Source organism: Portunus trituberculatus, chromosome 19 (assembly GCF_017591435.1).
Source record: "Portunus trituberculatus isolate SZX2019 chromosome 19, ASM1759143v1, whole genome shotgun sequence".
Taxonomy (NCBI): domain Eukaryota; kingdom Metazoa; phylum Arthropoda; class Malacostraca; order Decapoda; family Portunidae; genus Portunus; species Portunus trituberculatus.
In genome coordinates this window covers 13,307,781-13,379,869 of record NC_059273.1, presented here as the reverse complement: position 1 = coordinate 13,379,869, position 72,089 = coordinate 13,307,781, and the positions used below count along the sequence as shown (strand labels likewise).

The following is a 72,089-nucleotide window of genomic DNA, read 5'->3' as shown; positions in this document are numbered from 1 at the left end:
ATAAGGAGAAATAGAGTAAGGAAAGCAGGGTATTTAACATTGTGTGAATTAGCACGTGGGGCAGTAGATTTAAATGGGGGCAGGGAAGGACGCGATCTCGGGTGAAGAGAGTGGCACTCTCTACTCGGACATTGGTGGGGTGTGGACGCGTCACGGTAAGCGAGGGTCTCTGATTAGGTGGGTAATGTGATCAGGGCAGCGGAGTTTCGTATTGACATAATCGATGGTGTCATTATGTGGAGTTAAGTGGTGTATTCAAGTGGGGAGAGAGTGTTAAGGGTGCCTGTCGTGTTTCTCTGTTGTTGGTCCTGAGTGCCGCGTCATTTTCATTGTTTTTTGTTCTAATGTACTTTACTATATTTGAAATATATGTAAAATTGACTTGGAAGAGAGTTTTCCTTCAATGAAAATCCCACCCCGTGTGGTACAATGATAACACGTCGACTAATCTTCGACAACTTGACAAACATCTTTAGAGTCAAAATGTTGCAGGTGAGATAAAAAAAAAAAAAGATAAATAAAAAAAACCTCTGAAGTCGACTAACTAAACGGTATTGGAATATTTTCAATGTGTCATGAATGATTTGGAACTGTTTAAATTTTGGAGGAATCACATGCACATCTTAATTACGAGATATTAGCCACAGAACAACACAGCAAGAAGGCATACACAGCAAGACCCCAAGCATTAAGGAGTGAAAAACTATTTGACTTACCCCAACAGCTAGGCAAAGAACCCCATGGGAGCCCAGCACAACACCCACCACCATGCCAGCTTGGGGACTTGACACTTCAATGACCGCCTTCTCCTGACCGTTGCTGCTGCTGGGCGGATGGAACACTGCTGAGGGGATAGTCCACAGGGAGAGGATCTTGGCGACTCGACGTACTCGTCAACGTCTGAGGGTGGAGAATTACACTCTCAGAAACACAGATTTATTACAACTTCAGGATAGATTTACACGCTTCCCAGGAACACATATTCAACAATACGTTGAGGAAAACTACAAAAATTATATCAATACTCATGAGAAATGCATATGGCAAAATTAAATTATACGTAATCATAAAGAACAACCTATCCGTAAATCACTGATCTTAGTAATACTTGTGAGACAAAATGCATGTTCATGTATGCCAACAATAACAAAATACCACACTAACTTCTTTAGGCTGCTGTTAAATGAAGAGGTGAAGGACTGACAAGTTTAAGACAGACCGACCGTAGAGTGACATTGACAGTTCAGGGAGGCCTCACCTTCACACTTGAACACACCTTGCAATAGTGTGAGTGACAACCACTACTACTACTACTACTACTACCCTTAACAACTACATACTACTTGGTACTAATTTACTGTCATGGCTTGGCAGTAAGAGACACCGCGACGCACAGCTGGTGATGTGTGAATAGTTAGCATGCTCGCTACACTCCCTCACTAAAAAGACGGCGTCTCCTAACAAGGAACGTATCTTCATTCACTAAATGTTTCTCCATGCATGGTGAATTTCAGCATGGAGTGAACATTTGCTCCCAAGAGGCTTTTTTCATGTAGGAAGAGTGCCAGCCAAGGGCAAGAAACAAAGAAAAGATTAAAAAAAAAAAAGGCCGACTAGAGTGCTGGCGTTCTAAAAAGTGGAAAAGCGTCAGCCAAAACTAGGGAGCAAAAGCCTCGATATCTCTCTCTTCAAAGAAGACAAGTCGCAGGAATTCGGAAATACAGATGCGCGTAGGGAGTTCCTGATTTTACCAATGAAAAGGATGAATGATTGAGAGTACTGGTTAACTCTTGCGTTGGAAAGTTGGACAGAATAGGGATGAGAAAAAGAAGAAAGCCTTGTACAGCGAGGCCGCAGGACAAGGGGAGGCATAAAGATAGCATGAAAATAGCGATAAAAGAAAGAAGGATATTCAACATTTCGGCGGTGAAAAAGAGGCTGAAGACAGTTAGTCAGAGGAGGGGAGTTGATGAGACGAAAAGCTTTTAATTCCACCCTATTTAGTAAAACTGTGTAACTGAAACCCTCCCAAACATGCAAAGAGTTCTCCATAGACGTGCAGACAAGGCCCTTATACAGAGTAAGCAATTGGAGAGCCAAGAAAAACTGGCGGAGATGCCTCAGAACGCGTAACTTTAAAGAAGCTGTTTTACCAAGAGATGAGATGTGAAGTTTCCAGTTAAGATTATGAGTAAAGGCCAGACCAAGGATATTCATTGTGGAAGAGGGAGACAGTTGAGTGTCACTGAAGAAGAGGGGGATACCTGTACTTGTCTGAAAGGTTGTGCCGAGTTGATAGATGGAGGAATTTTGAGATTTTGAGGCATTGAAAACTACTAGATTTCCTCTGCCCCAATCGGAAATCTTAGAAAGATCGGAAGTCAGGCGTTCTTTGGCGTCCCTGCGTGATCAGTTGACTTCCTGATGGGTTGGTCGTCTCTGAAAGGATGTGGAAAGATGTAGGGTGGTATCATCAGCGTAGGAGTAGATAGGACAACAAGTTTGGTTAATTAATGAATAATATCTTATCTTAATGTTCTCCGGGTTATGTACTGTGAATTAACCCCACCCACACAAACCTACTCACTAAATTATCACTTCCAAATTGTCGATCGTGCTTACAAAATACCAAAACAATTGTTCAGTTTACTGTCCATATCAATTTGGAACACTGCTGAACCTGTTATAATGGTCAACAATTTGAAATCATTGAACCTAGCTTTGTCAAATCCCCTTGGATACTGCCAACATGAAAAACCTCATAGTACCAATAAACGCACTTACAATTCACTACAACCACACAGTATGCACCGATACTGACACCACACCACAAAACACACCATACACAACTGACACACACACAAAGAACTTAAATCACTCAAAACTAAGCCAAAACACCCTGCAACACCTCAAAATATAAAAAGCTCACCCAAAACACATTACAGACACCCAAGTTACCAATATCATCCCTACACACAAACACACACACATGTAGTGAACACCACTACACTACACTAGCTGAGAGAGAGAGAGAGAGAGAGAGAGAGAGAGAGAGAGAGAGAGAGAGAGAGAGAGAGAGAGAGAGAGAGAGAACAAACAAACCTTAACAGAAAAACAAGAACAACAACAACAAAAACCACAACTTCCTTTACTCCTATATCCAGGCCAGAACACGGAGATACAGGCTTGCCCGACTTTAGTGAACAGCGGGGGGCAGTCAGTGTGGTGCAAGGTGTAGGTAATCTGCGCCGTGAATTGACCGCCCACAGCCTCCGCCACGTCCACCTCATTCTGCCTGTCGTCACCTGGGAACGAAGCGGGTAATCAATGATAAAAAGGACACTTGTTATAAGGCCCCACTGACACTGAGCTAGCCTGTTGAGGGCCTCAAAACACTCAAAAATCCTTGTATAGGCCCAATTCACTCTTACACACCCACGACAAACCACACATACCCAAACCCTCTTAAAAAACTCAATAACATTCCAAAACACACTAAGAAAACACAGAACAGGTTAAAATACCTCCAAACTCACTAGAAACACCCAATATTTACTGAAATATGCCCCACACACACCCAAAGGACCACTAAACCCTCCCCTCACCACTTATAACACTCATAATAAACCCAAACCCCACTCAGAACACCAAACAATCCCTCAAAGTTCTCCAAAACTCAAAACATGATAATACTCACACACACCTCAATCCACTCCCAAAATACGTAAAATATACCTAAAAGATATAACATATATTGAAAACAAACGAAATTAACCCCAAAGCATACTTATAACACTTCAAACAGCCTGCAACACAAATGAACAAGCTTAAAATACCCCAAATCTATCCCAAAACCAACAGTATGCATTATAAAGAACGTTAGGATTAAAAAGGACACTTACCTAAATATTACACCTTGGCTGCTTCTATTCCACCTTTATTTCTCATTTTTTCTTCATTCTTCTCCATTGTTACTCCTCCTTCTTCCTCCTCCTTCCATCCACACGTCTGAGCCTAAAAACACATCAAAACACTAGATATTAGATAAAATATTCAGGAAATGGAGGGTGACTTAAATATTGTGGCTATGCTGCTGCTCCTCTTCCTCCTCCCTTTCTCTTTTCTTACTCCTTATCCTCCTTTATTTCTCCTTTTCTTCCTTTTTCTGCTACAATTATCTACACACCTGAACCTCGAAACACGCGAAAAAAAAGTAGAAATCACTAGATATTAGGCAAACTATTGACGAACTGCGGATTTGGAAAAGCGGCGCCAGCCCTAGGGCTATGGTGAGTCACTACCTGGGTGGGCTGTGGTCATCCGAGAGAACGGGAACGGGGGTGACTCGGCGAAATTACGTAAATCATTTGATTTCAAAAATGACTTTTAGAAAAAACGAAGCCACAGCCAAATGCTTGTTATTTTATGACGTGATAAATACTTAAACTAATTTTCAAAATATCAAAATATCTCCAGCTTAACTGGTTTTTAAAAAAGGTCTAAATTAAGTACGTTAAAAGTACAAAAACATTTTAACCCATAAATCTCTTAAAACGTCCTATAAAGTCAAGCCATTTTCACTTGGCGTGTATTTTATCACACTTCTGGGAGTCTGAGCTATCTTTTAGGGCATTCTACAGCGAGTTAGACCGAGAAGCAGAAACGTGAGCAAATAAAATAATGAAAAATAAGAGCTTTTTACAACAGCCCCAAACACCATTTCAAAGTCCACATATTTCACTCATTAGATTGATTTCACACTTAAAAGAGGACAGGCACTCTTTTGCTACCATAAAGGACCACTTATCCCTTGAAATGAAAAAACTCAAAACTCCAAGTGGGAAATTTTGAGCGTTAAAAAGCCTTTAACATACACCATAAAATACCACTAAACGTCACATATTTACCCAGCACAGACGCGGAAGATACTTCAAACACGACGAAACATTTATAGAAACCATAAAAACATACCATGAAAGCGCAATATTACCGTCAGGAAATATTCGAAAAAAAAAGTATTTGACCCAGCAGGCTGGCGATAGGAGGGTGATGGCGTGGGAAGGGTGATGGCTAGGGGACCGCCGGGGGGAGGCGGCCCGGGGAAAACCACGGGAACAGTGGCGGCAGGACATCCATATATAGTCTTTATCATCTCACCAAACTAAAATTAAGCCACAGAGAAATTTTGACTAGACTAAATGAAATATTAGACAGGTGGCTGCATTCTGACACATGTTTGGCCTATGGTAAATGAAGGAAACAAATATGAGATGGTAATACAGACGCCTTGCTCTTTTCATGGTCCTTATACCATTACTTTAAAGTATTTGCGTAGTTTTCACTCTCATATGTAAAGAAAACCTAACCTTAACTGAATAGCCTTATAAATACCTTTACTAGACGTAGATTAGGCAGTGTGAAGTGTTGTGGTGAAGCCTTGCCACTGCGTCTCTTGCTGCAGTGCTTCTTGAAAACTGTCGGTAATATAGCAACTATTGACTTTATGTGTGTGTGTGTGTGTGTGTGTGTGTGTGTGTGTCTGGGTGTGGGTGTGCATGGGTCAGTATTGTCCACCGCCACAATTGTTGTCACCACCACCACCGCTAAAAGACTACTGCCGTAACAAAAGGTTGTCTGTGAAGACAGGACGCATGTATATATGTTTATGATAACTATGTTACTAAATCTCTTATTAATGAGACGCTATGCTTATACAAATACCACATGTCGATTTATTGGTTATTGTGACATCTTCCTCTTCGTTATCGTGTCCAGCTTTTGTTATTTGCCAAAGTAGGAAATATTAAATTGTATCTTGTTGTACAGCGAGTGTTGGCAACTCCCGCGAGGCAATAAACAAGGTGCTTAAAAGGCAGACTGTACTATTTTTCTCATTTTCTATTTCTACCGCCTGATATACGAGTATTTCTGACAATAAACTAGGGTGACAGGATACTAAGTATAGGAATACAGACGACTGCCAGTTCCCGTATCTGCACATTTTCTCCCTCATGAACGGGAGTGTGTCAGTGATAGGCAAGGGACACATCGGCTCCATCAATTGCATCGCCAACCTTCCCCTACTGTTTCGTGTCAACTGGGGAGTTCCTGACGACACATCCCTCCCAACCTACACGCTTTCGGACCCACGTAGCGCGGGCGTGTGCGTGGGTGGAATCGTGGGTGACTATACGTGGTGTCAGGCGCTTATCCGATTCCCTTTGCCTCTGTTGTCTTCATTGGTTCTTTACACCAGGGGTTCTCAACCTTTTTATCGTTAAGAACCCCCTGAGTTATAAGACCATCTACCAGTACCCCCAGTATTGTCACATGGAACATGGAACTCAATATGCAATGACGCTGCAAAGGATTTTATTAGATCAGCCATCTAAGTACCCCTGGAAATCTTCTTATGAACCCCCTGTGGTTTCGCGCTGTCAGGATGGCCACTGTCCATGAGCTAACATCATTAGGTCTCTATGACGCTGAAGACGTCTATGCAGAACGGTTTGGTTGGCAATAGACAATCTCATTATCAGACTTTGATTTCTAAGTTATGAAAATAATCTCATTTACGGGGCTTCATAGGTTCATGGTGTCTTGTAGTCTACTTACTAACCTAGAAGGAAAGAAAATATCAAATTAACTTCGAGCTATCAATTGAGGAAGAAGTAATCTTTGTTCCAGGAATAGAGCAAGATGGTATATAAAAAACACAATGCATAGTTATAACCTAACTCTACTATTATAGCGTTTTTGTCGTAGATACATGTTTAGAAATACTTTACCTATCTTGATATCTCCTTATGTGACAAAAGAATATCCAAAAATATACGATATGCAGTTGACCATCTTTTCTATGAAATATTACGATATCTGTTGAATCTGGCAACTTCAACGGGAGTTTGGGTCCTCTCCTAGTGTTTCCTTATGATTGGAACATTGATATTTACACGTCATTGTGATCAGGAAATAAAGAAAACTAAGTTTGCTTTTTTCTAAGAGCATGAAATAGAAAAATTTATGTTTACAAGTGGCAGTTTATGTATAAGACACGCAAACCTGTGTGCACTCATCCACTCTATCCAGAAGCTTAACTAATTTTCAAAAGTTCCCCAATAGCTACACAACTACCATTGGTCTACTGTTTCTATCCAGTTACCTACAAACACGTACACATTCAAGGCAGCAACATGCAAAGTACACTAAATACTCCGGAGCAAAGCTGCCTCACCTTGTTTCATTAATCAGCTAACTCTTGCACACTTTCACACCAAAGCTATTTTTCATTTACCATCGACGATTTTATATTCGAATCAAAATTAAAACGACGATTGAGAACTTTCGGCCTAAAGATGTTTGAGGGCCGTGACGGCCTTGGGCGCCGCACGGGGGAAGGAGGTGGCCGTCGGGTCCGGCCTGGGGCCCAAGGCAGGAACTGGCTGCAGGTCCTGCTTTTCCTTGGTGGCCTCAAGCTTCACTACTAGTCGTCCACTTGCAGCGCATCACACTAGGCAAGGGTCGCCATAAGCAAGAGATCAATGTCTACCACTCACCGGATGGTACCGTGAGGGGCCCTAAAGGGTGATAAGGGCTCCTTGCATAGAATATGATGGTGAGTGGTGTGCACGGGACCTCTGCTTATAATGACACCGGGCTGAACAACTCGCCATGAACGAGGGCACGCTGTGCGCCATGAGCCAGGCACTGACAGTACCAGTGGTCCTTTACGTTAGGTTAGGTTAGGTTAGGTTAGATTAGGTTAGGTTAGGTTAGGTTAGGTAAAAAGGACTCACTTCATGACAGCGTTTGGGGAGTGTGTGGCGGGTCATTGCTCATGGTGACCTGTGTGAGACATTGCAAGGTTGCATCGTCACTGCTCTCATAACCACGGGACTGTTGACCCTTTCTGGGTAAAAGTTTCGTCCCAGTACCTGTGTAGGTAATAATACTTTGGATCGTTTCGCCATCGCCATCGCCGCACCGTTAGCCTCGATAAACGGATCGTTATCCTCAACAAACACATCTGTACCGTGGACACTGGAATCGCAACCTGTCGTGGAATCCCATTGTTAGCGTGGACTCATTTTCCTTCGCGGCTTCAAGCTCACTGATTGTTGTCAACTTGCAGCGCCTGCATACCTGTGTGAGGCATTGCAAGGTTGCATCGTCACTCGCTCTCATAACCACGGGACTGGGGTTGACCCTTTCTGGGTAAAAGTTTCGTCCCAGTACCTGTGTAGGTAATAATACCATCAGCCATCGCCGCACCGTTAGCCTGATAAACGGATCGTTATCCTCAACAAACACATCTGTACCGTGGACACTGGAATCGCTGTCGTGGAATCCCATTGTTAGCGTGGACTCATTTTCCTTCGCGGCTTCAAGCTCACTGATTGTTGTCAACTTGCAGCGCCTCATACTGGTGCGTCGCCTTAACAGGGTGGTGTCTACCGTCCATGCTTTATAAGGGCTCCTTGCATAGAGTCATGAGTGGTGTGTACAGGACCTCTGCTTATAATGACATCGGGCTGAACAACTCGCCATGAACGAGGGCACGCTGTGCGCCATGAGCCAGCACTGACCGTACCAGTGGTCCTTTACTGAAAAGGACTCACTGACAGTGTTTAGTGGAGTGTGGCGGGTTATGCTCATGGCTACCCGTGTGAGGCGCAGTAAGGTGGCAGCGTCACTCTCCTCGCACTCACGGGTCTGAACTCTTACGGGTGAAAGGGTTCGCCCCAGTACCTGTGTAGGCAAGTGAACTTCAATTGCGTCGCAGTGAGGTGGCAGCGCCACTCTCCTCGCACCTAAGGGTGTATGGACCCTTACGGGGTGAAAGGGTTCATCCCAGCACCTGTGTAGGCAAGTGGACTTCAATTGCAGCGCAGGAAGGTGGCAGCGTCACTTTACTCGCACTCAAGGGTGTTGGGTGGATCCTTACGGGTGAAAGGGTTCGTCCCAGTACCTGTGTAGGCAAGTGGACTTCAATATTGTGTCTTGAAATCGCATCGTGAGGACTGGAACCGCATCGACATCGTGGAAACCCGCATCGTTCCCGTGGAAACTGGAATTGCATCTTGATCGTGGAAACTCGCATTATTATCTTGGAAACTGGAAGGGCATCTTTATCATGGAAAGGCATCGTCATTTTGGAAACTTGCATCGCTATCGAGGAAACTGGAATGCCATTGTTATCTTGGAAACTCGGAGCGCTATCGAGGAATCTGGAATCAAATCTTATCGTACACACTGTTATCGTGGAAGCTCTCGTGATCGTCGTTCGTTTCGTTATCTCTGAATTACTTAATTAGTCTTGGTATTATTATTAGCCTCCATAATAATAGAGATGTTGGTCATTTTATCTTATCTCTTTTACTGTATTTTTTTTCAGGGTACAGTTTAGTGTTCTTCAACCTTTTCTAAATTCGTGCACCTTTTCGAGAAGCAAGGAGGACTATAAAAGAAATGCATCAATATTCGTAATTTTCCCTACTTTAAGACTGAAAATCGATAGATAACATTATTGAATATCTACCTGAAGCTACAGTTTTTTAGTCCTAAACAGTCGCTATATAGAGCGAAATGTACTGTAACAAAATGCCACATCTCAAACACATTAGGCCCGTGTTCCGTCGGAGTGTAATATATTACTATTGTGAATAAATCGCAATACTTTGATTAATATCAATAGGAGAGGACCCAAACTGTCACAATTTCAGTGTTCGCAGGAGAGAGTCAGTATCGTCTCGCGGTACAGAGTAATCGTCTCTAAACACTGTATTACGATGTATCTATTGATTTGCCAGGGTTTTACTCCTACCAGTAATTTTCTGTTCTTATTCTACCATGGTATTTCTTTATAGTTACTTGAGTTTATACGACTGACATCATAATATAGAGCAAAACATAATTGTCTGGTGTACCAAGATCTTTCATTTCTAGAGACTTAATTAAATACAGCACGGAACCTTAACACACATTTCACCTCGCTTCTGCACAGGTTAATTCTTCTTCTCAACTTTTTTAATGTGATGTACCCCTCGAAGTCTTTCAGTATTGATCACGTACCCCTTACCCACAATGCAGCGTCAGGAAGGGTAACAATAAATGCATGGTTTATTGACTTAGTTTATTAAGTTTAAATTGTGTTATATATGTGGAGCAGACACAATTTTTAATTAATATTAGTATGTTTCTATGAGGTAGTGTCGATAGGAACTGGTACCTCACAGGGAGACACTATATGTGACTAACATGCAATGCATTTACCAAAAAGGAACTATATCAGACAATTTTCGATCATTATGGCAGTGAACTAGTGTTGCTTGCAGCTAGTTGCAACTTGTAACTAGTAACAGTGATAAATAAGTCACTGTGTGTGTGTGAATAACATATAAAATAAGAAATCGGAGCAAATATTATAGGTTTGCAAGGTTGTATGGCAACTGTAATCCAAGAGAGCTTCCTCTCAAGTGATATAACTCAAGAGTTTCCTTGTTAACGTTGTTAACGTGTCCTGGTTCTAGTGAAGGACACATTGTATACTACAAACGAATTTGCTGCTATTTAAAACTGAAGCATTTTGAGAAACCCGCCACGTACCCCAAAAATTCCTCTCACGTACCCCTGTACAATTCATTGGTTCTCTACACACTTGTCAGGTCGCTACACGTGCACACTCGCGTACGGCAACATGTGCCTGGCCACACGCACCACATATCTCCTTCGCACCGCGCGATGCTTTTTTTCTGCCAAGGACAGGCGCCGTTTGTCAGAGACCAGTATGTCAGACAGTCAGTTAGTCAATCATTCAGTCAGTTAGCCAGATAGTCAGTCATTTAGTTACTATTTTATTCATTCAATCAGTCAGTCTGTCTGTCAGTCAGTCCAAATAAGAGTCAGTCAGTGAATCTATTAGTTACACAGACAATCTATCCGTCAATCCGTCAATCTTTCAGCCAGTCAATCAATCAATATTCACGATGCAAAACAAGCAAACACACCACCAATAGTTACTACCACAATCACCACCACCACCACCAATACACAGCACACTGTCATTACCACCACCAACACTTTCTAAAGGTGTGTACACACTTACTGAATTTCCACGCATCGTTTCATCGTTGCGTATCACCTTATAATGCGATACGGTGCGGTGTTTCCTAACCGCGTGGTGTATCATCGTTGAGTGATGCAACAGTGTCATTCAGTTTGTTCCTGACCGCAGCCATGAGTGCAAATGTGCAGTTGTCTGTGGCCACGTTTAGTTTTATTCATGCACATCAAATCAATAAAAGGAAAAATGAATGACGGAGTTGGTGGGTGTCTACACTCTATGTATGTGTCATGAAACAATACTGTGTTGACTGACTTGAAATTCCAGCATGTGACGGAACTGTATCAAAACGTGACAAGGACACACACAACTGATTTTGAGTTTGTCTGCAATTGGGGTCAAAATTGCAAAAATTATTCATGCCCGTCCACGACAACACTGAACATGTAACTCGACGATTCCACGCTCCTTGTCCACACACACACACACACACACACACACACACACACACACACGAAGGTTGGTGAGTTGTGTATCATTCCTTTGAGGTGATGCCAGAAGACCGAAAAATGGCGGATTGAACCCGTTGCGTAACTTTGTGTCATATTTTGACACGCAACGGTGAAGCACTATCCTGTCAACACTGCTACGCAACGGTGATCCGATACGTGGAAATGCAACAAGTGTGTACACGCCTTAATTAAAACACAAACAATATTCATACACAGTGTTACACCCGCAACCCCGACCGCTGCCCCTCCACCGCTCGTCTGGTCCCGCGGCACGCAGGGTGGCCAGCCAGACAGCCGAGGTGACTGGGCGGCGGACTAACCTTCCTTCAAGACGTGTTTGTTTCCGTGGTGGAGGGATTCAGGCAGGAGAGTGAGAGAGTGAGTGAGTGAGTGAATAAGTGAGAGAGAGGACAGGAAAGAATAGAAGAAAGAGGAAATATAAGAATATCTTATTCCTCTCCCCCACCCCAGGTCTCGTGTCTGGTGAAGAAATGGACGTCTGGTCAGTGGTGGTGGTGGTCAGTTGCCAAATTAAAATATTCTACGTCACCAGCTCCACCTTGAAAAGTCGCTAAAAGGTTGCTAAATCATTGTTGTATATGCTACAAATGTTCCTAGACGAAGTAAGTGGCTTGACTAACACACATAGGCTAATCAGTAAAAGGCCCCCTTGACTCTAACACCCGCATCACACCAGAGCCCGTCTTTACTACGTCCTGCAAAAATCTCCAGGACGTGCTGAAGACGGGCATGGACGCGGCAAGGACCGGCTTGGACGCAGTGAGGACCGCGAGGAAGGCATTGACGTGGAGGAGTTTTGATACTGCTCAAAACTCGAACTGTTGTCCATTTACGTATGAATGAACCTAACAAATTACCAGCTTATGTATCTATCTATCTACACACAAGCATGTATATATCTCCACCACCACCACCAACACCCACACCTGCCCACCTTCGCCATCATGAACGGCAGTGTGTCAGTTTACACATTACTACTAGTATTTCCATGCCACTAGATTGTAGCATCATATCACCTCAGACGCTGGTCAACAAGACGAGACACAGCAAGGAGACAACACAAGACCAAACGAGACCAGACGACACGAGAGGAGAGGAGAGGAGAGGAGAAATGACGACACACACACACAAAGGTCTGGGCGGCGTCAACAGCTCCACACCCACTGCCGCCCATATTTGTCCCGCCCATGCTCACGCCCAAGCTTCCCCAGTCAGCCCATACGCCTCCGCAGCCGCCCTCACTATATAATGAAGTGACTCAAGACACACAGATCCACGTGTTCCGGAGAAAACTGACGTCTGGCAGGAGAGAGAGAGAGAGAGAGAGAGAGAGAGAGAGAGAGAGAGAGAGAGAGAGATAAGGGTGTTTACTAGTAGAAGTTTCAGTTGGCGGCGTGTAACTGTTACAAAGACAGTCTCCATCTTGTCGTGGTGATTGATGCACTACATAAAGCAGAGTTCAGTGTAATTATCTTGCAGCAGTACACCTCGCCATGCCCTCTTGTGTTTCTTGTTAAAGCAGGCGCCAATTATAATGCTATAAAGTGCTTATACATTATTTCAAAGTGTGGTGCGCATTTTGTTACTGTGCCTCACACAGCCACTCACTCACGACCCCTCTGTGCTTAAAGCCAAACAACCTCCAACCACCATCGACAAGAGTGTGGATACCTTCGCGAGGAGTGTGTGCACACTTCGCACATACACACAGCCTGCCAGGCACAGTCCGACTGACCGACCGACCGACCGCCCGACAGAAAGTGTAGACGTGTCATAACACCTACACTACACAACCACCCTCCCCACGCATTATAACTACCATACGCCTAATTAACTACCTTAAATACCCTCCACCAGCTAACTGTCCACATGTGACTCCTTCAATGCACGACGCACCTTCCTAGTACAGCCTGTCCACCCCGTCACTGTCCCATCACTAATGACACTGTGGCACCATTAATTAACTACCCTTCACTATCCACTCACTCCCACACGTCACGTCACCCCTTCAGTGCATTATTATATAGCTTTCTAGTCAATTATCCGCCCCATTACCGTCCCATCACTGTCTCATCATGTTTGTTACCTTCACTCTATTAATAGACTCACCCTTTCACTGAGCAGGTGGACTAGGTGGGGCAAGTGGGGCAGTCACCGTGTTCCCAGGTCTTGTGTCTGGTGAGGAAATGGACGTCTGGTCACTGGCGGCGGTGGTGGTAGTGGTTGTGGGGAGTTGCCAAATGGAAATATTCTACGTCACCAGATCCACCTTGAAAAGTCGCTAAAAGGTCGCTAAATCATTGTTGTATATGCTACAAATGTTCCTAGACGAAGTAAGTGGCTTGACTTACACACAGGCTAATCAGTATAGGGCCCCGTTGACCGTTTATCCCTCCCAGTGACGCAGAGCAAACCTATCTTGGGAGTCTCGATCGCCACCCCCTAATCACTCGCCTTTTAAATACGATTGATGTTTAATTGATTGATTGATAAGTTTATTGTTGTAGCAGTGTATACACCATCGAACTGTTGTCCATTTACGTATGAATGAACCTATCAAATTACCAGCTTATGTATCTATCTATCTACACATAAGCATGTAAATATCTTCTCCAGCACCGCCAACACCCACACCTGCCCACCTTCGCCATCATGAACGGGAGTGTGTCAGTTTACACATTACTACTAGTATTTTCATGCAACTATATTGTGGCATCATATCACCTCAGACGCTGTGGCGCCATGCAACAAATTGATTAATTTCGCTTCGCTTGCAAACCAGATATTGTTTTCCATCTCTTTCAACTGATAGGAAAACAAGTCGATACATTATGCATTTTATTATATCAAGAGATATTGTGTTGCCATTAGAAATATATAGGAGTATCATTCACAAGATATCGTCATATCAGTGGATATGAAAAATAAATACAAGTAACAAAAACTGCACCACGTTACAAGACACTGGCCAGACACTTAAATTAAGTATTGCATTGAAAGACTCACAAAACATCCTCTTGGGAAACACGTAACAATACCTTTGTGCTTCACAACATGAATGATGAGTGATGAACAGAGGAATCGTGACCCAAGAGGTTACCTTCCTCTCTTGGTCTACACTCTCCTGTTTTAAATACTATATACATATGTACACCGTACACTCCTATTACAATGCTATGCATAACTTCTAAATATTACTGTTTTCTGCTGCATTGCAAAAAACCATACCCGCTACATATCTACAACTGTCTACAAATTCTACAAATTTATCAACCCAATCTACAAATGGTCAATGAAATACACTACACCAGTGATGAAGATCTGTGGCCAACCTTTAGAACTTCATTAGTACGTCTCCAAGAATCACCCTTTTCTTCTCCCTCTTCCTTTTTTCCTCCTCTTGTTCCTTTGGCAACACCGGCAGTAGTAGCAGTCTGGTCCCGCGGGCGCGGCACGCAGGGTGGCCAGCCAGACAGCCGAGGTGACTCTGGGCGGCGGACTAACCTTCCTTCAAGACGTGTTTGTGTCCGTGGTGGAGGAATGAACTGATGGTGGTGGTGGTGGTGGTGGTGGAGGACAGGATTCAGAGTTAGTGAGTGAGTGAGTGAGTGAGTGAGTGAATAAGTGAGTGAGAAAGAGGACAGGAAAGAATAGAAGAAAGAGGAAAAATAAGAATATCTTATCAGAGCACAACATTTTTTCTCCCTCTCCCCCCACCCCAGTGGTGATGAAATGGACGTCTGGTCAGTGGTGGTGGTGGTCAGTTGCCAAATGAAAATATTCTACGTCACCAGCTCCACCTTGAAAAGTCGCTCCAGTTTGGTCATTACCACAGACTGATGGAAAGTTTGAAGTTAATTTGGGCAGCATGACGTTATGAGGATAATGAATATAATAATGTAAGAGCTGGAGAACAACTGATTAGAGAAGAGAGGCGAGAACTGAAGTGACAGGAAGCAGCACTTCCTGCTCACGTGAGCGTATTGCGCGCTGGTTTGGCACGTGGTAAGAACCCAGTGAGCATGGCGGGAACTTAGTGAGCGTGGCGGGAGCCTGATCACATGCGTGTTATGACCGTAGTTAAACCCGATTGGACACAATGATATCGTAGCGATATCAAGGGACGTACGCAGTAAAGGCTTGGTAGATACGTAGCAGTGGAGGGATTTCGCAATTCCATCACGTCTCCACTAAGTCCTCAAAAATTATATGAACGTGTTGAGAACCTGCTGCGCGTAGTAAGGACCGCCTCTAGTGTGATGGGGCCTTGACACGGAGAGTTTATCCCTGTCAGTGACGCACAACAAACTTGTCTCAGGAGCCTCGCTCGTCTCCTCTCAACCTCCCCCTCCCCCGCTGTTCCCCACACTCTCATCACTCGCCTTTTAAATCTCATTGATGTTTACTTGATTGATTGATAAGTTTATTGTTATAGCAGTGTATACATTATCGAACTGTTGTCAATTTACGTATGAATGAACCTAACAAATTACCAGCTTATGTATCTATCTATCTACACACAAGCATGTAGATATCTCCACCAGCACCGCCAACACCCACACCTGCCCACCTTCGCCATCATGAACGGCAGTGTATCAGTTTACACAATACTACTAATATTTCCATGCCACTATATTGTAGCATCATATCACCTCAGACGCTGGTCAACAAGACGAGACACAGCAAGGAGACCAGACCAGACGACACGAGAGAGAGAGAGAGAGAGAGAGAGAGAGAGAGAGAGAGAGAGAGAGAGAGTTTGATAAGAAGTCCTGGGTTGGTGTGAAGTGGTGTTCTTGTGAAATTCTCTGTCTACATCCCTACATAGTAGTACATCTTTGTGTTTTTGTTTTAAACCTGCTTATACAGGCTAGTATTTACCTTGTGACTGGCTTTTCTTTGCATACTTTGACTGCCTTCTGTCTGTAGGCAGTTCACCTGTCACTTCCTATTCTCCATTAACTCATGCACATATTTGGTCTTTAATAGACTTGGATGATGAGCTCACTAAAGAAAATATTTATTACCATGAAATAAACAGTGTAACTTTCCTGACAAACGAAAACAAGCTTCATAAAACAGCTAGGTGGTGAGCTTTCTGGATCCACTGCGTTCTTCCACCTCGCGATTTTAAGGCGATCCTTGACTATTATAAAAAGAATAGTAACTTACGTGGAAACATAACTATCGGTTTTCCGAGATTGAAAATATTACTTGATGTTGATTTTAGTTCATACTATTCGTTGGTCACTCCAGCTTACGAAAATTATAAAATATTTCTTCGAAGGTCATGTGGAAGACACGGGGGCATCCATGCCTTCCCTTCGACCTTCCCTCTGCTCTTCGTTCCAATAATAACAGCGACTCTTGGTACCACATTACCTTCCCTTCTACCCTCGACCTTAAACCTTCGTGACTTGGTACGGGCCATAGTTTTCTCTTTAACATTTTAAGAACAATGATAACAACAATTATGATGAGACACAGCATGATTATTACATTTAAGTATTCATTATTGTTTGAATATCATATTCAGATACTAAACATGAAATAAAAACAAAAATAAACCAGTGTTTTTTTCTGCTACCTTTATTATGTCTTGATTCAACACATAAAAAAAGGTACATACACACATACTGTATATGTACCTTTGGCCATGTGTATATTAGATATTTTTACTTCTTTACTGATGTTATAAGCCTTTGTATGAAGTGAACATTTTCTTTACTTGGAACAATGAACAATTGTTTACACAGTGAAAATAGGATCTCTATATACTATCATATGCAGCTAAGAATTTATTATTCCCTCATAGTCTTGCTGGTTATTTTTTGCCCTACTATTTGTTAAATATCTAATATATACATGCCTACAGTAACCTCTAATAGCAGAAAGCAGAGTTAATAGGAGTTGCGGTACCTAATTAAGCAGAGTTGGAAGTCAATATATGTGGTGAGCATGTCATCAATCAGTAACAATCAGTAGTTCAGATAACCATACGATATGAAATACCACAACCAGGCAGTTGTAGCACTGAGACGAGTTTCAAAGCACGCGGTTTGAGAGTTGTTTGGTTACGATCAAAGGTGGCGTTGGTGTGAAATAAGCTAACTGGCAACCACAAGGCGCACGCCTCAGTTACTCTTGAACACTAGCGAGCTTTCCTCTCATAGTATTTATACTCGTTGTATATACTCGTTGGTTGTATATTCCTTGACTCGCGTAGACGCAGTGTCAGTCTGACTCCGAACCTCCAACGGTACACAACGTAACGCAAGGGACGTTGTGTACCGTATAATGGAATACAATATACGTTGTGTACCGTATATTGGAATACAATATACAGAAAGCACCCAAATGAGATTAATGAAGAATGGAATGAGCAAATTAAAGAAGAATATACTGCTGAGATAAGAAGGAAAGAAAGAACCCCTAGAATAGTGTACGGAAGGAGAAATGAAATAACACTAATAACAGAAAACCTAAAAGAACACTATGATGCACTAAGAGGAAATTTGGAACCTGATGGTACAGGAAAATTAATGATTAACTACACTGCTGATGACCGAATACAATATTTCCCAAAACAAATACTGGAACATATGGATAGTTTAGAAGGTACAGTAATGTAGCAGCAAGCAATGGGGTGGGATGGATGGAGGGAAGATGTGAAAAGTGCACTAAGTAAAATAAAAAGTAGAAAACAACCAGGTCCAGATAAGATAAAAGGAGAAATATTAAAATGGTTTAAAGAAAAACCAACGTGTTTGCAAGCCTTAACAATTTGCCTAAATCATGTCATAAATGAAAATGAAGTACCAGACGAATGGAAGATATAAAAAACAGTAATGATTGCCAAAACAAATAAGCCAAAAGTAAAAGAGCACAGACCAATAGCCCTAACAAATACCAACTATAAGCTTACTATGAATTTAATTAAAGGAAAACTCTTGGAACACATCAAGTCGCTTGGAGAAATAAACGTATTGCAAGCAGGATTTACGGAAGGCAGACGACTAGAGGATAATTTATTCATTTTAAACTATTGCATAGAAAATAGCAAACAAAGGAAACAGGAACTAGTAATTACAGCTATAGATTTTGAAAAAGCCTTCGATTTCGTAAACAGAAAAGAGTTAATAAAGGTGTTAAAATACTATGAATGCAACCCCAAGATAATAGACACTATAGTAACACTATACACAAATGACAAAACACAGATGTTCTTGGGCCAGAGGAAAGTTGGGGATGTCACAGTAAGCAGTGGCATACGACAAGGGTGTACAGGATCCCCACTGCTCTTTGTGTTACTTGTTAATCATATTATTAAAAAGATAAATGAAAGAAAGCCACATGGGATTTAAAAACAGTAAACTATACATTCCAGTATTGTTATATGCAGATGACGGGCTTCTATTATCAAACAGCAGGAAAGAAATGGAGCAGATGATAACTTTAGTGACAGAGACTTCTGCTGAATGTGGGCTGAACATCAATATACAAAAGAGCCAATGTTTGATTATAAATAGAAAAGAACCTAAACCATAAAAGATAAAGGATATTGAGGTAGCAAAAGAAATTAAATATCTAGGAATAAGGATTACAGAAGAAAGAAAGCATATGAAGAAATATAAAGAAATGAAAATTGAATTGGCAAGAAAAATGTCAAACTTAATAGGAAATACATACTGGAAGAGTGTAGTGTTGCCAAGTGTACTCACAGGAGGAGCAGTAGTGGACTGGAATAAAACAGAACTGGAACAACTACAAAGAACAGAAAATAAAGTTTGGAGACATATTTTAGGAGCACCAAATTATGTGGCAGTAGAGGCATTACGAGGAGAAGTAGGAAGTGCCACCATGGAAGAAAGATATATAAAATTAAATTATGCTACGCAAAACATGTATTGAAAGGAAATGATGATTTATTAAGGGAAATAATTCAAGAAATGAAGGAAAATAGTAAAGGAAGTCAGTGGCATAGAATAATAAGAGGGTATATGAAACAAGTCAACATAAGCAATATGGAAGAATTAAATCAAATGACTGACGAGAACATGAAGGAGAGAGTAAGGATATGGGGAGAAAGGAAATGGAGGGCAGGAATGGAAGGATTTGATTTGATTTGATAAGTTTATTGTTGAAAAAAAAAAGTACAACAAAGGAGATGGGAGGAGCCTGCCACCCATCTCCCAAACAAATGTTCATAGAAAACTAATGTATTGCAGTACAAAAATGAATAACCTTAAGTATATTTACATTATTTACAAAGGTGGAGCAAAAAGTGGGAAATCCTTGAGGATGGCAGGGATGATGTCATTGTTGAAGAACCAGCTTATCATTGGTGGCAGGTCCCAGTTCCCCTGTGGGCGGAAATGCACCAGCAAAGGACACTCCATGACATAGTGGGCAAGTGTGTGCCCTGCAGGACTGTGACACAGCTTACAGGGCACAGCAGCAGCCCCACTGACCTCCCAATAGTACCTGTAAACCAGCCTGAGACGCATAGCAACAAGGTCATGGGCGGCACTCTTAATTCCTGCCATAGGTGACACTGTTGGTGTGGGAGATATGTACATGATGGACTGAACTGGGACTGCCTTTCCCATAACAAGTGTCAAGGTTATGAGCAATGGTGCTGCAAACATGACGTTTAAGCTGACCCTTGATGTTATTATAAGTGTGTTCAACAGGACAGTCAGCAATGTCCTCAGTAAGGGAGTGACGGGCAAGAACATATCAGCTTTTTTCATTATGGGAAATGCCAACATGAGAAGGCACCCAGGTGAAACATACTCTGAGATTATCTCTCTCCAAGAGATCAATGACACCAAGACACTTGTTGATGAGATCACAATCAGCAGGGGAAGGAGACAACAATGAATATAAGGCACCCTGACTATCAACAAAAAGATAGGAATGGAAGGAAAATCAACGTTAAATATGTACTTTATGAATATAAAAGAAATCAAGGAAGAAAACATATATGATAATACATTTAAATCTAAATTATTGTTCAGGTGCCGAACTAATTCTTTACAACTAAACTGGAGGAAGAGGTTTAGTGGAGGGGAGGAAAAGTGTGACATCTGCCAGGAAGGAGAAAGTGAAACACTACAACACTTTTTATTACACTGCCAAGGACTAAAAGACATACGCAGCAGATATGCAATTACAGAAGACACCATATTAGAAAAAGTTCTTTTGTTCAACCCAGTAAGTGAAGGTGAAATAGAAAAATATACACTGTATGTGGAAGAACTTTGGAAAAACTAGAAAAAACAAAGAGTGACTAAAGCTGCGTTTTTAATGCCCCTACGGCTAGACCTCGCCTTAAGGCAGGCTTAAGCAGAACCTGGGACAATGGAAAACGGGCCTGCTAGACCTTCGATCACGTGACCAGTCACCAGCTGACAGATGACAACAATAAAGATGGCAGACGAACAGGAAGTGCAAGATATGCTGCAGCTTTGTAACTTATCTTTCCTCCATAACATAACATAACATAACATAAATAATAGGATAGCAAAGGGCCACCAGGGCCCATCTAGGTTATCCTGTATCAGTCGCACAGCGACCTCGTCATCAGTACTTAAAGTTACACTTACAAGTACACAATACATTATATACTAATTCTAAATATTTGGCCCATTAACAGGGTAAGTCCTGCAGCGAAATCCTCTACAATTTGTGGTCCCCATACATGGGGATCATGTCTTGTTTAACTATAGTAAATTTCTTATAAAAACTATCATGCAGCGCTATACATAATTATAAATTTAATAAATTTAAGTGCTTATCTAATCTGTTTTTAAACATTGTCAAACTAGTGCTATTTACAACCGTCTCTGGCAATGCATTCCAGAAGTCTACCACCCTATGACTAAAGAAATATTTTCTTATATCTAACCTGCAGCCTTGCTTTCTAATCTTCCTGCCATGATTTCTAGTCCTACTTCCCTCCTCTAAGGTAAAGAAAGATCTCACATCTATGTAGTTTGTATCTGAGAACATTTTAAATATCCCTCTTATACATCTCCTCTCAAATGAAAACATGTTTAATGCCTTTAATCTATCTCTATATTCCAGGCGCTTCAAAGCTGGTATCATCCTAGTTGCTATCTTTCCTCCCTGCATCAACAGTCCAGTCCATCATGTTTCCAGACTTGCCAGAGATACCAGAAGATACTGAAACAGCATTCAGTTTGGTGCAGAACTATCAACAGCAGCTAATGGAGCATTCATTCGTCATGTCTTATCATTTGTTTATTTACATGTGACGTCACAACTGGCTAGCGGAAAGTCGAGCCTGCTCTGCAGCTGGCTTGAGTTTGGCCGGCCCTGCCTTAAAGCGGGCTACGCTCTGGCTCAAGTTTGGGGACATGAAAGAACACAAAATGACGTCAGCCTTAAGCCAGGCTTAAGGCTGCCTTATGCGTGGACTATCAAAAACGCGCCTAGGGAAAATCTTCCTCCACCCAACTGATTTGACGTCACATATGAAGTCACGCTATTGGTCAGAGAGAGAGAATATGGTAATGAATAAGGCAGTGTTTCTTAAACATTTTATCCTTGCGTAATCCCTACAAGGCACTTACAATACATGACATGTCTCAAGGAACCCCTGCGCAAAAACAAAATTATATACCATACATTTCTCATTTTATGTGACGTCAAATCAGCTGGGTGGAGCTGTGAAGTGGGAGCTGGGAATCGAAGCCAGCGCGCGGGACGGTTTCTCGGGGACAGTGCCCTGTGAAGTGGGAGCTGGGAATCCAGGCCAACGCGCAGGACGGTTTCTCGGTGACAGTGCCAAGCAGGGAACTCGCATATCTCGGGAGAAGGATTGGTGACTGCCGTAAACGTATAGAAATTGCATGGCACGCGTGATAATAGCACTCAGGAATGTGGCAGAAATTCGAGTGTTCTAAGTCAATCGGTGTAATTTTGGAGGCGTTTCGTTTAGGTTAGGTTAGGTCTTTTTGATTAGGTTGATGTTCAACGGGGACCGGGGCGGTAGCGTTCCGTTAGCACCGTAGGGATGGAGGGAAGGAGGGAGGATGGGGAAACCATGATGTAAAATTATTACCGAAATAAACACTCTTAATTGTCAGGCAAATTCCCAAGGTACCAGAAAACTCCGTAGATTTAGGGATTTTTCGTGAAGTATCCCCTTTAGCCCATAAATTCTCGTGAAAAGCCCATATGGTATAAAAAAGAAAAATGCAGAGAATTTCGTGTCCTACGCACATATAACTATTGATATATTCTAACCAAGACTAGCCCTTAACTAAATCTAACCTAAGCTAACATCTAGATTAACTTGATGCAGGGATTTTCATATTCCACAGAAAAAAATAGTAAATACTAGCATTAATACTAAATGGGCAATTTGCAAGAGAAAGTGTATAGAAGAAAAGTGCCTTCGATAGATGTCTGCATTTCAGTATAATTTCAAAGCATAACATGGAGCCATATGGATGTTATGTTTGACATCCTAACTAACATATAAAAGTTGTGATATGCTTGTTATTTAGTATTTATTTGGAAGCTTAACTCAGAGTGCCTGAGAAATTCTAGCAACTACTTTCTAGCATTTTTAAAAATTGCAGATTAAGGCCTTCCTCTGTCGTGCCACCAGCCTGATCCCAACATCAAAGCTAAAGGATCTGTTGTGGAAGTACAGTTTTTGAGTGGGGAAAGCAAAATTAGACAAAATTTTTCTATTAAAAAGTCCAAGAGAGCATGTTAGGCTAAATTGGAAGAAAATTCCAAAAATAATAAGAAGCCTAGCAAACTGACTAGACCTGAATCATAGCCATACTTAACTTTAGCTACTTAACCTACCCCACTCCATTTTAACCAAACCTATGCGAAGTTAAGGCCATTCAAAGCAAGGTCAAGATAAAGAAAAAAGCATGTTGGCCATCACAAAAATGGCAAGATAGGTGCCACTTCTTGATATTTATTAACTTATTAACTTTGCTTTTTTATAGATTTAACAAGTTTTTGTAAGTTAATATATAAGGTAAATAATTAGGAAGATGCCAGTCTTACATAAAGTAGTACTAACTAATAAGGAATGCATCAATGGTTGTATTTGGATGCCTGGAACACGAAATGACCACTGGTGACCATCAGAAATCTTTAAGAAAAATTGCCTAGATTATGCAGAAATTTTTGTTTTATGCACATACAAGCATTGATGCATTCTAACTAAACCTAACCTAAACCAACACTTAATGCAGAAATTTTTAGTGTTTAATACAAAACTTATACATTAGCATTAAAACTAAATGAGTGATATGAGAAGGAAATTATATAGAAGAAAAGTGTCTTAGAAAAATTTCTACTTTCCACCAGTGTACTCCTTTTTTGTGTTAGTGATAGTGATGGCCTTCTTTGGTAATACCATATAATGTGTATACCTTAATTCTATCTGACATTAAGTATTAATCTTGGCTTTCTCTGGTAATACTATATAATATGTATACCTTAATTCTGACATTAAGTATTAATCTTATCTCTGCTTGCACCTTGCCTGGCCAGACTTTTCCAACTCTGTGTCTATTGACATATATCTTTCCTTCTTGCTGATAGTTTGCCTACATTCAACTTGTTCCTAAAAAGGTTGACCGTTCTAATCCCTCAAACTACAATAACCCTATAGGTTTAATCTCTTGCTTGTCTAAACTTTTTTTTAATTTATCCTCAATAGGAAGATTCCCTAAACATCTGTCACTTCACAATCTTCTATCTGATTACCAGTATGGCTTCTGTCAAGACCACTCTACTGGTGATCTTCTGGCCATCCTTACTGAGTCTTGGTCATCCTCTTTTGGAGATTTCTGTTAAATTTTTGCTGTCACGGTAGACACATCAAAAGCTTTTGATAGAGTCTGGCACAAAGCTTTGATTTTAAAACTAGCCTCTTATGGTTTCCATTCTTCTCTTCGACTATTCTAATGCTGCTGTGGTAGATGGACACTGTTCTTCTAAATCTATTAACAGTGTTATTCCCCAAGGTTCTTCTGTCCTGTCACCCACGTCTTCCTATTATTCATCAATAATCTTTTAACCAAACTTCTTGCCCTATCCACTTCAGTGCTGATGATACCATCCTACACCTTTCCAAGTCTTTTCAGAGGTGTACAATCCTTCATGAAGTTAACAGTTTCCTCAGGTACGATCTTTTTAAAATTTCTAATTGGTGCAGAGAAAACTAAGTAGTGTTCAATGCCTCAAAAACTCAGTTCCTCCATCTATCAACTCAACACCTTCTAAACAACTATCCCCTTTTCTACATTGAATATCCTTGGTCTGTCCTTTACTCATAATTTAAACTGTAAACTTCACATCTCATCTCTTGCTAAAACAGCTTCTTTGAAGTTAGGCATTCTTAGGCATCTGCCAGTTTTTCTTGCCTCCCCAACTGCTAACCCTGTACAAGGGCCTTATCCACCCATGTATGGAGTAGTCTTTGCATTTATGGTGTGTTCCACTTACAGAGTTTTATTAGATAGGGTGGAATCAAAAGCTTTTCATGTTATCAAACCTTCTTCCTCTCTTCTTTCACCTTCTTTCTCACTGCCGGAATGTTGCTATCTTCTACTGCTATTTCCATGCTAGTTAACTGCTCTTCTGATCTTGCTAACTGCATGCCCCCCTCCTTTTGTGGCCTCCCTGCACAAGGCTTTCTTTTTCCTCTCACTCCAATTCTGTGTACCTCTCTAATACAAGAGTTAACCAGAACTTTCAATCCTTCACCACTGTTCTGTCCAATTCTCTACTGCAAGAGTTAACCAGTACTTTCAATCATTCATCACTATTCTGTTCAACTCTCTATTGTAAGAGTTAACCAGTACTCTCAATCATTCATACCTTTCTATGGTAAACTCTGCTTCTGTATTTTCATCTTCCTATGACTTGATTTCATTAAGAGGAAGATTTCAAGACATTTATCCCTTTTTTTTGTGGTGGGGGCGGACAGCTAACTCAGATCTGCAAGGGGACTAGCAACTAAATTGGCCTTTTTTTGTATTTACGTAGTTGTAGTTTTACAGGGCCTGGGCTTTATGCTCGTGTGGTCCTGTCTCCATATCTACACTTATCCAATTTTTCTTTAAAACTATGTACACTCTGTGCTGACACCACTTCCTCACTCAAACTGTTCCAAGTCTCAACACATCTTTGCGGGAAACTAAATTTTTTAACATCTCTCAGACATCGTCCCTTCCTTAGTTTCTTACTATGCGATCTTGTGCTTCTAAAGTTATATTCTTCTCTCAGGATCAGTTTCTCATTATCCACTTCATCCATTCCGTTAATCAATTTATAAACTTGTATCAGATCCCCTCTCTCTCTTCTCTGCTCCAAGGTTGGTAGATCCCTAGCCTTTAGTCTCTCCTCATATGTCATCCCTTTAAATTCTGGAACCATTCTTGTAGCTATTTTTTGTAGTCTCTCTAATTTTCTTATGTGTTTCTTTTTATGGGAGTCCACACAACTCCTGCATATTCCAATCTAGGTCTTATTTTAGTACTTAACAATTTCATCATTTCCTAGTCCATATAGTGAAATGCTACTCCAATATTCCTTAGCAAATTATACGTCTCTGAAAATTCTATCAATATGGCTTACCGGTTGATTATTTTCTTCCATTGTCACTCCCAAGTCCTTTTCCTTTTTTACTTTTTCTAGTTCTACTCCATCTCCCATCTTATAGATTCCCACAGGTTGTCTTTCACTTTTTCCCATTTACATGACATGGCTCTTGTCAACATTGAATTCCATCTCCCATTTTTTGCTCCATTTCCAGATCTTGTTTAAGTCTTCCTGTAGTATTTCACAATCCTCTTTTTGTTTAATGACTCTGCACAGTTTCGCATCGTCCATAAACAGATTTATGTAGCTGTTCACTCCCTCTGGCATGTCATTTATATATACGAGAAAAAGTATTGGCGCCAATACTGACCCTGTGGCACTCTGCTGTCTACTGTTCTCCACTTGGACTTCATATCTTTAACTATCGTCCTTATTTCTCTCCCCCTTAAGTAATTCTTCATCCATCTCAATGTGCTTCCTTTTAAGCCACCCTTCTCCTCTAACTTCCATAGTAATCTTTCATGTGGCACTTTATCAAACGCCTTTTTTAGATCTAAATAAATACAGTCAACCCATCCCTCTCTCTCTTGTACTTTATCAACTATTCTAGAGTAGAAACTCAATAAATTTGTTACACATGACCGACCTTTTCTAAAACCAAATTGGCTATTTGATAATATTTTGTTGTCTTCAAGAAACTCAATCCATTGCTTCTTTATTACTTTTTCACACATCTTGCATATTACACTAGTTAGTGATACCGGTCTGTAATTTAAAGGTTCTTCCTTCCTTCCGCTCTTATATATGGGAACCACCTCAGCTCTTTTCCACTCCACTGGCACTGTTCCATTTTCAATTGAGCATTTTATGATGTTGTATATTGGACTTGCTAGTTCTTCCCTACATTCTTTCAGTATTCTGCCTGAGACTTCATCATTGCCATTGCCATTGCCTTTTCCTCATCTAGTTCCGTCATCAACTTTTTTATTTCAAGCTTGGTTACTTTAATCTCTTTCATATAGACAGTCTCTCTATTACCCTGTGGTCTTTCAAATTTGGATTCCTTAGTAAAGATCTCATGAAATTTACTATTTAACAGTTCTGCCATGCTTTTGAGTCTTCCACCATTCCGTTTTCTCCTTTTAACCTTTCTATTGTTTCTTTTTGTCTTATTTTTCCATTTATGAATCTAGAACAATTTTGGTTGTTCCTTACATTTTTCGACAATGTCCTTTTCATAGTTCCTTTCTTCTTCCTTTCTCACCTTAGCATATTCATTTCTTGCTGTTTTGAAGTTTTCCTTATTTTCTGGATTTCTGTTTCTTCTCCACCTTTTCCATGCTCCATCTCGTTTCTCCTTTGCCCTAGCACATCTTGCATTAAACCAATCTTTCTTTCCTTCTTCTTTAGGTCTATATTTCAGGACATATTCCCTGACCCCAGTTTTGTATATTTCCAAAAATAAGTTATATTTCTCTTGAACCGTTAATGAGTTTTCCATCTCCTCCCAGTTTACGTTTTTAAAATAGTTCTTGAGATTCTCAATATCAGCCTTTCTGTAATTTAATCGGTCTCCTTTGTATGATTCATCTCTATCTTCCTTTCCTTCTTCTATATCCATTTCTAATATTACATGGTCACTCTTTCCCAATGGGCACTTGTATCTTATATCATCGTTAATTGGTATATCCCTTGTAAAAACTAGGTCTAATCTTGCCGGCTCATCGTTTCCTCTGAATCTTGTGTTTTCCTTTACTCTTTGGACCATCAAATTATCTATCATTAGGTTCAGGAATCTATCTCCCAGGCATCTTCCCCATACCACTTTCATAATTTTCCCAGTCTACCTCCTTACAGTTGAAATCTCCTACCAATATCACTTTTCTCCTTTCCTTAATGATTCTTGTAAGACTCCTTATTGTGTCATCTATCATGTCTCTATATTCTTGGTTAGTCCATGAGTTTGTTTTGGTGGCACATATGTTCCAATGATTGTTAACTCCTTTTATTAATATGCATCTTAACATACAGTATTTCTGATTTTCCTTCCCCAAACTCCACTTGATTTACCACTATCTCCTTCCTTAACATCATCATGACTCCTCCTCCTCCTTTACCCACTCTGTCTCTCCTCCATATATTATACCTTTTATCTATGTCTATTTTTATTGCCTCATTTAACTTTGTTTCCACCAGGCATACAATATCTGGTTCTTCTTTCTTTATGTAATCTCTTAATTCTAATTTACTAGATAAAATCCCATCTATGTTTGTATACATCATTTTTAATCTCTTGTTCTTATCATTTTAGTTAAACTTGCTCCATTTTTCTCTTCTTTCTCTTTTATATACCATTTCCTTATCCTGTCTCCTATAATTCTCCAAAAAAATGCCTTCTTCTCCTCCTCTGACCTTTCATTATTTTTTTTCTCTTGCTTCTGCCACCAGTTCATTGTGTCTCTTCCTTTCCTCCTCGTTTCTATTTTTCTTTATATATATATCTTTGCAACCTTCTGTTTCTCTGAGTTTTGTTTTTCTATATAGTACTTCTTCTGCTGCTGCTTGTGATTTTAGTAATATCTTAATTGGTCTCACTGTTCCTTCTTGATATGGTCCCATTCTATGGATTTCTTCTACTTCCTCTTCTAAGTTCTGTCTATCCTCGTCATTCAGATGTTTTAGTAGGTCTTTACTGATTTCATTTCGTCTTTTTTCCTTCTTGGTCTATATTTAACATTCTTTTCTTTCAGTCCAAAATAATTACACTCTTCTTTTTTTCTGCAATTTCTCTTACTAAATTTTCTTTTTTCTTGAGGACTCCTATCATTTTGCTTGTCATATTTTCATCTCTTTCTTTTAACTGTTCTTGAAATACTTCTTGAAATGATTCCTTGTCTTTCTTATCTTGGATTCTCCATGCTTGTACTTCTTTTTTTAATCACGTCTTGTACTCTTTCTTCTTCTTTGTTAACTAGATCTTTTAGCTTTTCTTTTTCTCTCTCGGCTTTACTGAGTCCTTCTTCCATCAATTTCTTGTAGTTCGCTATTTGGACTTTTAATTCTTCATTTTCTGTTCTTAGCCTAGTTTCGTTTTCTTCCACTCTTTTTATCCTTTCTTTCAATTTCTGGAGCTCTTTATCAGGTTCTTCATTCTCTTTCATTCCCATACTCTCCTTTATCAATTTATCTAATTTATGTTCGATAGTCAAGACTCTATCAAATAGTGAAGTTTGCGCCGTATCAAAGCCTTCAAATTCTCTTTCTCCCTCACCAACATTGTCATCATCAGCTTTCATTCTTTCCCTTGTCACATACCTGCATTTAGATGGAATATCTTTCTCACTCATTATTATTTAACACTGTATTCATGAAAAAAAAGAAATGAGTCCACACTTTTCGCCCAGGCCACTGCAAACCCAAACAAAGGTAGTGAAGATCAGCTGATTCTCGGGAGCGACGGTATTGCGTGCTTCCTCTACCGCGTCTCGTCTGTGTGTGTTTTATGTTGCCCTTAGTTAGCTTTATCCTCTTACTTAAAAAATATATTGATTATATATTTTTGTGTGAATTCATCCATTTTGATCATAATTTGGTGGAGAAATAAGGTGTTACTGGTGCTGATGTTAGTGGTGTGGAGAATGCTGATGTGTGGGAGTCCTGCCAGTTATAGTGATGTTCAAACTTCTGGACAATCTCAAATTCATATCTATGCTCTGAAATATTAATGTAGCATGTACACATAGTCCTCAATTGAGGAGTAAGTAAGTGGTTTGTCTTTTTTTTTTTTTTTTTTTTTTTTTAATATAGTGATGCCTTTAGTTGATTTTGCTTAACAGCCAGTTATGGTGATATTTAAACTTCTGGACAATCTCAAATTCTTATCTATGCTCTAAAATCCTAATGTAGCATGTACTGGTCATCCTTAATTGAGGGGTAAGTGGTTTGTCTGTTTTTTATAATATAATGATGCCTTTACATAATCTTGCATAACATAATTTATCACCATTTTCTCTCTCTCTCTCTCTCTCTCTCTCTCTCTCTCTCTCTCTCTCTCTCTCTCTCTCTCTCTCTCTCTCTCTCTCTCTCTCTCTCTCTAAGCCATATCCTCAGATACTCAATTTTCACTGAATCCCTTGTGTAGATGTCATCACTCCAGGTTTTTTTGACTGTCGAAAAGTGATGGCAAATGAACAATGCTTTGACTAATGTGTGTTTGTCTTCTCTTTAGGTTTTGCTTGTACCATGGATGATAGTGATGATAGTGATGACTTCCTCAATGACACAGTTAAGTGGAGGTTTGTGCCAGTTAATCACTGTACTATTTTTTTTTTCTTTTTTACATGTCACTGATAATTTTTGAGATGTATGGTGAAAGAAAGGGAAACAAGCTGTACTAAACAAATTCAAAGGATCAGATAGAAAAGAGTCACTGCTCCAGAAATAAAGAGGACCTAGATATCAGAAGACTTTGTTAAGTAAGGGAGGAGTGTAGATTCAATGGAACCTTGGTTTATGAACTTAGTTTCTGAAGGCCGTTTGTGAACTGGATTGTTCATAAACCAAAAACATTTTCACCATAGGAATCAATGTAAAATAGGTTAATCCATTTCTGGATTCCAGGGCTGTGTTTGAGAGAGCAACTTGACACACACTCGTGGTCTCTGCAGCACATATCCTCAATCAAATGCTTTTGTGCACTTCTCTGCTATAGTAACGGCTTCTAATTGACAGCAAGATGACATATGCTGATCTTCCTGATGGCATTTATCACTAGCTGTCCTGGAGATCAGGCACCTCTGTGCTGTGATCAGCTGTCATGACAAGTATGGCGGCACAAACAAGCATCTCACAGAATATTGTGACTCCTGAGACTTGTCATACCAGCAAAGCATCTAGAAAATCATATTTTTATAATTTTCACATATGTAAAAAGTTATTTTTTTGTCTGTGTGGATTGAGTAGTAGTATTTTCAAGATGCTTTGCTGGTATGGCTTTCTTTACTTCGCATGCAATATTTTTTTTTTTTTTTTTTTTTTTTAAAGTAGGGAAGAGGGCCAGCCAAGGGCAAAGAAAAGAAAGTTAAAAAAAGGCCCACTTGAGTGCTAGCTCTCTAAAAAGTGTAAAAAGTGCCAAAACTGTCAGCTAAAATTAGGGGAGCAAATGCCTCGATACCTCCCTCTTAAAAGAAGACAAGTTGTAGGAATTCGGAAATACAGATGCAGGGAGGGAGTTCCAGAGTTTACCAGTGAAAGGGATGAATGATTGAGAGTACTGGTTAACTCTTGCATTAGAGAGTTGGACAGAATAGGGATGAGAGGAAGAAGAAAGCCTTGTGCAGCGAGGCCGCAGGAGAAGGGGAGGCATGCAGTTAGCAAGATCAGTAGAACAGTTACCATGAAAATAGTGATAAAAGATAGAAAGGGATGCAACATTTCGGCAGTGAGAAAGAGGCTGAAGACAGTTAGTGAGAGGAGGGGAGTTGATGAGACGAAGAGCTTTCGATTCCACCCTATCAAGCAAAACTGTGTGACTGGAACCCCCCCAAACATGCGAAGAGTACTCCATACAGGGACGGATAAGGCCCTTATACAGAGTAAGCAGTTGGAAAGGCGAGAAAAACTGGCGGAGATGCCTCAGAACACCTAACTTCATAGAAGCTGTTTTAGCAAGAGATGAGATGTGAAGTTTCCAGTTAAGATTATGAACAAAGGACAGACCGAGGATATTCATTGTGGAAGAGGGAGAGAGTCGAGTGTCATTGAAGAAGAGGGGATAGTTGTCTGGAAGGTGGTGTCGAGTTGATAGATGGAGGAATTAAGTTTTTGAGGCATTGAAAACTACTAGATTTTCTCTGCCCCAATCGGAAATCTTAGAAAGATCGGAAGTCAGGCGTTCCGTGGCGTCCCCGTATGATCTGTTGACTTCCTGAAGAGTTGGTCGTATCTGAAAAAACATGGAAAGATGTAGGGTGGTATCATCAGCGTAGGAGTGGATAGGGCAAAAAGTTTGGTTAAGAAGGTCATTAATGAATAATAGAAAGAGAGTGGGTGACAGGACAGAACCCTGAGGAACACCACTGTTAATAGATTTAGGAGAAGAACAGTAGCTGTCTACCACAGCAGCAATAGAGCGTAGGAGAGGAGTTTTGAAATCAAAGCTTTATGCCAGACTCTATCAAAAGCTTTTGATAGAGCAAAGCAAAAGTTTCACCGAAATCTCTAAAAGAGGATGACCAAGACTCAGTAAGGAAAGCCAGAAGATCACCAGGCGATCAGACAGAAGATTGTAAGTGACAGATGTTTGAGAATCTTCCTATTCAGGATAGATTAAAAAACTTTAGACAAGTAAGAGATTAAAGCTATAGGGCGGTAGTTTGAGGGGTTAGAACGGTCACCCTTTTTAGAAACAGGTTGAATGTAGGTGAACTTCCAGCAGGAAGGGAAGGTAGAAGTTGATAGACAAAGTTGGAAAAGTTTGGAAAGACAAGGTGCAAGCACGGAAGCACAGATTTTGTGAACAAAAGGAGGGACCCCATCAGGTCCATAAGCCTTCCAAGGGTTTAGGCCAGCAAGGGCATGGAAAACATCATTACGAAGAATTTCAATTGTAGACATGAAATAGTCAGAGGGAGGAGGAGAGGGAGGGACAAGCCCAGAATCGTTCAAGGTGGAGTTGTGAGCAAAGGTTTGAGAAAAGAGTTCAGCTTTAGAGACAGAAGAGATGGCAGTGGTGCCATCAGGATGAAATAAAGGAGGGAAAGATGAAGAAGTGAAGTTATTTGAGATATTTTGGCTAGATGCCAGAAGTCGTGAGGGGAGTTTGAATTTGAAAGATTTTGACGTTTTCTATTTATGAAAGAGTGTTTGGCAAGTTGAAGAACAGACTTGGCATAATTCCAGGCAGAGATATAAAGTGCATGAGATTCAGGAGATGGAAGGCTTAAGTACCTTTTGTGGGCAACCTCTCCATCATGTATAGCATGAGAACAGGCTGAGTTAAACCAAGGTTTAGAAGCTTTAGGTTGAGAAAAAGAATGAGAAATGTACGCCTCCATGCCAGACACTAACACCTCTGTTATGCGTTCAGCACAAAGAGATGGGTCTCTGACACGGAAGCAATAATCATTCCAGGGAAAATCAGCATAAGACCTCCTCAGGTCCCCCCAGCTGGCAGAGGCAAAACGCCAGAGGCACCTTCGCTTTGGGGGATCCTGCGGAGGGATTGGAGAAATAGGACAAGATACAGAAATGAGATTGTGATCGGAGGAGCCCAACGGAGATGAAAGGGTGACAGCATAAGCAGAAGGATTAGAGGTGAGGAAGAGATCAAGAATGTTGGGTGTGTCGCCAAGACGGTCAGGAATACGAGTAGGGTGTTGCACCAGTTGCTCTAGGTCATGGAGGATAGCAAAGTTGAAGGCTAGTTCACCAGGGTGGTCAGTGAAGGGAGAGGAAAGCCAAAGTTGGTGGTGAACTTTATAATCTCCAAGAATGGAAATCTCAGCGAAAGGGTAGAGGGACAGAATGTGCTCCACTTTAGAAGTTAAGTAGTCAAAGAATTTACTATAGTCAAAAGAGTTAGGGGAGAGATAAACAGCACAGATGAATTTAGTTTGAGAGTGACTGTTAAGTCGTAGCCAGATGGTGGAAAATTTGGAAGACTTGAGCGTGGGCATGAGAGCAAGTTAAGTCGACGCAACATCCAGCTATGGACTGAAAATGAGAATAGAGTAAGTAGGAGGGAACAGAGAAAGGGCTACTGTCAGTTGCCTCAGACAGCTGTGTTTCGGTGAGGAAAAGCTTAGGCTTCTTACCACCACTATCACTAACACATTTTACTTTCTTGGTAGGCATAACATAACATAACATAAATAGGATAACAAAGGGCCACCAGGGCCCATCTAAGTTATCCTGTATCAGTCGCACAGCAACCTCGTCATCAGTACTTAAAGATACACTTACAAGTACACAATACATTATATACTAATTCTAAATATTTGGCCCATTAACAGGGCTAAGTCCTGCAGCGAATTCCTCTACAATCTGTGATCCCCATGTCTTGTTTAACTATAGTAAATTTCTTATAAAAACTATCATGCAGTGCTATACATAATTATAAATATAATAAATTTAAGTGCTTATCTAATCTGTTTTTAAACATTGTCAACCTAGTGCTATTTACAACCCTCTCTGGCAATGCATTCCAGAAGTCTACCACCCTATGACTAAAGAAATATTTTCTTATATCTAACATGTAGCCTTGCTTTCTAATCTTCATGCAATGATTTCTAGTCCTACTTCCCTCCTCTAAGGTAAAGAAAGATCTCACATCTATGTAGTTTGTATCTGAGAACATTTTAAATAACTCTATCATATCCCCTCTTATACATCTCCTCTCAAATGAAAACATGTTTAATTCCTTTAATCTATCTCTATACTCCAGGCGCTTTAATGCTGGTATCATCCTAGTTGCTCTTCTCTGAACTCCTTCTAACATGTTGATATCCTGCCTATAATCGGGTGACCAGGCCTGTATGCAATACTTTAAATGGGGCCTAACATAGGAATTATATAAACTACGCACCACTTCCTTACTTTTATAACTAACATTTCTATTTATAAAACCCAGGATCCTATTTGCCCTATTTCTTGCTTCTAAACATTACTTTGAAAATTTCATAGTCCTGTCTATCACTACTCCTAAATCCTTTCCCTCCTCTACTGCCTCTAGCCAACATCCCTCCATCTCATAGCTAAAGTTTGTGTTGTCTTTACCTAAATGCATAACCTGACACTTTTTAGAATTAAACTCCATCTGCCACCTGTCTGCCCATGCTATCAGCCTGTCCAGGTCTCGTTGTATTCTGTAATTGTCCTTTTCACCCTGTACTGCACATGCTATCTTAGTATCATCTGCAAACTTTGATACTTTGCTACTAATTCCTATATCTAAATCGTTAATGTACATCAAGAAAAGAAAGAGGTCCTAGCACTGATCCTTAGGGTACCCCACTAACCACTTCCTTCCACTCAGACATTGCCCCATTTAATACTACTCTCTGTTTCCTATCAGAAAGCCATTCACTAATCCAATCAACTAACCTACCCCCTATCCCATGTAGTCTCAATTTGTACACTACCCTCCTATGCAGTACCTTATCAAACACCTTGCTAAAATCTAGATATATAACATCTATGCTATTTCCATCATCTAACTCCTTGGTAATATATTCTAAGATATCGAGCAAATTTGTAAGACAGGACCTCCCTGATCTAAAGCCATGTTGGGTATCTCTAATTAATCTATTCTCATTTAAATGCTCCCAAATACTACCCTTAATGATTTTCTCTAGTATCTTACATACTATACTAGTTAAACTGATTGGTCTATAATTATTCACATCATCCTTCCTACCTTTTTTAAATATTGGTGTAACATTAGCTAACTTCCAGTCCTGAGGTATCTCAGCAAACCTAAGTGATCTTTCAAAGATTATCTTAAGTGCTTCAGAAATACTGTCTACACCCTCCCTAAGTACTTTGGCATGTAGCTCATCAGGACCACTAGCTTTCCTATCGTCTAGTTCAAGAATAAATTTCCTAATAATTTCTAAAGCTCCTAAACTACTCGTCGCACTGTTTGTAACAGGATTTCTTATTCTTTCCCTAGTAAATACTGAAGAAAATTGTTCATTCAATAATTCTACTATGTCTTCATTTTGATCCACTACTACACCAATCCTATCCTTATTTCTTTTATCACTGACCTTGTAATAAGTATATAATTTTTTGGGATCTTTACTCCCAGCTCTAGCTAGTTTTATCTCTGCCTGCCTTTTACTTTTTTTTATAACCTTACTCAAATCATCCCTGACGTGTCTGTACCTAATCAAATCTACATCTTCCCCACTTTTCTGCAACTCTCTATATGCCCTCTTCTTCTCTCCGATATGTCTACCTATCTCGTGAGTCCACCATAATGGCTTCCTGTTTCTCTGCCTTATATCTTTGTAAGGGATACACTGCATCACTATACCCTTTACTACAACCTTTAAAATATCCCACATCTCCTGTGCAGTTTTATTTCCAAAACTATCTTCCCAGTTTACCTCTCCTAATAACTGACGTAATCTACCATAATTGCCTTTCTGATAGTTTGTGACTCTAGTCTTATTCACTATATTATCCCTACTGGAATTAATGATAAATCTAATTATATGATGGTCACTGTTTGTTAAAGTCTCTCCTACCTCAACTTCCTTTAAACAATGCTCAATATTTGTTAGTACTGTACTTTGTTTAAAACCTTCCTCCCCTAGTAGGTTTATCTACCATCTGCACTAAATAGTTATCCTGAAAACTTTCCATAAATTTATTTTCACTAGCATCTTCTACCATCCTCTCCCAGTTTACTGACTTAAGATTAAAATCCCCTAAGATAATTGTCTGACTAGTACACCCGCTATTTATCTCATTTACCATAAGGTTGTCTACATCTGCTGACTGGTTAGGTGGTCTATAAAAAAGCTCCTACTCTAATAACCTTACTTTTGTTTACTCTAACATCCAGCCATAAGGACTCTACTCTGTTATCTACCTTAATACCATTAACCTGACTGGAAATGAAGGATTTTTTAACATAAATAACTACTCCTCCACCTATCCTACCAATTCTCTGGTGTAAATACATAATGTATTCATCTACTTCATATTCTTTCCTATTTTCCCTAAACTTTTCCTCATTTACCCATGCCTCTGTGACACATGCAACATCTATAGTCCTGCTTCTCCAACAATGTGGATTGGGTGCGGCTGTGTTGGGGAATTCCCGCTGTATAGTGTGAAGCATGTCTCATAGCCAGTGATGCAGCAGAGTTCTAATATTAGTAAAACTTTAGCAAATATGGTCAGCAAATATACATACACATTTAGCCTTAGTATTACAACGTATGAGAGAGCAGTAAACTTATTATTGATAATATATTCATAAGCCTGGCAAGAAACGTGGCATACATATTTTACAGTGTTGCTAAAAAAAAAATAATATACTTATAAAGAGGTTTCCTTGCAGTTTGGGATGGGTAAATAGTTCCATAGTTATAATTAGATTATATCGTGAAGGAAAGTACTTTAAAATAAGCTGACATAAGTAAGAAAAAACTACATTCAAATCTTCACAGCAGCAACACCAATCACGCCTGCCATCCATACAGGTGATGGGAGGTCAGCTGCGGTGTCCTTGACCAGGAAGAAAGAGAGGGGGAGGAAGAGGGGGTAGAGAGAGGAGGAAGAGGGAGAGGGATAGCCAATGAGGGATTAAAGGTATGGCAGCGCTGTCCTCCCGCTATTTCCCATGGGGGCCGCACCCAATCCACATTCTTAGACAAGCAAGACTATAAGTCCTCCTCAACTATATAACTAGATAACTCATCCTTCTTGTTCCTAAGACTCCTGGCATTTACATAAAAACATTTAAGTCCTGCTACCTTACTAGATGCTGTCTCCTTATTTGGAATCCTAATCTTATTCTCTCCTATTTGCACCTGGAAATCTTTCCTAATCTTTTCACTATCTCTGTTTATCCTATCTAATTTATGTCTAACATCTTTCTTCTGGAATGCATTTGCTACCTCATACACTCCATTTAGACATCCACTCAGCACATCCACACCCTTCCTACTCAGATGCACACCATCCTAGCATACAAATCCCTTGGGAGGATAGAAATATACATCCAGAAAGCTGACACCCACATCCTTACACAGACGGAATAGGCATTACATGGAAGAATGAGACTAGGAATGGAATAAAAGTGACTTACACGAACATAGATGGATTTCTGTCTAAGAGGCTAGAATGTATGGATTACCTAAGAAATAACAAACCGGACATAATGTGTGTAGTGGAAACAGAGCTAAGGCCCAAAATAAAGCTAGACTGGTTTGTTGTAAAACACTACAAAGTATGGAGAAATGATAGAAAAAATAAAGGAGGTGGTGGTATAATGGTTCTTACTAAGGAAGATCTGATAGTGAAGGAGGTGAACTATAGTAAGAGAAATGAGGAAGTGATAAGTATGCTTATAACAGATGGCAAGAGGGACATTAATATTATAACAGTATACATACCACCCAGAACCAGTGCTTGGGAATATGAACAGTACCAAATGGTGATGAGAAATACTCTAGACAGAATGAAGCAAGAACTCATCAGAAAGGATAGAGTGATGATAGTTGAAGACTTTAATTGCAAAGAAATAATGTGGGAAGACTACGAAGTGGTGAACGGTGGTGAGTGGGCAGAAGAATTGTTAAAGGTAGCAACAAATAACTTGATGACACAGTGGGTGAGATCACCAACAAGGTGCAGGGGACAAGATGTTGCAGCAAGGTTGGATTTGGTATTTACCAGGGGAATCTCTCTAAAGAGGAAATTGAACATGAATGTCCCTTGGGGAAAAGCGATCATGATGTCCTAAGCTTTGAGCTGGATACGGAATTAAGCACAAATAAGATTGTGGAACGCAGGGAGGAAAAATTAAATTATACTAGGGCAAATTATAACCATATAAGGGAGTTCTTTAATGAAATTGACTGGTCCGTGGTATACCAGGAAAGGGATATGCAATTGAAATACGATAAATTTATGGATTTGTATAACTCTGCTGTGAAAAAGTTTGTGCCATATCACAGAAAGAGGACTTTAAATAATAAACAGTGGTTTAATAGAAATTGTGAAGAAGCAAAAAAGAACAAAGAAAAGGCATGGAAGAAACTTAAGAAAAACAGTGATGTATTATCAAGGAAGTCTACAAAACAGCAAGGAATAGATATGTTGAAGTAAGGAGAACAGCACAGAAGGAATATGAACAGAGGGTGGTGGAAAACTGTGATAGTGACCCAAAATGTTTTACAAATTCATAAATGGAAAACTAAATAAAAGGAGGCAATAGAAAAGGTAAAAAATGGGGAAGAAGTATATGAAGATGCTGGAGATATAGCTGAAATTTTGAACGACAACTTTTGCAAAGTGTTTACAAAGGAGGAGCATTTTATGGGAGGAAGGCCTACGGAAATAAAGCAAATGCAGGACATCATGGTTACTAAGGAAGATGTAAGGAAAATTATAAGCAATCTGGATATTAATAAATCAATGGGGCCTGATGGCATATCTGGGAGGTTGCTAAATGAATGTAAGGATCAATTGTTGAACCCAGTATTTGATATTGTGGAAACCTCCATACGAACAGGATTAGTCCCGAAAGAGTGGAAAAGAGCTGACATTGTGCCTATATATAAGAATGGTAGTAGAATGGAACCGCTAAATTATAGACCAGTATCGTTGACTAGTATATTGTGCAAGGTATGTGAAGAAGTAATTAAAGCTAAGTGGAGTGAGTATCTAGAAAGTGAAAACATTCTGAGTGAAAGGCAGTTTGGTTTCAGAAAAGGAAGATCGTGTGTATCCAATTTATTATGTTTTTATTCAAGAGTGACTGACATACTACAACATAGAGAGGGATGGGTGGATGCTATCTACCTGGACTTGAGAAAGGCCTTTGATAAAGTACCACACAATAGACTGATGTGGAAACTAAAGATGATTGGAGGAGTAAATGATAAACTAGCAAAATGGATGGAAAATTACTTAATGGGAAGAGAAATGAGAACAGTGGTGAGAGGAAGGAAGTCCTGAGTGGAAGAAGGTAACCAGTGGAGTTCCACAAGGGTCAGTGCTGGGTCCCATCATGTTTTTGATTTATGTTAATGATATGCCAGTAGGAATTGACAGTTACATGAACATGTTTGCGGACGATACTAAAATTATGAGGAGAGTAAAGAATGTGGAAGATTGTAACAAGTTACAGGAAGATCTTGATAAAATATATGAGTGGAGTAAGGAGTGGCAGATGGAATTTAATATAGACAAGACCCATGTTATGAAAATGGGAAGAAGTAGATACAGACCAAACAGGGATTACAGGCTGGGTGATGAGAAAATTAAAGAGACCAATGAGGAGAAAGACTTAGGAGTAACCGTGCAAAACACTTTGTCACCGGAGAAACACATTAACAAGATTTTTTGGAAAACATACAACATGCTTCAAAATATTGGCCTTGCATTCCACTACCTAGATGAAGGAATGATGAAGAAGATATTATGTACCTTAATAAGACCCCAGTTAGAATATGCAGCATGTGTCTGGTCACCGCATATGAAGAAAAATGTGAAGAAGGTGGAAAGGGTACAGAGGCTGGCAACAAGGATGGTACCAGGACTCAGGAGTTAGACTATGAGGAAAGACTGAGGAAGCTGGGGCTGACCACATTAGAAGAGAGAAGAACAAGAGGAGACATGATAACTATGTATAAATTGGTGAACAAGATTGACATACTGGATAGAGAGTTGATAAAGGTGACCACAAGTAATCATCTCCGAGGACATGGAAAAAAGCTAATAAAGGACATCTGTCTAAATGACGTGAGAAAATACAGTTTCCCTCATCGTAGCATTGATAAGTGGAATAAACTGAGCAGTGATGTTGTTGATGCGGTGTGTGTCAATCAGATGAAAGAGAGATATGACAGGAATGGACAAGGAGACAGGTCACAGAGAGCTTAGCTTGGGCCCTGTAATACACAAATAGGTAAATACATCCCTTTTACCTGATCATTCACACCAATGGCCCTAGACAACCATTCCCTGCTAACATACACACGAGGCAAGATTCCTGACACTACACCTCCTACCACTCTCCCTTATCTTGCCTAACATTTCCCGAAATGTTGCCACTAACTAATGAGGGTTAGTTTAGTTAAAAAAGCAAATAAAAACAGAGCAGCACCACAAGACATATTGTTTACAGTTTGGGGCTGTGAGAACAACTGACACTCCATGCCATGCCATCTCCTGCCAAACACAGCTACTCAGTTCGTGGATAAAAAGTTTTGTGGACCAAGACAAAATTTGTTAAAGAAATTGGTTCGTCAACTGATTTGTTTGTGCATTGGGGCATTTGTGAACCAAGGTTCCACTGTTATTGGAATGGAGTACAGTAAGACATAGTAAAGCTAAGGTGTGTACATCAACTGTAGAAAAAATTGATAGCTATATAGATACATATATATAGAGAGAAATGAAACAAAACTCAATGACTAATGTATCTTTCACCTCCATATTTTATGAGCTGTTGTTTTCTCAAGCAAGTTAATAAGAGGTGACATCTGAAAATTTAGTAGCTTCTTTGAATATCTGCTTTATCTAAATTTAAGTTGCTTCAATCTTTACTCAGATGATGTGTAGAGAAATAGCACTACAGAACTTACTGGAGGTACCTTTGTTTTAATTGTTTATTATTCTTTCAGATCTCAAGCTACACCAAGATACATAAAACCAGATTTGAAGCCATCAAAGCTTTCCTTATCATATAGAAGCAGCCAACCTATCAATAGCAAACCAAAAGTGTCAAAAGTTGAATCAGTTCCATCACAAGCCAAAACAACTCCCTCGAAAACCAGAACTTCCTCAAAAACCAAAAGAACTCCACCAAAATCCAGCAAGACCAAAATCAAGAAGGGCACTCCAGTCAAATCAAGAGCAGATCACCCTGAGGAAAATTGTACTGCTTACCAGCGTGCTCAATGGGAATTTCTTTTTGGGTCTCAATCTTGTAAAATAGAAAAGCCAACTCCTCAAAAAAGAAAAGGTGGTTCTGAGGGAGAATCTTCAAAGGATTCCTTTTCATCAGGTTCACATTACAAGAAAAGAAATAATTCAGGGGAGTGTTCACCTCACTGTACAAATGAGAAGCAAGATGACCAGAGGTGTTGCCACTGCAGCTTTCCATTTAAGACTTACAGAGAGAATCCACATAATGCATTTCTTTGCTCTACCACTGATTTCTCAAACCTGCCTAGTAAGTTGACATGATGCTGTCCTTATTTCAGCTTTATTTTCCCCATGATTGTTAAGTAAATGTTGATAATATTTTTTGCTTCTATCTTCAGTTGATATATGTAGTTACTGTATTTGATGGTTTGTAATATGCTTAGGCTCATAACATGTACCTAGTTTTGGCAGACATTGAAATGAAAAGAAAGATAATGAGCAGATTTAAGCTCTGAATATGAAGTGAAGAATTTCACCTGACATTTAAAGAATCACACATGCATTAGATCATTATTAGATCCCAATATTTTGCATTTAAAAAAAACTTTGATCTTTGCTATTAGCCTACATACCAATCCTGTTGTGACTTCTGATGTGTAGACATGTACCTGGCATATGGCATTGGCAGTGACTGTGAGAGTCAGAGACTACATGTCTAATAACCATCAATTTTTTTTTTTTCATTCATTTTTACATTTATGCAAGGTAAAAACGTTAAAAGATGGGTGCAATTTTAATTGCATGAAAGTGTGTCTTACCTCAAGGAGTAACGGCATTACACTGTAAAGAACATGGTAAAGCATGCTTGTGTCGAGATCAAGATCACCAACCATGTGTTTTGTTTTGGTTCATGCAATGCTTGCTGTATGGCCACCTAGGTAAATTCTTTCTGACTGGTGCCATTCTATGTGAACTAGTGGTAAGTATGACTTTTTATATATTGGTACATTGAAAGAAAGAGTTGTTTCTGGTGTAGTACCAATCATCACTTTGTTTACATGTGCAAAGATGTCTGGAGTTTGATTTTAGAGCCTTTGTTGCCATAGATTTACCACCAACCATTGCCTCAATGTTGAACCTTGGACCCATAGGACACAGGCTCATTTCCTGATACTTTTTTGGGGAAAAGTGCATCTTATGACCCATCAAATACGGTACAATGGAGACTTGATACTTGATTGTCTTAACACTCAAAGTTTTCAATACTAAAATGCAAAAGTTTGATTTGGTACTCAAAAAATATACCTGATAGTCGAATGTCCACACATGTGGTTGTAAGCAAAGGCTCCCTGGCCTCTCCCTTCCCCCCCTCTGCCAGTTGTTTTGCCGCAGTCATCAGAATAACATTCTTGTGTGTTCTGTTCATAGTTTTTCATTTATAAACTTACATTAACACCAAAGGCTTTTTAGTAGTGAAAATATTTGGTAAATAAACAGCATGGTTGTAAACAAAGCTCTCACCCCTCCGTCCCTGCTGCTGCCATTGTCTCATTCTGATACCAGTATTACCCGTAATACCAAATACCAGTATTTTGATATACTGGGTACTGGTGCACATCCCTGGTCCTCCTGCAGTTGTAAGAAAAAAAAATTTGTGTTGTTGGTAGTTTTTCATTTAGAAACATTTATTGGTACCAAAAAGGCTTATTAGTGGTGAAAATAAGGAATCTAGTGAGAGTGCAAGTGTAAGTGAGCCATAACCCTTCACTAGTGGGTTCACAGGAATCACATCAGACGTTTTCATAGGTGGTGACCCATCCTCCAACCAGTAACTGCCCTCCTCCCTACTCTTTTCCCCTTTGCTTCTATATTATCCATCACCAGGCCTTCACTTGCAGTACATACAAATCAAAGTTATAAAAATATTACATTTAAATTTTTATAAACTTAGGTTTATCTAAGATTATAATGAATTCATATGTATCAATAGTCAAACTTTTTGATGCTCAAACAGCCATTTGAAACAAATTAAGTTCGAGTATTGAGTCTCCACTATACAGTAATACCTCAAGATATGATCGCCCCAACATACGTTTTTTTGATATACAAGGAAAAATTTCATACAATTTATGCATTGAAATACGAAAATATTTTTAAGATATGAATAGCCATCGGTAGGTGGTGCTGCGATCGCTCGGCTACCTGAGTCCACCCGAACATTCAGTCCACGTTGTGTATCGTTGTTCATCCTTTGTGCATGTATGTCTGTGTTCCTCAGCAGTGTGTATTTTTTCTTAAGTTTTGTGAACTCAAGACCCCGTGATCGTGAGTCCCAAAGTAAAAGTTTGGCGAGAAACACACAAAATAGCCTGTATTCACATACTGATTACACTTAGAAATTCAATAAACAAGGGGGTACAAATGGTGTTCTGCCCACAAGCAACTCTTCCTCTTTGCAATGCAAAAAACCAGAAGTCTATAGATATCATGGTTACCAAAATATCACAGGTTGAATGAGGTAGTATCATCGGTGTACGTGGCCTGGTGTCCGATCGGGTTCAGCGGCCTTGGCTAGAGCGATAGAAAACGGGCCCCTTGTATTCTCTCTCTCTCTCTCTCTCTCTCTCTCTCTCTCTCTCTCTCTCTCTCTCTCTCTCTCTCTCTCTCTCTCTCTCTCTCTCTCTCTCTCTCTCTCTCTCTCTCTCTCTCTCTCCTGTCGCATGTTCTGATACCACTCATTCAAAAGTTGTCTCCCCGTAACATGGCGAGAGACCTGAGGTATAGAAGTAAGGCACGCGGGAGAGGTGGCGGAATCAGACATAGTGAAATCACTGTCCCTTCTTCCCTCCCTCATTGGTGACAGAGTGACGTAGAGCATATGTTTACTCTTGATGAGTGTTGCCAGCTCACAAGCAAAAAAAATGGGAAGAAAATAGCCAAAATATAGCCGTAAAAAGCATAAATATCTATCAACATGCCCCGAGTCTTGCGTGATGAATGTCTATTGATGTGTCCCGAGTTTTGCATGTTAAGTTGTTATTTTGGGCAATATAGTTAATTTAAATCATGCACACAATAAACATTGTATTTATCTTATATTAAATCTATATTTGGTTGGTATTTAAAGCATTTTAATTTTTTTGGGGGGGTAAATTCATATTACAAGAACGAATTAATTCTATTTCCGTTAATTTCTATGGGAAAAATTTATTTGATATACAATTTTTTTTATATACAACGATCGTCACGGAATGAATTAAATTCGTATGTCGAAGGACCACTATACTTCTCTTTAGCTTTACTGTATTCTAAGTTTACAATTTGGTAGTTTGATTTATTTCAGATGTTTTGATGAGAAGAATTTTTCACATTAGATATAGAAAAAAAGGATAAAGGTTAAATGCATCATTGTCAAAAACTACTGCTGTATGTGCAATTTAGGTATTATAATGGATTCCTACGCCATATCAAAATAATGTGTCTTATATTTCAGGATGTGATAAAGAAGGCCAATGTCAGGAAATAACAGAGCAGCATTTCTTGAAATTTAATCACAGAAAAAGTTCCTTAGTTAAAATTAACCTACTTTGCAATGATGTAAACTCAAACACACTTGTGAAGACAAACCCTATTACCAGTACTCCTAGGTGTGATGTTACTGGTCCATCAACATCTATGGTGTCTTCTGTGGGTGCTGCATCTGATGACCAGTTTTCAGTTATCACTGTGAAGTCTGAAAATGAGGCAAGTACTCTCCCTGGGTATAAGGATGATAGCTCACCCTTGTTTGATCTAGAGGAAATTGAAGATCACAAAGCACCTTTGGATAAAGACCTTTTAACCAGTGAAAACCAAGACCACAGTACACCCTTGGATGAAGAACCTGAAAACAGTGAAAATAGTCATGTCTCCAGTAATTTGTTGGACTGCATACCTGATATTGACTTGGATGTAGATGATCAGGAAACAGTGTGCTTTGATAATGAACATCTCCATGCTACCTCTTCTACAAAGGAAGACAGACAGGAAAACCAAAAGTCTCCATTGAATCATGATAACAGTTCTGTATCAGAAAAAGCTGATTTAAAGAACAGTGAAACTGCAGCAGATGCATTAGAAGATCCTGAAGGAGATGAATTAATTGCCAGCTTGTCAGAGGAAGCAATAGATCAGTTTGCAATACCTTTATTAGAGAAGATCATCAAGTGGAGAAAGAATTGTGAAGAAGCCCAAGCCAATGTTCCAGCCAATGAAAACAATCCAAGTTCTGGATTAAAAAAAAAAAAGAATATAGTCATCCAACCAGGATGTATCCACTTCCACTACCATGAAGCAAATCCAGTTCAGTCACACTCCAAAGAGAGTAAGGCCCCTGATGGTTTATTTGTAGGCTTTTTGGAATAGAGGAGCAGTTTGTACATTTGTCTTATCTGTTTATCTCTGACTTTTTCATTTATTGGAAGTTTGTCAAGCTCAAACTCTCCTAAGCATTACTTCCTTAGTCTGTTACAGTTGTAACAATGTTTGCCTCATCATCTACTCAAAAGTTTGTCCATATTTTCCTTATACCATCATTTTCAGTTAATATCTATCATGTTCTACTCTTATGATGTCTGTCTCTTCTTATGTTCCTATTCACACACTCTTCACTTCCATCCACAACACTTCTATATTTTTTTTAAAATGTTGTCTACTGTCTGCTCCACTCACACAGATTGTCTCAGGGAGAAAGCCATAATATTATATTCTCAGAAAAGAAAGATCATGTCATTCAAAGTAAGAAATATTCAATGGTTAAGAAGAAACAGTACATTTGAATATCAATGTGCAGCAATGATGCTTAGCTGCATAGGCTACCTTGTAGTCTCCAGGTGACCACTGTTGCCATGTGCCATTTATTATGTTTTACTTGTTATTTATGACAACAAAAGACTATGTTGTTGAATTAAGCTGTATCTTTATTTATGAAAATCTTCATGTGTAATCAATTAACGTCCTTATAATTCTAAATGGTGCATTGCTGCCCTCTCCCTCCTTCATCAACAAATGTTAGTACATTCATATTAATATTCCTAGTAACACCTAAATCATAGTGTTAAAAGCATTACAGCATAGAACATTTCCCATCTACAATGACTAGATCTTTCATAAAGGAGAATACATATGTGATTTTCCTCCTGGAATACTGTGTATATCTACCTAAATTTCTGGAAACCCATAATACTGTCTGTAATATGACATTGCAATATGCCATACATTGTAAACTGGTGTTTATTGTTTATTGAATGATTTAATTTCAGATGGTCAGACAAGCATTCTGAATTATTTTGCACCAAAAAATTCGAAAGAGGAAAGGTATTCATGCAGTGAGTATGTTGCAGCAATGCTGTGATGACTTCATCCTTGGCTAAATTCTTTTGAAAATCTTCTGAACTCCATGTTACAGTTTCAGAATGCCATTTGTAGTTGTTAAGGGTTGAACACTGCATGAATACTAGAATTAAGAGAAAGTATTATTATTTCAGGTGAAAAGAAAATGGCTTCAAAGCAGGAAAATAGTGCAGCATGGCAGAGACTGATGGGTCACAAACAAAAGAGAAGCCTTGTGCCTCTGCCACCTGTCTCCCAAAACAGTTCCTCTGAGGTGAGGCAGAAGTGTTAAGTTGTGTGGCAAGCTCTGTTGTTGAATGTCTTTCATACTGTAGTGATATGTAAGTAATGCATGTATTAACTCAGTTTTGAGTTTTGTAGTTACTTAGTGGTGGTGATATGCTTGGTTTTCTTCATGCAGAGTGTATATGAACATCTTTTTTTGTATAAATGAGGAACTCTTATTTTTATGCCTTCATTAATTTCTTCAACAGGAGGATCCTTAACTGTGGACAAAGGGTGTTCCTATGGCCCCTCCTCACGCACTCATTAGCATGTCAGATGTCTTAGCACCTCACTACATGTGCAGCTAGCTCCTTACTTGTTGAAGCAGTGTTTTACCTATATTTGTAATAAAAGATACTTGTCACCTTCACTCAAGGGAGTGTAGTAAGTAAACATCATTTGCTGAAAGTTGTGATACATAAGTTAGGACGCATCTCCTTTCCCAAGCCCACTGCCTCCCCATCCCTATATATATATTTTATGATAACCTGCTAATTGCTTATAAAATTAAGAGGTATGTAAGTATAGGTGATAGTTCATATATATATACATTCACTAATTAATGGGAAAAATGCGACAATTGATTCCACCATCCTTTGATTATATCACATGAGACATTACAAAGAATCCCTGCTGAAAGTAGCTGTTTAGGTCAGTAGTTTCACTCCTGTAGACAGTTTCTGCTCCATGTGATAATTATAAAGTCAACCCTTGATGAACTACATGGTGTTGTAGAGGTCCTTGGCACAAGTGATTAGATCTGGGTGGTTCTTTAATAACAATTTCAAGGATTGGCATTGAAATTTAGGACATAAGAAAATAAGGGAAGCTGTAAGAAGCCATGAAGGCTATACATATATGACAATCTCTAAATATAGGGATCTTACAATCAATGGCTGCCAATCTTGTGTCACATGCTGCTCATGGAGTGTATTTTACTTAAGGCCTCTCAACAAGAATAGAAAATCGACCAGGATAAATTGATTTATTTTCTCAAGTGTATCTTTCTCTCTCTCATGCTGATAGCAACAAAGACTACCATTTAATTAGGCCACTAGTGTCAGTATTCATTATGTCTGGTGACTTGTGATGGGCTTTTTTCTTGGGGTGAAAGGTATTATGTTCTGTTCATGCCATGGTGTTTGTGGTGATGAGTGTTTGGTAGACCAGATATGATATGATTTATGATAGATTTTCACTTGATGGCTTGTGACTTCTCTATGAAAGTAATTAGAGTCTAATCTTACTCTTGCAAGGCTGTGAAAAGGCAATTATTGTCTCGACATATTTTCTTACCTGTCAAATTAATAGTTTTCAAGTACAGTATTTTGATATTTGTCCTGTCAATAGAATAAAAAAAACAAGAAACATTTAACTTTGTAAAAATTTTCCTCCTAGAATTTTCCTGCTGGTAAAAATCTCAAAAACAGGTGTACTGGTTCATCTTACTGCAGGCACATGCATACAGACTGACATTAATTTATAATTATGTAATATATAAAGGGGTTAATGTCATTGATAGGGCTGCAATACATCATGCATTTTTTTTTTCAAAATGCCTGTATTATCTGGTGCTATGATGATTCTGTTTGCACCAATTTGCAAATTTTTTTTTTTACTGAAGGTGGTATCACACTGGCTTATGATATGCAGAACACGGGCCATGGTTCTTGTGTGAAACCAGGAATGTTATCACACACAAGCTTCCTGTGTTCTTGCTGTGCTAGGTAAACAAGCCCCAGGCCCAACAACCAAGACCAACCCTATTCAAAACAAATCATAACAAAATCATGCATTTTATACCTCAACCTGTGCTTGGTGCTGGAATTGCAATTGCACTTACTGTTATTGATGAAAAGGAAGAAGCTAGAGAAGAACCAAGAGGTGCGCAACAACAACTTTAGAGTCAAGGATGGTTGCCATGAGCTCAAACTATCAACATGATATATATATATATATATATATATATATATATATATATATATATATATATATATATATATATATATATATATATATATATATATATATATATATATATATACAGGCAACCCCCGCTTAACGGAGGGTTACATTCCTAAAAAACACTTCGTTGAGCGAAACTTCGTTAAGTGAACCGATTATAACAAGTTTAACCCCTGATTTGAACTTTCATTGAGAGTAAGCAAAGCGAGTGTGCATCATAGTACAGTAAAAGGTTTAATGAAAGTAAAAATTATGAAATTAAACATTTAGGTAGTTTAATTTAAGTCATTATAATGTACACTAATGTATGTATGTACGTAACTTTATAATGTTGATCTTAACTTTATGAAGGGAGGGAGAGTGAAACGGGAAAGACACTAACCGGCAACCTGTGGAATGTAAATAAAGTGCGCATCATTGTACCGCATACAAAACTTATGTACCACATTTCCACAAGGCTTTCCATTTTATCCATAGTAGAATCACGAGTTCAGGTGGTTCTTTTAGCTTGCAAGGAAGATACGGTCTCACCAGCCTTCTTATAGAGTCTGCTGACTTGAAAATAGTAGACAGTAGATGGAGTCAAGATGGAGGCGAGTAATGTTATTAGATTTCTGGCTTCTCTCATGTCTGAATAATATCCAGCTTCACTTCGAGAATAAGAGACTTCCTGGTCTTCTTAAGAACGCTAGGCCACATTGCAGGGCATTTTGGTGATAAGTTGAGCTAGGGAAGACGACCTGCTGCTGACGCTGTTATGTTTTGACTGGGGAGTGAGTGGTGCGCGTGTTGTCCATGAGGCTTGATCTTTATCTTGATCTTTATTCTACAGGTGTCTCAGGATTTCTCCTGAGGCAGGCCTTAGTACCAGCAGCTCCTGGTGTATTCAGAAGCCTGTCAGCTTGCGTGATACGGTGGGGCTTTCAAATTTGGAAAAAAATTACCTGGATAAAACTTCGTTAAAACGAGTTTGGTGTTTGTTAAACGAGCAGATAGTAGTAAAATGAAAGCTTCATTGTATCGAAATTTCGTTGTGTGAACCTTCGTTAAACGAGGATTGCCTATATATATATATATATATATATATATATATATATATATATATATATATATATATACACATATACACTCGACCCTTGAAACAACGGACCTCCCATCAACGGATTTCGGAAACTACAGACAAATTCTGGAGTCCGGTTTAATCTACGGACAATATAAAAATGCGCGCGATTGTCCGTTCCTGGCAAATTATTGTCCGGTAGGTGGCGGGTCGGTCGCATCATCAGCTGTTGGCCGCCAGTTTAATCTTCAGTCCGTGTGTTTTCAACCAACAGCGAACATTGTCCAGTGCTTACCACGGCTTTTTTATGGATTTGTACCCTTCCCACGAGTGCTTAACCTATCCAAAATGCCTCCTAAACCTAGCATACCAGTGAAGCGTAATCAAAAGGCTCTTCCAGTGGCTGCTAAGCTTGAACTAATATGAAAATTAGAAAGTTTTACGTATTTTACGTATATTTTATACAGTTTTTTATGTACTTTTGCAAAGAACGGACTTTTGCAATCTACGGACTGGGTTGTGCACACATTTGTCCATTGTTTGGGTGTAGTATATATATATATATATATATATATATATATATATATATATATATATATATATATATATATATATATATATATATATATATATATATATATATATATATATATATATATATACAGGCAACCCCATTTAACGAAGGGGTTACGTTCCTAAAAAACACTTTGTTAAGCGAAACTTCTTTAAGCGAACCGATTATGACAAGTTTAACCCCTGATTTGAACTTCCATTGAGAGTAAGCAAAGCGAGAGTGCATCATAGTACAGTAAAAGGTTTAATGAAAGTAAGAATTATGAAGTTAAACATTTAGGTAGTTTAATTTAAGTCATTATAATGTACACTAATGTATGTATAATGTTGATGATCTTAACTTTATGAAGGGAGGAAGAGTGAAACGGGAAAGACACTAACCGGCAACCTGTGGAATGTAAACAAAGTGCACATCATTGTACTGCATACAAAACTTATGTACCACATTTCCACAAGGCTTTCCATTGTATCCATTGTAGAGTCAAGAGTTCAGGTGGTTCTTTTAGCTTGCAAGGAAGATACTGTCTCACCAGCCTCCTTAATAGAGTATGCTGACTTGAAAATAGAGACAGTATAATATGGAGTCAAGATAGTGGCCAGCACTGCTATAGTTTTCTGGCCTCTCTCATGTCTGTGAATAATATCTAGCTTCATTTGGAGAGTAAGAGACTTCCTGGTCTTCTTACGAACACTAGGCCAATTGCAGGGCGTTTTGGTGGTAAGTTGAGCTGGGGAAGACAAGCTGCTGCTGAGGCTGTTATGTTTTGACTGGGAAGTGAGTGTTGTGCGTGTTGTCCACGAGAGGCTTGATTTTGATCTTGATCTTTATTTTATAGGTGTCCCAGGATTTTTCCTGAGGCAGGCCTTAGTACCAGCAGCTCCTGGTGTATTCAAAAGCCTGTCAGCTTGCGTGATATGGTGGGGCTTTCAAATTTGGAAAAAAATTACCTGGATAAAACTTCGTTAAAGCGAGTTTGGTGTTCGTTAAACGAGCAGATGGTAGTAAAATGGAACCTTCGTTGTAGCGAAATTTCGTTGTGTGAACCTTCGTTAAACGGTTGGTTATATATATATATATATATATATATATATATATATATATATATATATATATATGTATTTATAAATATAGTGTTACCTTGAGATATGAGTTGCCTGAGATACAGGTTTTTTGAGATAAGAGCTACGATTTGGTCATTTTTAAAATTTTGAGATACAAGGAAAATTTTGAGATACGAGTCATGGTTGGGGGTTGCCACTATAGTCGGCTGCTCAGTGCATCGGTCCAGCCTCTGCCAAGCTAATATCTACGTGTTTCCCGTAGATCCCATACATTGTGATTGTTCTTTCATCATTTTCACACTATTTACGGACCTTTTTTTTTGTCTAAAGAAAGTTCAGTTTTGATTTATGTTTAATGTTTACCTATCAATGGTGCCTGCATCCTTTTCTCCCTCCCTCCTCCTCCTCCACCATTTACCACCATTATCCAAAAATGTCTGTCTCCAAGGTAAAAACATTAAATTAACTTTAGCTGTTATTGTATACATTTTCATGCATTGATAAAGTATGCATGTGTATGTAAAGTATGCATGTGTATGTAACTGAAAAGGCAAAACAAATTTCTCCTATCTCTGCCTACCTCCTCCACCAGCGCTTTATCATAGAGCGAGAGAAACAATGAAAACAAACCTCTACAGCTACAGCAGTGCGGCCTCTCTCTCTCTCTCTCTCTCTCTCTCTCTCTCTCTCTCTCTCTCTCTCTCTCTCTCTCTCTCTCTCTCTCTCTCTCTCTCTCTCTCTCTCTCTCTCTCTCTCTCTCTCTCTCTCTATTTATTTAATGAATACTGTTTGCAGAATCATCAGTGAGCTGTATTGTGATTATTAGAGCACCCAGTCTTCTGTGGATGACTATATTTGCACACTCCAGCTGATTGACGGTCACAAGGGAGGGTTGGGAATGCGGTAAGGTAACGTCTCGTGGAATGCACCCTCGAGACAAATATACTTTATAAGAATAGTTTATCTCTTTTTATTATATTTTGTTATGTTTTATTATGTTTCCTTGCAATAATCATTATTAATAAATACTTGTTTCTTACCTGAAAAGTCTTGAAAAAAAAATAGGGGTGCTCTTTTTGGGAGGCTGGAACAGATTAATGGCATTTCAATGGGAAAAATTGTTTTGATATTTGAGCTTTTTGAGATATGAGCTCTGTCACAAAACAAATTAAACTCATATCTCAAGGTACCACTGTATATATATATATATATATATATATATATATATATATATATATATATATATATATATATATATATATATACAGTATGTCCTCGTTATACGGTACATATGTGTTCCTGGAAGCCTTACCGCAAATCAAAATTGCCGTATACCAAACCCATAATAACATGTAATAATAGGGAATGCGTTCCAGCACGTCAAAAGTCACCCCTACAGAAATTAAAATACATGGAAATAGTCATATATATATATATATATATATATATATATATATATATATATATATATATATATATATATATATATATATATATATATATATATAAATGTAAAGTTTTGGGGCCATTATGGGTGCATTATTGTGCGTCGTGATAATATCCACAAAAAACACACGTGAGGATAGCACTTGTGTTCAATGGGAAATGCAGGAAGAGACTTACTGTTGTTGTGACGTCATCCACGTCACACTACCCATGCCAACCCAGCTCAGTGCTCACTGACAGCTGACTTTTGGTGGGCACTTTGGCCTGATGCCTGAGGTTTCCTGTTGTTTTCATATCACTTGTGGACACTGGACTAGCAGGAGTGTTCATCAAACTCTCCACAGTGCTTTAAACAACTAAACATGCCGAGCAATTGCTCAGTGTTTGGATATAATAACATGAAAAGAAAAACAACAGGTTTAGACATTAACTATTTCAAGTTTCCCAAGGGAAAAAAATCACAGACAGCAGTGGATTCAAGCTTGTTCCCGAGGTGATATGTTCAATGTAGGCAATGCAGTGATATGTTCCATGCATTTTACAAGTTCTAACTACAAGGATGATTTAAAGCATCGCCTCTTAGGCACTGAGGCACCCAAGAGTTACAGGCCACTGACAGATACTGCAGTTCCATCCCTTAATTTACCTTAAGGTAGGTTAAATTGATGAATTTTCCAAATGATTATTGTATGCCTCTGTACTGCTTCTAGTGCTATATAGCCTACCTGTGAAGCGAAAGCATTACCAGTGTTATTTGGGTATAAGCCTACTTCAATTTCAGCCCCAACTTGTTTGCATTGATGTCATATCATTTCTTGCCAAAATGTCTGTGTACTTTAGAATTAGGAATCTAAATAATAACATTAAGACAAATAAGAAAAAACAGAAGTCATGCAAAGGTCAAAACAGAAAGCTAATGAAGCTGACCACTTGAATGATATGTAGTTTATTTTTTCCACTAGGACTATATTAGCTGTATTTCTTTGTTGTTTATGTTATGGTTAAGTGGATTATATTCAATAACAAATATTGAATATTTATGCTAACATTATGAATGGTGTGAACTTAATTTTTCTTTGTGTTATGACTAATGTTTGCCATAATTATTGTGAATATATTTGTGCTTACAATAGACCCCTTAATATTCCATTTATTCATTTAATTAGTAATGCAAGTAAGTATAAAGTCAGTACTGTGAGTGGCGGGGAGGTTTGGCATGGATGACGTCATCACCCCTGTTCCCCTGCGCTGGGCCCTCGTGGATGACATGAGCAGATACCATATCTGTGAATTTTTCTTACTGTATATTGAATCAAGGGTAGTAATTTCCAAGTACCGTAACTGTGAATTTACCGGATAAAGAAGTACCGTATAAAGAGGACTTACTGTATACTATATATATATATATATATATATATATATATATATATATATATATATATATATATATATATATACACTTAACCCTCAGCTATCGCCCAATTGGGGCCGAAATAGCCGCGCCATAGCCGAAAAAGCGATATCCGAATTGATCTTGGCGGGAAGAAGGTTTTGGCCAATGAACGCTCAGATATTCCATGACGTCAGGGCGGGGCGCGCGATAGCAGGCATCTGAGGTCGCGATAATGAAATTTTAGCAGCTTTTCATGGGTGCGCGATAGCAATAAAAACGCGATAGCCGAAGTCGCGATAGCCGAGGGTTGATTGTATATATATATATATATATATATATATATATATATATATATATCATCCTTATAGGTTGATGAAATATTACGTAATATTCTTATATAAAAAGTCTATGCATGTTCTTTTTAGTTTAACACGTTTATCGCTTTCGGCAATTCTGCTCTCTTTCCTGCGTCGCGGAACCCTTCACGTCGCTACCACGCCAGTGCCCAATGGATTTTTGTAGAGGGAGAGGAGGTATGCTTCATTGTGAGAGGGTGGACTGTAGGGTGAGCACTGAGATCCATGATACACATACATACTGAATCACGGACCACAACAAATTTTTCTCTATCGCGTATTGGTGCACCAATGTACTACCAGGCATGGGTTGGTGCATTTATGAACCAGTTTGCAATGCACTGATGATATATTCTTGTTTCATTCTTTGGTGTAGTTTTTATGATGGATATGTAAGTATTAGGATACAAGCTGTATCTAGGATAACTATATAAAGTGAGTTTTCTTGTTTCAACACAAATGGAACCAACTCTCTTTTACAGAAGAAATTTTATTTTTTTATTAATTGTTTGCTGAGTGGTATTTTCTTCATAAATATTCTTCCTTATATTAGAATGATCCAATTTTCCACAAAATAAGTGATGCTCTAAAGAACTTATTCTGTTTTTCTTTTTACATATACAGCCTACCTATTATCATCCAATAGGTGGCTACAGAACATAATTTTTTTATGAAAAACAAATTTTTTTTTATTAGGAATCTTTATTTTTTTTATTTGCTATTAGATAAATTTTCCTATACAGTTAATTACTGTTACACACTGCAATGTCTATATTTTGGAAGTAAAATGTCTCAAAATGTTATATGTCGTAGATTTTTTTTTTTTTTTTTTCATTTATAATTATCACTATACCATTGTCAGCTTGATACATGGTACCATTGAAACACATCTGCTGTCACAAAAAAAAAAAAAAATGCAAATTTGCACTGGTTATACACTCATGTTTGCAAAAGTTTATAGAAAGGACTATTCGGGCAACAGATGTACCAATATACAACAAGTGAAACAATTGTTTGGTGCATATGTGTCCCAATTTGCAATTAACGTGTTACATAATAGATTTTTTATTACATGTTTTATGTTTATTTTTTATTGGGATAGGATATGGAGAACAGGAATGGATATCAAGCCATCCTAACTTTGCTAAAAGTTCCAGCTATCTCAAGTGGATGTTCCTCATTCCACGTATCATAGGCCAGTGTGATACCCCCTTATGTTTCCTTTCTATGAAAAGCTCCAAGTTGTTAATTCTGTCTTATGCTCCCATGATGTTACTAATTTTCTTCCCATGACAACTCTCTTATCTGTCCTTCCATGTTTACACGATTGCATGGGATGAACTGTCAGTATTGAAATTTATCTTTTGCTGCATGTCTGTTCTCCCTTATTACTGCTTTGGCTGGTAGAAGTTTATCTCTCTGCATTTACTAACTATTTTTCACTTATCTATTTTACTAGATTTTTTCATGATTTTAATTGCATTTAATAGCTACTTTTGGTTGTTTGAATAAAAGATATGCTATGCAAATAAGCTAGTTTTTAATTTCATGCTTTGAATATTAACTGAAATTTATGTATTTTCTTATTTTCTTATATTTTGTATTTATTTACTTTTCTTTTTTCAAAATATATAGAATTCTTCAACTCTGTTGTCCAAAACACAGAGAAATACGGCCACCAGGCAGAGGTGGGGAAGGAGAGGTACTGCAGAGCCAAAAAATTGTCCCTTCTATAAATACATTCCAGGTAACATATGTAGTGTTATAGTTGCACCTTTGCTTTGGATTTCAGAAATACACTGTTGTTTACATATTAAAGATAACTAAGCAAGAAGCCAATTACTCTGTATATTTTTAAAATATTCGATTTTTTAAATTTATTTCTATCATATATAATTTGCATAATTAATTACATTATTAAGTACATGACAAGTGAGAATGCAGTAAAAATCAGGTGGCATTATGTAAGAGAAGCAAGCATTGTGATCATGTTGCAGATACAAGCTTTGTTGTTGATGCATTCAGCTATGGATCTGTGGATGGGGTGACAGCGTACTTCCTGAGCCACTTTCATTATGATCATTACTGTGGCCTTCAAAGGAATTTCAGTCACCCTATTTATTGTAGTGAAATTACTGGTTAGTATTACTGCTTTAGGTGTTGCCCTTAAGGTTACCTACTGTCTGAAGTATCCTTATTCTGAAGTTATAGTAGACTTGATTTTCCTGAAGTTATACTGTGTGAATACCATAGGAAGAGAACAATATGATTTTTATCATGTGTTTTCTAGGTTTGTTCTCTTAGATTTTAATGTTTATTTTATTTTATTTATTTATTTATTTTTACATTCCAGCAAGACTTGTCAATAAAAGGCTAGGGGTGCATCTTCAGTACTTGAATCCACTCCCCATGTGGAAACCACAGGAGGTGTGTGGTGTGGAAGTGACACTGCTTGATGCCAATCAGTGAGTGTTGTATATGATAGCAATGACTTCACCTTAAAGTGTTAACTGACCAAGGTAGAGTTCACTGATAAATTTTTTTTTCCTTCATGTTTTGATGTACTCTTAATGTTTTGTGTTATTTTAAGTATTCCATCTCACATCTCATTCTCTTTGATTTTCCTTTACTTAGAGCTAAGATAATCTGCAGCACAGCTATTTGCATTCCATAGACATGCTATTATTTCCTCAATTGCTTCCATGGTTTGGTTTAGTAGCTTTAGAAGTTTTTGGTTGTAACATGAATATGTTAATCCTTTCAGTTTTCTGCTTTAATATAAAGGAATACATAATGTGTTTTACACTGCTTGCCCATGTCTTTTGGCTGATTTTATGGCCAGCTTTCCAAGATGACTGCACCACAGCATAAATCTTAAGTTAGTGTCCAGTTTATCATTATTTTGTTTCATTACCTCATTTTTTCTGTATGGGATTAGATAATTTAGGTGATGGGTTACAGAATGATTTTTTCCATTACCTTTCTTTCTTCTTTGATGATGTATTTTTTTCTACAGTTGCCCAGGTGCCGTGATGTTTCTGTTCAAGGTGAAGCCAGGTGTTAGACACTTACATGTTGGAGACTTCCGTGCCCACCCATCCATGGAGAGATACCCAGCCCTGCAGTGTCCCATTCACTCCCTCTTTTTAGATACCACGTCAGTCTGCATACTTTTGTCTGCCAGAATAAGCATGGTCATGATCCTCAGCAATTTCATTCATAACTTTGTAATATGAGGTATTAAAATTTTAAGAGCTGGAAAACATAACATGTAACATAACATAACATAACATAAATAATAGGATAACAAAGGGCCACCAGGGGCCATCTAGGTTATCCTGTATCAGTCGCACAGCGACCTCGTCATCAGTACTTAAAGATACACTTACAAGTACACAATACATTATATACTAATTCTAAATATTTGGCCCATTAACAGGGCTAAGTCCTGCAGCGAAATCCTCTACAATCTGTGATCCCCATACATGGGGATCATGTCTTGTTTAACTATAGTAAATTTCTTATAAAAACTATCATGCAGTGCTATACATAATTATAAATCTAATAAATTTAAGTGCTTATCTAATCTGTTTTTAAACATTGTCAAACTAGTGCTATTTACAACCCTCTCTGGCAATGCATTCCAGAAGTCTACCACCCTATGACTAAAGAAATATTTTCTTATATCTAACCTGCAGCCTTGCTTTCTAATCTTCCTGCCATGATTTCTAGTCCTACTTCCCTCCTCTAAGGTAAAGAAAGATCTCACATCTATGTAGTTTGTATCTGAGAACATTTTAAATAACTCTATCATATCCCTCTTATACATCTCCTCTCAAATGAAAACATGTTTAATTCCTTTAATCTATCTCTATACTCCAGGCGCTTTAATGCTGGTATCATCCTAGTTGCTCTTCTCTGAACTGCTTCTAACATGTTGATATCCTGCCTATAATGGGGTGACCAGGCCTGTATGCAATACTCTAAATGGGGCCTAACATAGGAATTATATAAGCTACGCACCACTTCCTTACTTTTATAACTAACATTTCTATTTATAAAACCCAGGATCCTATTTGCCCTATTTCTTGCTTCTAAACATTGCTTTGAAAATTTCATAGTCCTGTCTATCACTACTCCTAAATCCTTTCCTTCCTCTACTGCCTCTAGCCAACATCCCTCCATCTCATAGCTAAAGTTTGTGTTGTCTTTACCTAAATGCATAACCTGACACTTTTAGAATTAAACTCCATCTGCCACCTGTCTGCCCATGCTATCAGCCTGTCCAGGTCTCGTTGTATTCTGTAATTGTCCTTTTCACCCTGTACTGCACATGCTATCTTAGTATCATCTGCAAACTTTGATACTTTGCTACTAATTCCTATATCTAAATCGTTAATGTACACCAAGAAAAGAAGAGGTCCTAGCACTGATCCTTGGGGTACCCCACTAACCACTTCCTTCCACTCAGACATTGCCCCATTTAATACTACTCTCTGTTTCCTATCAGAAAGCCATTCACTAATCCAATCAACTAACCTACCCCTATCCCATGTAGTCTCAATTTGTACACTAGCCTCCTATGCGGTACCTTATCAAACGCCTTGCTAAAATCTAGATATATAACATCTATGCTATTTCCATCATCTAACTCCTTGGTAATATATTCTAAGATATCGAGCAAATTTGTAAGACAGGACCTCCCTGATCTAAAGCCATGTTGGGTATCTCTAATTAATCTATTCTCATTTAAATGCTCCCAAATACTACCCTTAATGATTTTCTCTAGTATCTTACATACTATACTAGTTAAACTGATCGGTCTATAATTATTTGCATCATCCTTCCTACCTTTTTTAAATATTGGAGTAACATTAGCTAACTTCCAGTCCTGAGGTATCTCAGCAAACCTAAGTGATCTTTCAAAGATTAACTTAAGTGCTTCAGAAATACTGTCTACACCCTCCCTAAGTACTCTGGCATGTAGCTCATCAGGACCACTAGCTTTCCTATCGTCTAGTTCAAGAATAAATTTCCTAATAATTCCCGGTTTTATATCAATATTTTCTAAAGCTCTTAAACTACTCATTGCACTGTTTGTAACAGGATTTCCTATTCTTTCCCTAGTAAATACTGAAGAAAATTGTTCATTCAATAATTCTACTATGTCTTCATTTTGATCCACTACTACACCATCTTTTCTGAGTGGTCCAATCCTATCCTTATTTCTTTTATCACTGACCTTGTAATAACTATATAATTTTTGGGGATCTTTACTCCCAGCTCTAGCTAGTTTTATCTCTGCCTGCCTTTTACTTTTTTTATAACCTTACTCAAATCATCTCTGACCTGTCTGTACCTAATCAAATCTACATCTTCCCACTTTTCTGCAACTCTCTATATGCCCTCTTCTTCTCTCTGATCTGTCTACCTATCTCATGAGTCCACCATAATGGCTTCCTGTTTCTCTGCCTTATATCTTTGTAAGGGATACACTGCATCACTATACCCTTTACTACAACCTTAAAATATCCCACATCTCCTGTGCAGTTTTATTTCCAAAACTATCTTCCCAGTTTACCTCTCCTAATAACTGACGTAACCTACCATAATTGCCTTTCTGATAGTTTGGGACTCTAGTCTTATTCACTATATTATCCCTACTGGAATTAATGATAAATCTAATTATATGATGGTCACTGTTTGCTAAAGTCTCTCCTACCTCAACTTCCTTTAAACAATGCTCAATATTTGTTAGTACTATGTCTAAAACCTTCCTCCCCCTAGTAGGTTTATCTACCATCTGCACTAAATAGTTATCCTGAAAACTTTCCATAAACTTATTTTCACTAGCATCTCCTACCATCCTCTCCCAGTTTACTGACTTAAGATTAAAATCCCTAAGATAATTGTCTGACTAGTACACCCCTATTTATCTCATCTACCATAAGGTTGTCTACATCTGCTGACTGGTTAGGTGGTCTATAAAAGCTCCTACTCTAATAACCTTACTTTTGTTTACTCTAACATCCAGCCATAAGGACTCTACTCTGTTATCTACCTTAATACCATTAACCTGACTGGAAATGAAGGATTTTTTACATAAATAACTACTCCTCCACCTATCCTACCAATTCTCTGGTGTAAATACATAATGTATCCATCTACTTCATATTCTTTCCTATTTTCCTAAACTTTTCCTCATTTACCCATGCCTCTGTGACACATACAACATCTAAGTCCTCCTCAACTATATAACTAGATAACTCGTCCTTCTTGTTCCTAAGACTCCTGGCATTTACATAAAAACATTTAAGTCCTGCTACCTTCCTAGATGCTGTCTCCTTATTTGGAATCCTAATCTTATTCTCTCCTATTTGCACCTGGAAATCTTTCCTAATCTTTTCACTATCTCTGTTTATCCTATCTAATTTATGTCTAAAAAGCACCTCCTACACTCCATCCCAACTCCCCCGTCCAGACATCCACTTAGCACATCCACACCCTTCCTACTCAGATGCACACCATCCCTAGCATACAAATCCCTTCGCCCATAGAACCTATCCCATACATCCACAAAGCTGACACCCACATCCTTACACATCCCTTTTACCCGATCATTCACACCAATGGCTCTAGACAACCATTCCCTGCTAACATACACATGAGGCAAGATTCCTGACACTACACACCTCCTACCACTCTCCCTTATCTTGCCTAACATTTCCCGAAATCTTGCCACTAACTCCTCCGACCCACCTGCTCTGACATCTTTCCCACCTACGTGCAAAACTACTACACCCTCCTCTCCATCCCCCAACCCTCTTCTGCACCTCCTCACTCACTGCCTTCACACCTGCACCAGGCATACACACGTTCGTCCTCCTATCCCTGTCTTTCCCACAGAAAGTGCTATCTAAATACCTAACCTGAGAGTCACCCACCACACACACCTGAGGTGTGCTAGGCACAACCCTCCTCCTCTCCTCTACCCCTTCTCTCCTTTCACTCACCACAACCACTTCATTCACTCCACTCTCACTCTCCCTCCCCTCCAACAAACCGAACCTATTTTCACACTCAACAGGTTTAGTCCTATCCTCCCTAACTGCCTCCGCTTTCCTTCCCTCGCAACCTGCCATCTCTGCCCATCCTGACTACTATCTTTCCCAGTCTGGCTCGCCTGCTCCCTCTTCCCCACTCTGCTCTTCCCGACAGAGGCCAAGCCACCCTGTCGCCCTCAGAAGGTCCAACCTTCGGCCTAACACTGATCTCCTGCCTAATTTTTTCCACTGCCTCCCCAAGCCTCTTAACCTCCTCCTTCAACTCAAAGATGAGAACTTCGTTCGCACTTTTCCCCTCACTTAGCTTTCTCATTTCCTCTCGCAATTCTCGGTGCTCAAGAGAAAGAACTAAATTCTCGCTCTTGAGCCTACACACCATACACTCAGAAAAGTCAACGACCTTTCTGTCATGCCCACACATCTCACACACAACAAACTCGCCCAATCCCACCTCAACACTCTCTTTCACGCACTCAATCACACTCTGATATACCTCAGTAGCTACTGCCATGCTAATTTACAATCTGTTAACTCACAAACAAACAAATAAAAATACTTGGTGACAGCGGGGTGGGGGAACCGCGGTGGTGGGGGGCCTAAGTGAGGTCAACTAATCCTCTTTCAAGGTCAACTTGACAGTTACAAGCCTAGTCTCCTTGCTCTACTAAAATACTTTTAACTCACAAACACTGATTCTTACCACTATTTCACTCTAATCTAACACTTGCAGTACACACTTTCACTTCACTAACACTCAAAAGCACCACACACAGACACCAAGCACAAACACCCCTCGCTAACTATAAAAACAACAGTAAAAAAACGGAGCGCACACACAACACGTCCAAGGCGATATTTCATGTCTTTATCAGTAGGCTACTCTATAATTATACCTAATATGACTATATGTTTTCATCTCGTTTAGTTAACAATAATTGTCTTTTTATAGCTACTGTTCTCCAGAGCATGATTTCCCCACACAAGAAAAGATGATTGAGAAGTGTGTGTCACTGGCCCAGGACCACTATTTGAGGAATGCCAAGACCCTCTTTGTTGTTGGCTCATATACAATAGGTAATGGCATCAGTTAGATCATGGAATTAAGTATATAGTCAACTCTCGATTAATGTGAGGGTTACGTTCCTGGAGACATTGGGTTATTCAAAACTGTATTCAAACATGATTTTCCCAAAGAAAACAATGGTAATAGTGGGGGTGGGGTTTACGTTCTTGGCACTGGAAAGTCTTACCACCAAAAATGGATTGTTTTGTGATGTAGAAAGTGAAATCTTGCATGGAACACAGAAAGTAAAGCAAGAGATGAGGAGGCTTTTATCATGGCAGCAGTAATCAGCATTCAGCGATGGCTGTTTCTTCTTGTGTCTTGCTTTCACCACAATATTTGTGTCTGCCCCTCTTTTGCCTAGTATGATGGATATCAATATGATCAGACTCGTTTTAATTGAGAGTTGACTGTATGTACTTTTCTTGTTTACCTATATGACTACCAAGACGTGAAAAAAGCTGAATGTATCTCTGATGTGGAGTATTCACGATATTTATAATGTTCTTTGAATCCTTTGCAGGAAAAGAGAGAGTATTCAAAGCTATAGCATCAAATCTGAATAGCTCAATATGGGTAAAGGACTACAAGAAACAGGTCCTGAATTGTATTAATGACAAAAATATCTTAGCACGACTCACCCAAAGCAAGACAAGTGCCATGGTGCATGTTCTACCCATGTCTGAAGTGAAAGGACAGGTAAATGCTTTGAGGTGTTCTTCTTCTGCTTAGTTGATGCTCTTAATCAGTGGTTCCCAAACTGGGGGAAATTTGAAGCTACCAGAGGGGAAATAATTACACTACCTACTAACTAAAAAAATCTCAGTCAAATAAAAAATCCTTTTATTTGTTACTAACCGCTCTCTATGGCTATGCTTAGTTGTTACTAACTGCTCTCTATCCACTTTACTCTGTAACTATAAGTCTATCAGTATATTTGTACATTTGAAAAAAAAATTAGTAAATAGTCTGTGTTTTAACTGCTCTTTCTCTCATACACATGAAGGGGGAAATATGGATGGTTGAACTGAGTGCAAGGGGAAATGACAGAAAAAAGTTTGGGAACCACTGCTCTTAATGGTACAACTTTATTATATAGTTCTTTCTCTTTACTGCATTCTGTATTATTAGCTTCATGATTTTTCTTCGTGCATCTAATTAATCAATTCACTTTAGACTTGTACCCTTAAAAATGTATGGTTATCTAGGCCATCCCTTTTATATGTCTAATCTCATATTACCTTTTAATTCTCTACCCTGTCTTCTTTTATTACTCTTACATTAATGCTTGTTATTTAATATACAGTGGAGACTCAATACTCGAACGTCTTAATAATCAAACTTTTCAGTACTTGAATGCAAAAGTTCAATTTTATACTAAAAAAAATACCTGGTAGTTGAACGTCCACACACATGGTTGTAAACAAAGGCTCCTTGGCCTCTCTCTCCCCCCACCTCTGCCAGTTGTGCTGCTGCTGTCTTCAGAATAACATTCTCATGCACTCTGTCTATAGTTTTTCATTTATAAACTTACATTAACACCAAAGGCTTATAGTGGTGAAAATATTTGGTAATCGAATGGCAGCACACATGGTTGTAAACAAAGTGCTGACCTCTCTCTTTCTCTCTCCCCGCCACTGCTTTATCCCATTCTGATACCAGTATTACCAGTAAAAAATGTTGATATTCCAGTATACTGGATATCAGTGTGCATCACTAGTCCTGCTGCAGTCTTGAGAAAAACAACATTCTTCTGTGTTCTGTTGGTAGTTTTTCATTGCAATGGTACCAAAGAGGCTTATTGTAGTGAAAATAAGGAATCTATAGTAAAACTAAATTGCACTGACCCATAGAGTGAGGCCAATAATCCGTACGATGCTGCCATATCTCTCATTACTTCAAGGAAAATGGGATAACTGTTTTTTATTCAATTTAATTCATGACATTTAAAAAATTGGGAGACAAGACATGAAGATGCCATAGGTAAATTAGATACAGTAAAGGTGTTGGTTATAAAAGTGAAAATGAGGCTGATAATTTACCTAATATTTATTATTATGTCCTCTCGAGATACTTGGTGTAATATAATGAATAGGGAAAAGAAATGCTGATAAGGTTGTGGTGGTGTGGTGCATATCTTGTTTGCACTGGGACAAATCCTCTTCACCATGGCTTCAGATATAGCAGCTGCATCTGCTGTCCTCTTTCTCGCTTGATTTGTGGGTAAAAGTGGTCCTTGCAATAGTTTTCTTTTGAGAAGTATTTATTAATTTTGTAGACAAACTCTTTGGTTTGGCTGTACAACACACAGTAAGATAGGGAAGCGTCTTTGTGTCCTTTCATCGTGGCGACCAGATGAGATTTGGACCTGTTTGGTGACCTATCTTTCCCCAAGGGTCAAGTGGCAGTGTCGCCTGTCCTGGTATGCCACATTGTCATGCTTGTCCCTGAAATACCTTCATTTGATTTGGTATATAACACTTATTTGTATCACCTGTTATTTAATAAAATAGTCAGAATATTCTTAGAATACCATTTGTTGATAATACTATGATTAAAGAACCATGAGTAATGTAGGCTGAATGTTTTGATTGGAAATCTGGCAGAATGGGTGAACAACACCCTATGGGTCAGTACAATTTAGTTTTACTAAAGTGAAACTGCAAGTGTTAGTGAGCCACATCCCTCTACTAGTGGATTCACAGAAATCACACCAGACATTTTCATGAATGGTGACTCATCCTTCGATGACCTTCCTCTACCTCTCCACCCTTCTCCCTCCTCTTCTATGTTATCTATCACCAGCCTTCACTTACAGTATGTAATAATCAAAATTATAAAAAAAATACATTGAAATTTTCATAAACTTGAGGTTTTGCTAAGATTAGAACAAATTACCTGAATTATAGCTATTGATATTCAAAGTTTTTGATACTCGAACAGCCATTTGGAATTAATTAATGTGAATATTGAGTCTCCACTGTATTTGTTATATTTGTATGCTATTAATGTTAAGTTAAAATGTTAATAACTTTGATCATATTATTTTTGTGCTGTGCCAGACATCTCTTTTTCTATTCTTTTCCAGATCTTTTGAATGATTCCTCATTTTCATCCATGTTTTAATTAGTGTTTCTGTGTCTGTTACTTTTACAAGGTAATACTCTTTTTTGCAATATTTCCAAATAATTTTAAGGAAAAATAGCTTTGCATCTTGCTTAAAATTCAGAGCAACACTTGAACATTTAATTTCATTAAGAAAAAAAAACATTAGTACATAATTGCTAATTTATTCATTTATAATTAATTTACATTAAATTTCACACTTCCAGAAACTAAGGGAATATTTGAATCAGTTAAGGAGTACCTTCACTGAAATAGTGGGAATATGTCCCACTGGCTGGGAATTCACATCCAGTAGCAATGTGGATGACATCTCAGAACATCCCTATCCTGATGTGTACATTTACGGTGAGGATTCAGGCAGAGAAACTTGAAATTTAATGGTGATCAAATTCTTAAGTAATACACCTTTATCTTGGTCAACATAAATATTGTAGTCTCTAATGTGAAATATTTATTTTTCTTGTGGTGACTGGTGGCTCGTGTGTGCAGTACACTGCACGCACTAGCCACCAGTGTACTGCACACACTAGCTACATGAAATTCATATTGTAATTGACATTTCTTTCTCCATCAGGGATACCTTACTCAGAACACTCAAACTTCAGTGAACTGAGGCGATTTGTGCAGTTCATTAAACCCAGAAAAATAATCCCCACTGTCAATAATGGAAGCCAGGCAAGCAGGAAGAAGATGGAACAATACTTCCTGGAGTGGCAAACAAAAAGACATTTCTTTTCCTGATAAGGGAGGGTCTTTTTTTTGTTTATTCATCTAACAGACATGCCTTCCCTTATGAATGAAGAGGGTTGCCGAGAAAGAATGCCTTGTGTACACAATCACACCCTCAAGTTTTTTCTCACATCTTACCCCACAAATCTCCACAAGAGTAAGAACTGATTTGTTGTCTTCAAGAAACTCAATCCATTGTTTCTTTATTACTCTTTCACACATCTTGCATATTACACTATACTGGTCTGTAATTTAAAGGTTCTTCCTTCCTTCCTTTATTATACATGAAAATCTCCTCAGCTTTTTTCCATTCTACTGGTACTGTTCCATTTTCTATTGAGCATTTTATAATGTATATAGGACTTGCTAGTTCTTCCTTACATTCTTTTAATATTCTGCCGGAGACTTCATCCGGTCCCATTGCCTTCCCTTCATCTAATTCTGTCATCAACTCTTTATTTCAAGCTTGGTTAGTTTAATCTCTTTCATATAGACAGTCTATTATCCTGTGGTCTTTCAAATTTTGATTCCTTAGTAAAGACCTCCTGAAATTTACTATTCTGCCATACTTTTTGGGTCTTCCACCATCCTGGTCTCTCCTTTTAACCTTTTTGTTGTTTCTTTTTGCCTTATTTTTCCATTTATGAATCTGTAGATCAATTTTGGTTGCTCCTTACATTTTTCGACAATGTCCTTTTCATAGTTCCTTTCTTCTTCCTTCCTCACCTTAGCATATTAATTTCTCGCTGCTTTGAAGTTTTCCTTATTTTCTTGATTTCTATTTCTCCTCTACCTTTTCCATGCCCCATCTCTTTTTCCTTTGCCCTAGCACACCTTTTGTTAAATCAATCTTTCTTCCCTTCTTAGGTCATATTCTGCACACCTTTTACAAATGTAACACTTTGGGACTAATTATGTCAATGCTTTTGAAGTGATTGTGAGTGGGATCACATAGCAGATTCTAGTATGTCCCATCTCAGTCATTGCCTGAAACAAGTCTGCTTTAATGTTACATTAGCCACCTTTAAGTTCATGTTTAATTGCCACACAGGGGTGGTTTTAGGAATTTGGGAGACCAAGGTAAAGGTAGGCATGGGGGGCCCCACACCTAATCCAGTATAGTGGAGACTGAAGGGGGGACCCCATTTTCCTTATATATCAATAGGGGACACCAAGACAATAGAATAATCATTCTGCTGGCATTTTAGCTAATGGATTTTAATAAAAAAAATAAATAATGTATGCAAATAATAAAACCCCTATTAACCATAAGTGTACGAGGAGTTTCATGGGGCCCCCAGAAACTCAGGGCCCTAGGCAACCACCTAGTGTTGCCTAATGGTAAGTCTGCCATTGTTGCCACAACCAATATTACTTACCTGTACATAAGTAAATATGTGAGTTAATAATGTTTTGTATTTTGTGTATACTGGATATTTAATATACTGTTTAAAAAGTTCAAAATATGTGAATTCTATGTCACAAACCTAAATGTACAAAGTATTTTCAGTATGTAAGAAATTTTCCTTATGCAAGTAGTAGTGGTGGTGCAGGGTAACAACTCTAACAAGAGTTGAGTACAAATGTTTTACTGTGCTTTCCTCATAGCACACAATTTCTATTTTTTGTTTTTGTTTTTGTTTACAATCTTTTATTTTTTATTTACCTTTACTTATGTGTTTTAGTATTGCTGTAGTGCGTTATTTTTGTGAAATAATGCTACAATAAATATTTAGATGGTTAAAAAAATGGGTTGTGGAACATAACTCATAATTAATGCAATGATGGGTTTTATATAAGTAAATTCTTATATACAAGGTTTTCACAGAATGCAACCATCTCATATAACAAATAGTTAGCATACTGTAGTAAGAAGTAACCAATGTGGAAAGTGTTTTGTTAGATAAGCCAAACTAAGATGCTTGAATTTCTGAAGGCATTTAGAATGCAATGTATTTGGATCTTACTAACTCTTATTAGGAAATTATTGTGCCTTTATTTGAATATGTGTTGATCTCTAGTAGAAAACATTAGCTAAGTAACATTACAAAAATATACAGATGAATTTTTATATTTTCATAAAATAATATGTATGAAAGGCATAATTATTTTAAGTAACAGTTGCTGAAAATCAACCAAGGAGAAAAAAGTAAAAAAATATAATTCCAGTCTTTGAAACAATGAAAGCTTATTAGTAGAGGATGTGGTAACAACTCAGCAAGGAGGGTCATTAGAATATAATTGATAACAATGAATCCACCAAAATATTATTTAACCTTTAACTGGTAAAGTGTTGTGCTACGTTAGATAAAGAGATAGTCACTCCAGCCGAAGAACTGGATCACTCATCTTTTGAACAACTCATCTGTTGAAATGAAGTTTAATGGAATGTGAACAAAATAGACAAAAGGAAATTATGACACCCTTGCACTCTATTTTTTCGGTGGACCCACAGTGAGTTCCAAGTGAACTGTAATCAAGAAACCTCAGTGTGGAACTGTACGGTAAAACATTAGTTTTATTTACCTATATATGCGAGTGTGTGTGGCCTACTCATGGAAACAAGCTAAATTCATGTTGATATTTGGCAATTAACCAGATACTGTGGAATACTGTTGCATATTTCAACAAGATTATTAGAATATCCTGTAGTCTGTCAGAGAGAGAGAGAGAGAGAGAGAGAGAGAGAGAGAGAGAGAGAGAGAGAGAGAGAGAGAATCTCTTCATAGAAAAAAAAAAGGGAATGCACTTACTCTCCCACTACAAAGGATTGAGAGAGAGAATTTCTTTATAGAAAAAAAAAAAAAAAAGGGAATGCACTTACTCTCCCATTACAAAGGATTGGAGGAAGTGCAAAATAAATAACGAGAAAATGACAAAAAATACTGCTATTTTTATGCATGAAGTACATACATATTGTACTAATGTATGAAATGTATTTGTTGTAATTATTTTGTGTTTATTCTTATGTGGACAATTAGAATGAGATGGAAGGGTAATTGAAAGGAGTAGACCTATCATGAATCATTATTTGTTTGTTCATTTATTCATTTATTATGTTTTTCAATGTAATGTAGTTTTCCTCACCACAATCAACTTCACCTTCACCACCTTTCTCATCATATTAGAGAGATATAAAACAAATGCAAAGAAATATAATACCTTAAAATGAATATGATTTATGGTAAAACTTTAAAGCAGGTAATTAATTTTGCAAATATGACGGTCTCCTTAGACATCTTTAAGAAATGCAAAATTTTGTCTGGTTTTCTCAACCAACTAAACCAAAGCAAACTTAATCTTATCCAAGCTAACCTAACCTAACTCTATTTCTGGTGCAATGTATTGATTTTCAAAAGGATCAATATGAGTCAATAATAGCAGGCCCATTGAAAAAAAAAAAACAATAAATAAATAAAACAAAGTACAGTGAGTATACTACCACATGTCGTTGTGTCATGGGTTACAGACAAGGACTAATAGTAAACATAAACCTACTTTATTGCTACTCTATACAATAAAAAGTCACATTATTCTAACACACACACACAGTTGGACAAAGATATGATGAAAAAAATTATTACGAGCATGATATGTCCACAGTTGGAATATGCAACAGTGGTGTGGTCGCCGAGTTTTTTTTTTTTTTCTATGCAAGAGGGAGAGCTACCAAGGGCAACAAAGTATTAGAAAAAATAAAAACAAGGGGGCCCACTGGAATTGCACCTGCCCTAAAAGATTTAAAAGAATTAGCCAAAAGCCTGGAACAAATGTTGTGACACCTCTTAAAAGAAGTCAACTCTTAAGAAGATGGAAACACAGAAGTAGGTAGGGAGGAGTTCCAGAGTCTACCAGTGAAAGGTATGAGTGATTGATAATACTGGTTAACTCTTGTATTAGAGGGTTGGACAGAATAGAGGTAGGAGGAAGAAGAAAGCCTTGTGCAAGGACAGAACAGGAGGGGAGCATGCAGTTAACAAGATCAATAGAACAGTCATCATGAAAATAGCAGTAAAAAATAGACAGGGATGTAACATTTCAGTGGTGAGAAAGAGGTCAAAGACAGTTAGTCAGAGGAAGGGAGATGATGAGACAAAAAGCTTTTGATTCCATCCTAAATAATAAAGCTGTATGAGTGGAACCCCCCCAAACATGTGAAGAGTACATGCTCCATAGAAGGATGAATAAGGCCCTTATACAGAGTTAGCAGTTGGAGAGGCGAGAAAAACTGGTAGAGACTCCACAGAACGCTGAACTTATTAGAAGCTGTTTTAGCAAGATACGAGATGTGAAGTTTCCAGTTTAGATTATGTGTAAAGGACAGACCGAGGATATTCATTGTGGAAGAGGGAGACAGTGAGTGTCATTGAAGAAGAGGGGATAGTTGTCTGGAAGGTTGTGTCAAGTTGATAGATGGGGGAATTGAGTTTTTGAGGCATTCAAAACTACTAAGTTTTTCTTTGCCCCAATCAGGAATCTTAAAGATCAGAAGTCAGACGTTCTGTGGCATCCATGTGTAATCTGTTGACTTCCTGAAGGGTTGGTTGTCTCTGAAAGAACGTGGAAAGATGTAGAGTGGTATCATCAGCATAGGAGTGGATATGGCAAGAAGTTTGGTTAAGGTTATTAATGAATAATAGAAAGAGGTGATAGGACAGAACCCTAAGTAACACCACTGTTAATAGATTTAGGAGAAGAACAGTGGCCACCTACCATGGTTGTAATAGAACGGTTGGAAAGGAAACTTGAGATAAAGTTGCAGAGGGAAGGATAAAAACCGTAGGAGGGC

The 72,089-nt window shown here is 38.6% G+C and overlaps 1 protein-coding gene and 1 long non-coding RNA gene across 2 annotated transcripts in view; one reads left to right on the top strand and one right to left on the bottom strand.

Moving 5' to 3' along the window:
• LOC123506192 overlaps window positions 1-2,746 on the bottom strand; it is a 3,050-nt gene extending 304 nt beyond the window's left edge. Inside the window, exons 1-2 of the long non-coding RNA XR_006675369.1 lie at window positions 2,265-2,746; window positions 717-900 (exon numbers count right to left, since the gene is read on the bottom strand). This is a non-coding gene — a long non-coding RNA (uncharacterized LOC123506192). The remainder of the gene's footprint in view (window positions 1-716; window positions 901-2,264) is intronic.
• Window positions 2,747-22,299: 19,553 nt separating this feature from the next.
• Window positions 22,300-67,794, top strand: LOC123506112 (DNA cross-link repair 1A protein-like). Its single transcript, XM_045257997.1, has 14 exons — window positions 22,300-22,444; window positions 30,428-30,494; window positions 41,565-42,115; window positions 45,302-46,171; window positions 47,109-47,174; window positions 47,334-47,452; window positions 56,954-57,065; window positions 57,316-57,456; window positions 57,672-57,783; window positions 58,335-58,475; window positions 63,332-63,456; window positions 63,969-64,144; window positions 66,778-66,916; window positions 67,146-67,794. The coding sequence occupies exons 2-14, from the start codon at window positions 30,442-30,444 to the stop codon at window positions 67,310-67,312; spliced, it is 2,772 nt and encodes a 923-aa protein (XP_045113932.1). The 5' UTR covers window positions 22,300-22,444; window positions 30,428-30,441; the 3' UTR covers window positions 67,313-67,794.
• The last annotated feature ends 4,295 nt before the right edge of the window (window positions 67,795-72,089 follow it).

Bases quoted from the DNA above. Each gene is read 5' to 3' on its own strand.
- LOC123506112 (XM_045257997.1), top strand. From the start codon at position 30,442: ATGGATGATAGTGATGATAGTGATGACTTCCTCAATGACACAGTTAAG. The intron at 42,116-45,301 runs GTAAGTTGACAT...CTTATATTTCAG, and splicing joins TGATTTCTCAAACCTGCCTA to GATGTGATAAAGAAGGCCAA. The intron at 66,917-67,145 runs GTGAGGATTCAG...TTTCTCCATCAG, and splicing joins TCCTGATGTGTACATTTACG to GGATACCTTACTCAGAACAC.